Source organism: Neovison vison, chromosome 1 (genome assembly GCF_020171115.1).
Source record: "Neovison vison isolate M4711 chromosome 1, ASM_NN_V1, whole genome shotgun sequence".
NCBI lineage: Eukaryota > Metazoa > Chordata > Mammalia > Carnivora > Mustelidae > Neogale > Neogale vison.
This window is the reverse complement of record NC_058091.1, coordinates 119102637-119169551: the sequence shown is the minus strand read 5'-3', so window position 1 is coordinate 119169551 and position 66915 is coordinate 119102637. Positions and strand designations below refer to the sequence as shown.

Here is a 66915-nt window from a genome sequence, read left to right as displayed (position 1 = left end):
AGTTGTGTTTATTTATTTTTTAAAGATTTTATTTATTTATTTGACAGAGAGAGAGATCACAAGTAGGCAGAGAGGCAGGCAGAGAGAGAGGAGGAAGCAGGCTCCCTGTAAAGCAAAGAGCCTGATGCGAGGCTCGATCCCAGGACCCTGGGATCGTGACCTGAGCCGAAGGCAGAGGCTTTAACCCACTGAGCCACCCAGGCACCCCTCAGTCGTGTTTAATACCCAGTGCTCATTACATCACGTGTTCTCCTTAGTGCCCATCCCCCAGTTACCCCATTGCCCTTGTCTGCTGCTCCTCCAGCAACTCTGTTTGTTTCCTCAGTTTGTCTCCCTCACTGATTTCATCTTATTTTATTTTCCCCTTCCTTCCCCTATGAGTCTCTGTTTTGTTTCTTAAATTCCACATTTATCCCACTTTTTAAAATGAAATGGAAACCAAAAAAAAAAAAAAAAGAAAGAAATAGCAGTTACTCTTTGGCTAGAGACAGAGCCTACTAAAACTGATTTTGAAAAAGCTTCTTCCCCTTGGCCAGATGTTGGTCTGTTGTAATCTGGAGTCCACCTTGACTCCTACTTTCTATACCCATAGCTTTGCTTGTACGTGTACCCAAGCTACACTGAAAGATCTCAGGTCACTGAAGTTCTTTTCTTGTAACAATTTCCATTAGACATCACTGTCACCTGTAACTGATTTGAACTAAAGTTGAATTACGGTCTTTTAAAACTTATAATTTATTTTTATGCCTGTTACTGTGGAGTCTTCTAATGATATGGCCCTGTGTTTAAGGTCCATCTCTTTAGGGATGCCTGGGTGGCTCAGGGGGTTAAGTCTTTGCCCTCGGCTCAGGTCATGATCTCAAGGTCCTGGGATAGAGCCTGCATCTGGCTCTCAGCTCAGTGGGGAGCCTGCTTCCCCGCCCCCACCCCAGACTGCCCTCTGCCTGCTTGTGATCTCTCTCTCTGTCAAATAAATAAGTAAAATCTTTAAAAAAAAAAAAAAAAGGTCCATCTCTTTAATTGGCTCTAAGTTCCCTGAGGTGGGGCTATGTCAGTTTGGGCTCCGGGCTGAATCACTGGTAACAGGACATAGAAGATGCACTGCCCCAATACGTGTACTGTATGTAATATATACATGATATTAGAATTATATGTAAACTAAATTTGCATCAGGTCATCTAGTTTTTTCATCTTCTATTTAATAATCATCCCCTGAGGAAGGGACGCCTGGCTGGCTCGGTAGAGCATGCAACTCTCGATCTCAGGTTTGCGACTTCCAGCCCCACACTGGGTATGGAGCATATTTAAAATTTAAAAAAAAAGGGGGGGGGATGCCTGGGTGGCTCTGTCGATTAAGTGTCTGACTTCAGCTCAGGTCATAATCCCAGGGTCCTGGGGTCCCATCGGGCTCCTTGGTCCCATCGGGCTCCTTGCGGAGCAAGGAGATGTGGGCAGGAAGCCCGCATCTCTCTCTGCCTGCCACTCTCCTTGCTTGTGTGAGCTCTTTCTCTCTCTTCCTCTCTAATAAATAAAATCTTTAAAAATGAAATAAAATTAAAATTTATTTATTTATTTATGAAGATTTTATTTATTTGACAGAGAGATCACAAGTAGGCAGAGAGACGGGGGGGGGGGCGGTGGGAAATGAGGGAGCAGGTTCCCTGCTGAGCAGAGAGCCAGATGTGGGGCTCGATCCCAGGACTCTGGGATCATGACCTGAGCTGAAGGCAGAGGCTTAACGCACTGAGCCACCCAGGCGCCCTAAAATTAAATTTTAAAAATTAAAAAAATAATAATCATCCACTGGTAGAAATTTTGGTTGTTTGCAGCACTTTACTTTTCTAAGTTTTTGTACACATTTCTGATTATTTCCTTAAATTCTTAAATTGGAACGTTACTTTATGAGGCATTGATGCTTTTGAGTTTCCTAAACTTCTAGGAAAGAAGTTCCTAGCACTAAGGTATTGGGGGTACCAATTTGACAAGGAAACATATTTCATTTTTCTTATTTTCTTTTCGTTATCTTATTGTGTAAGGTATTTGTATGGTTCAAATGTAAAAATGTTCCCCCTGCCCTGGCACACTTTGAATTGCCTGGTCTTCACTTCCTGCTCAACCCAGACAATATGGGTTTTTTTCTCCCACTCCAAATACTTCTTTCCCTGGAGGACAAAAGGCAGATAGTGCACCTCAGACCTAATGATAGTTACATTCTTCTACCATGGGCTACTCAAATCTCGGTGCCTGAAGAAAGACCCATAGTTATCATTTGTGGATTTGGGGCAAGTGATCTAGAATAGGGCTCCTCCTCCTCTGTGCTTTCGGGCACCCTTTCCCCTACAGTCACCGCAGTGCCGGAATTCTCGGGGAAAAACTGGAAGTCTTCCTCTCCAGAGTAAGCCACAAAACCAACTCCTCCCCATGACTTCCCGTGGAAATGAGTGGGTTTCCCCTCATAGGACTGGTAGCTATCCATGCCTTGGATATACTACAAAATAACACCCTGGGATAAAGGGAGAACAATGTTAGGGGAAATCAACCACCTCTGGCTGGGTCCCCTCAGACCCACAGAACTAGACCTATCCTTTGGGACCTCAGTTCCTGGCCTGTCACATCTCCACTCCCATCAGGATGGAAGCTGCTCTTTCCACTCGCTTACTTCTCTCGCTGCTCATAGCCAAGAGGAGCTCTTCCTCTGGAAATCTCTCCTCAGGTCCTCATTTCTGAGAAAGGTGACCTGACAGCACCTGTCTTCCTTTTACCATATAGTAATATTTTATTGTCTATTATCCCTTCACTCCCAAACTAGAAGCTCTGAGAAGAAAAAGATTATGTTTGTCTTCATCAAAGCCTAGCACAGTACATGCCAAGAGTGGGCACTTCAGAAATGTTGAATGAATTGTACTTGAAAACTGAAGGACTGATTAAAGCTTTTCATAATAGTTTTAAGAAATGAAATTCACCTTTAAAGTGTACAAATCAGTGCATAGTCACGGAATCGTCCAGTTGTCACCCTACTCTGAGACCAAGGGGTCTGAGGATCAAGGTAGTGACAACCAATGCTGTAGGCGACAGTAACAGAGGCAGAATACCTGCAAGGGTTAAGGCCTAAGTAATACACCTTCCAGGAGAGTCAACATGAGAATTTGCTGGCGTAGGATGGGGGGTAAAGGGTTGACATCTTTCAGAAAATCCAGATAACTTTACTGTACACCTTGAAGTCTGTGGAGAGGTTTACAAAGGGCTGTGCAAGAAAGAAGGAACCTGCCAGACAAGCCAGAAAGAGAAGCAGGAGGAGGAAGGGATGAAGGTTTCAGGAATGTGATTTCCAAGCTAAAAAATCCTCTTCAGCTTGCAGGAGAAAATCTGAGAAGGAGTGAAGGAACACCAAGGGCAGTCCCACTCAGCCTGCTCTGGCCATGAGCACATGGGTGAGACTCTACCAGGACTAGGCATGGAGAACTCTCATTGTCCCCTTTGGCCCAACACCAAGGTGGTGGAGAGAACTGACATGTTTACAGTGTCAAGTCTTTCTCTGTAAGGACATAGTATGGCTTTCCATTAATTTAGATTTTTGTCAATATCGTTCAATAAAGCTTATCATTTTATCCATAAAGGCCTGCATACCTATTGTTAAATTTATTCTCAAGTACTTTATATTTTTGTTGCTATGGTAAATGGTATATTTTTATTAAAATGTTTATCACAACATAACAAAGTGCACAGATCAAGTGTACACCTTGACTTCATATATGTATATGTTCATGTAACCAAATGGCAAGCTATTTTTAAATATTTATTTATTTGTTTGATAGAGAAAGAAGGCATGTGTGTGGGGAGGGGGGCAGAGAGGGAGAGAGAAACTCTCAAAAAGACTCCCCATTGAATGCAGGGCTAGTCCTCACAACCCTGAGATCATGACCTGAGCTGAAATCGAGTCACACCCTTAACTGACTGAGCCACCCAGGTGCCCCTCAAATGGCAAATATATATTTTTAAGATTTTATCTATTTGACAGACAGATCACAAGTAGGCAGAGAGACAGGCAGAGAGAGAGAGAGGAGGAAGTAGGCTCCTTGCTGAGCAGAGAGCCAGATGTGGGGCTAGATACCAGGACCCCGAGATCATGACCTGAGTTGAAGGCAGAGGCTTTAACCCACTGAGCCACCCAGGCGCCCCAAATGGCAAATATTTTTTAAAAGTTACACTTGCTGATGGTTGCTGATGCTAGAAATGCAATAGATTTCGTATACTGATTTTTTTGCTATTTTGATTTTATACTCAGCAACCTTGCTAAATTCACTTACCAACTTTATCTCGATTTTCTTTTCGGGTTGCTACACACACAATTATATCATCCACAAATACTGATATTCTTGTTTTCCAATGCTTATATATTTGTTGCTGTTGTTTGTTGGGCTGGCTAAACTCCTTGCATTGACTAGGGTTATTGAGAGCAAGCAGTCTTGGCTTGTTTCTCGTCTTAAGAGAAATGCTTTCAACATTCCACCATTATTATGATGTGTGCTGTAGGATTTTTGAGGATGTCCTTTATCAGTTTATGAGATGTTCTTTATCATCAGCAGATGTTGAATATTTTGAGTAGTTTTTAATGCATCAATTGACATGAGTAAACTGTTTCCCCTTTAATGTACTAATGGGTCCATATTTCTCCTAGTCTAATATTTCATTATAACTTTGAGAAATGTCTTTTGCTGTATTTCTTCTCAGTTCTCCCTCTTCGCCCATCCCACAAGTTGTTGATCTTCTTGTTTCCTCCCTCACTCCTCTTCTCTCTCTCTCTCTTATTTTCAAGCTCCTACTTTTTGTAGGTTTCCCAATCTATCAAAGGTTGGGGGATGACCACCTGGTTTTCAGACACTGTGTCTCCCCACAGTCTGCTCCTTCCACAAGCAGGTTTCAATCCAAGCACTGGAGTAGAAGATATGTGGCTTAAATTCCAGTTCTGTCAATCTCCAAAAATGCACCAAGACAGATTCCCCCCTGCCTTTTAGTCTCATCCATAAAATCCTATCTCATCTGCGGGTTGGTTGGAAACTCCGACGACCAAATGCAGTAGAACCTCCCTGCAAATTACTCACAGGTAAGGGTTTGGTGTCTTTGACACTAAGATTGTCAGAGATAGTGTGAGGTAACCTACAGCTTGGATTTTGAAGCTAATGGAACCTAGATCCACTCCCAGGCAGCAGTGTGACCTTGTGCTTGTTACTTTCTAAACCTTTCTAATCCTTCCTCCTTCGTCCAGCCTGCAGAAAAAAAGATGCAAAACACTCGTCACATAGTAAGAGCTCAGTGAATTTAGCAGTTATTAAGAGATAATGCACGTGCACACAGCCTGAAAAACATCAAATATTCCATAAATATAAGCCGTATGCCATCGGTGGGTTCGAGGCTCCGAAGGCCCGAAGTCAGCTCCCCAGCACCAGTATCAGAGCCCAGGTACCTAGTAGGTAGGGTGATGAGGAGGACTGCAGAGAAAACTCCTCTGAGCCTCGAATCCCCACTGCCGGGCTTCCAGGAGCACCAGGCTGTAACTAAACTCCCTAAGTTTGGTGAAAAAAAAAAAATGCCAAAATGACTGGGGAAGGAGCAGCTGCGGCCACTCTCACATTCGCGGGAGGGCGCCTGCTCTCGCTTTCTGGGAGCTTTCCCAGGAGTTCAAACCAGCGGAAACGCTCCGCACCACCAACCGCAATCACGACTAACTAGTCGAGAGTAACAAGTGCGCTCCCGGATGCAGTCGCTAGGCGGGGCTCGTCGCGTCCCGCCCCCGAACCGCGTCCCCGTTTGCGCACGCGTGATTCCTTTCCTCTAGCGCTCCGGCCCCCACACCAGCTACGTTCCTGCGGCGCGTTCCAGGCACTTTTCTGACGCAAGGCGCGGCAGCTCGGAGCCGAGCGGAAGTGCAGCGCGACTACTGCTACAGGAGGGGAGGGTGAGGGAGGTGGAAGCGGAGCCGGAAGTGTGACTAACCAGCTTGTCTCCCCGACGCCCGCGAAGCAGGAAGGAGAAGGAGCCCGCCTGGCGGGGTGTGGCCCCGGGAGGCGGAGGGCGCTGCGATTGGCCCTCGGCTGTGGCGACGGCGACGATTGGCCCTTGCGTGCGGAGGGAGGTGAGAAGGGTGGCGGCGGTTGGAATTCAAAAGTGGCGGGTGTGGCATCGGGATAGCCACCGGAGTCCGGAGCGCGCGTGCTTTGTGTCGCGAGCAGGCGAGAGAACACGGGTGCCAGGAGCCCCGGCGCCGTGTCCTCTTCCATTGTGCTCTCCTGGAGCGTGTGGCACGGAACTGGACATGGAGCCGCAGGTGAGTAGAAGCCGCGTTGGGTCTCCTGCCCCCGATGCTGACGAGCCTCCTCGGCTCCCGGCCCGCCTTGGTCCTGCTTGTTTGGAGGGCGAAAGTCCGTGCGTCCCCGCACAGTGGATAGGACGGACGGAGAGGGCGGGAAGCAGCCCCAGGAAGTAGGAATGCATGACAGCCCGTCCTCCCCTGATTTCAGGGAGCCCCATACACCCTTCCACACTTTCATGTCTCTAGGATTTCCCATTTCGGATTCTCAGGCTTGCCTGGCTCCTGCCTACTTCTCGGTTCCTACCCACGATTGCAGTGTGTGATTGAGAAAGGAGAGATCTGAGATTCCGTCTGCCGCTGGGGAAATGGTACCTGAGGCCAAATCCCCGCTGAGGATCTTTCCAGTCCCCTCTCCTTGCTGTCGCTTTGGAGTGCTGGAAGGGATAGAGGGATTGGGATAATCTGAACGGAAGGACTCCTCATTCTCTCTCCTTCTCCAGGTTTTACAGAGATCTCTGCCCCCTGAGACTGGTTTGACTTAGTTTCTTCTCTTATCAGCGACCTACTGCGCCCCACAACCATCTGCAGCCTCCCCTCCCCAGTGGAGAGAGATGTGTGACAGCGAGAGTGTATTGACTTTTGGTGCCAGAAAAAGGCTCCTGTCTGGATTCTCTGTTTATTATTTACTATCAGATTTACCCCAAACAAGTTTCATCCTGAAGAGATGTTCTTTGTATTCTGACAGCTGAAGAGCAGAGCAGTATGATTGTAACATGTAAAATAATGGAAGCCTTCTCATGTTTACTGAGCACCTACTGTGTGCCAGGCACAGTTGTAGATACTTGGGATGCAACGATAAACAAGACTAATCCCTGTCATCTCTCTAGATGCCATTCTATGAGAAGCCGCCATTCTGTGGGGAGATGGGAAATGTGTCATGTTAAATAACTCTATTCTTGGTGTGTATTTCTGCAGGCAGCAGGAAAAATAATGTCACCTCCTTTTTTTCCCCTCCCTTTTTATTTGCATAGAAGCCTGTGGTCTGACTATATCACAGTTTAAGTGTTCCCCCACTGGTGGACTCTAGTTTCATTCCTTTAAAAATATATTGAGTCATGCCATATAGCAGACATTATACTAGTTATATAGTTGTGAACAAAACAGATATGTTCTTATGCTCACAATCTAATGTAAGGAAAGACAATAAACCAATAAACTAAAATTGAAAACACCAGGGCATCAAATTGTTCCAGAGTTTCTCTATAGGGATGCACTGTAAACATCCTTGAGTATATCTCATGGTATTTGGAATCTCTTCATGTTGTTTCTTACAACTTCATGTGAATCTGCAATGAGGTTTGTTTTTTTTTTTTTAAGATTTTATTTATTTATTTGACAGAGAGAGAGATCACAAGTAGGCAGAGAGGCAGGCAGAGATAGAAGGGGAAGCAGGCTCCCTGCTGAGCAGAGAGCCCGATGCGGGGCTCGATCCCAGGACACTGGGATCATGACCCGAGCCGAAGGCAGCGGCTTAATCCACTGAGCCACCCAGGTGCCCCTGCAATGAGTTTTAAATGAAAAGTTTAATTTGGAAACAAGAATAGGGGCGCCTAGGTGGCTCGATCCGTTAAATGACCAACTCTTCGTTTTGGCTCAGGTCATGATCTCATGGGTCATGAGATCAAACCCCATGTAGGGCTCTGCACTCAGTGGGGAGTCTGCTTGAAGATTTTCTCCCTCTGCCCCTCCCCCTACTCAAGTGCACTCTCTGTCTCTCCAGTAATTTTTTTTTAAAAGATTTTATTTACTTATTTGACAGCACACAAGTAGGAGAGAGCAGCAATGGGAGAGAGAGAAAAGCAGGCTTTCCATTGAGGAGGGAGGAGCCCAATGTGGGATTTGATCCCAAGACTCCGGGATTGTGACCCCAGCCGAAGGCAGATGCTCAACTGACTGAGCCATCTAGGAGCCCCAAATAAATTTTTTTAAAAAAGAAAAACCAGCCCTTCCTCCTGTTCTCTTGGTTGTTGGAAATGTGGCAGGCATCATTGGAATCAGCCTCTCCTCCATCTCCCTCACTGCCTGCCCTCTACCTCCCCTCACCAGGCCAGCTCCTAGTTAGATCAATACTTGGCTTCCAGTAATCCAGCACTCTCTCAAATGGATTTTTACTTAGCCCTCAAACTCCTAAAACAGCCCCTCCCGGCTGAGTTCCATGAAAATTAAGCTCTATGCATCTTTTATATCTAATGAATTAACTTCTCTCTTATGCTTCTAGAATGGCAAGAGGTGTATACATCTTTGGGAGAATTGAGAAAGTGGATCATTTTTTGAAGAGCTTAATTTTCTGGTACTCTAGTTTGGAAAGAATACTCTATAAATTTACTTCTGGGAGAGCAGGGATTTTGTTCATTACTCTCACCCCAGCTTCTAGAACAGTGTCTGGTACAGAGCAGTCTTGCAACAAATCTTAGTGCAACAAATCCTTGTTGGATGAAGGAAGAAAGGAATGATACATTGTTTCTGCCTGTCATACCCCTCATCTACTTCCATTCATTCCTCACGTTGCTATTTTGGTATAAATCTAGTCTTACTATTCTGAAAAAATCATCAAGGTCCCTCTTGCCTTCAGTAAACGCTAGACTCTTCATGGCATGCTGACTGCCACAATCCCTTCCCTTCATCTCCCCACTTTCCATGCATACTCCATGTGTCAGCTAAACCGAACAACTTGACGTTCCTTGCATGCACCCCTCCTTGCTTTCTGCCTGGGATGCTCTTCCTTGGCCCAAGCTCCTTGGCTAACTCTTTCTCATCCTCGAGGTTTTGCCTTAAAAGACCTTTTGGAAGTATTTTCTGTCACTCTCCCCTCTGAACTACATGCTCAACCCCTCCTTCGGGCACTTTTTATGGTAGCTGTCAGTAAAGTTTTAATAATCTCTTTAAATGCTTCTCTTCCCCATTTTTTCATGAATATTTTGGAGGCAGGGATCACATCCTGGGGGATCACCAGATCATTTTCTGGCACATAACAGGGCACTAAGTAAATATTGAATGAATGAAGTAAGCCAGACACTGGCCTTGGAATTAAGAGTTAACTATAGTGAAGATCAGAAGTTGAACAATCTACATAGTGCTGTCCTGATGGTGGGATCAGAGATGGTTTTAGCACTGAGAAGTTCTGTGTCCTCAGAAACCCGTTAGTTCTGTGCAATCTAGAATGGTTGTTCACCCTAGACAGGAGTAGCCATGAAATGGACATAATCTCCAGGCACCAAATTGAGGTGCAGGAGAGGGTCTGTCTTTCCCACTGCCCTCCCCCACCCCCGACACACACCTCCACTTTGGTGATCTCCACACCGGGTCATGCTGCTTCTTAGTCTTCTCTATGTAAGTCAGCTTACTTACAACTCATTATTTTTTATAAGTAGGCTCTTTTGTATATTTTTCCTGTGCCTGATCAGAAACTGTTATTTGGTTTTCCACATAAACTAGACTAAAGCCTCAACTCCCTCTTAGCCTGGCATCAAAGTCCTATGGGTCAATATAGTCCAGCAGTTAAACACATGGCTTCCAGAACCAGACTATCCAGATTCTAACTGTGGCTCTGCCTTTTACTCACTGATGACCTTAGACAAGCTATTCTACCTCTCAGTGCTTTCCTTCCCTCATCTGCAAAATGAGGCTAATAATAGCTCCTCCTCAGTGGGCTGCTGTATGGATTAAGTTGATACAGAAGAAGCATTTAAAACAAATTCTAACACGTTACCCACTTGAGGCGCCTGGGTGGCTCAGTTGGTTGAGCATCAGACTCTTGATTTCAGCTTAGGTCATGATCTCAGGGTCATGAGATTGAGCCCCACATGGGGCTCGGGCTGGGTGTAGAACCTGTGTAAACTCTCTCTCCCTCTCTAAAAATAATTTAAAAAAAAAAGTAAAATATTACTTGCTCCTCCCATTTAGTCTTTAGCCTTATGGGTCATCTGCTCTCTCTTAGTTATGATTCTCCATTGCAGCTGAAAGAGCCTGTTGGTTTCCCAGCCATATCATGTGTATGTTTGAGATTTTGCCATCTGAAAAAAGTGTCCATTTCTCTGTGCTTGTTTATGTATTTATTTAAGGTTTTTATTTTTTTATTTGACAGATACAGCAAGAGAGGAAACACAAGCAGGGGGAGTGGGAGAGGGAGAAGCAGGCTTCCTGCTGAGCTGGGGGCCCAAGGCGGGACTCAATCCCAGGACCCTGGGATCATGACCCGAGCTAAAGGCAGACATTCAACGACTGCAGGGGGCCCAAGGCGGGACTCAATCCCAGGACCCTGGGATCATGACCCGAGCTAAAGGCAGACATTCAACGACTGAGCCACCCAGGCACCCCATCTCTGTGCTTGTTTAAGTACTACACTTGGGGTGCCTGGGTGGCTCAGTCAGTTAAGCGTCTGCCTTTGTTATGATCCCAGGGTTCTGGGATTGAGCCTGGTATTAGGCTCCTTCCTCAGCGGGGAGCCTGCTTCCCCCACTCCCTCTGTCTGCCACTCTCCCTCTCTCATGTACATGCTCTCTCTGTCAAATAAATATTTTTTTAAAAAATAAGTACTACCCTTAAAGTTAGCTGAAGTCCTGCATCTGTCCAACTTTTCCCTTAGAGCTTTCTCCCACTTTTGCATTATGTATCGCTTCTCTCTGTGCCTTTTCACTGGCACATGATCTGTTGGCCTCGGTTTGTGCACAAGAGGTCCTCAGTCATTGCTTGTTGGTGGTTGAGAATTAGGCTAGGGGACCAAAGAAGGGAGTTCTTGGGACATTTTGGACTCTAGGGTGTGTCTGAAGAGTCTCTCTTTTCCCAGCAGAGGTCCCCCTTGTTGGAAGTGAGGGGGAACATAGAGCTGAAGAGGCCCCTGGTCAAGGCTCCTTCTCGCCTGCCTCTCCCGGGAACCAGGTTTAAGAGGGGACCTGACCAGATGGAGGATGCCTTGGAGCCAGAGAAGGTGAGCTGGGTGTGGAAAAGCTGTGTGTGTGTGTGTGTGTGTGTGTCTAACCCAATCAGGGAGAGTAAATGGACCCCATTCTTGTCTGTCTCCAGAAAAGGACACGAGGCCTGAACACAGTGACCAAAATTGCCACGTCACACCCCAGACCACCAGCCCTCACTGTGAGGCCACAGACACAAAGCCAGACCACAGGTGGGTTCTAGCAGTTGGCAGGAACCAAGGGCATAGAAGTCCAGTGCTCTTCAGATCTCTTATTTCTTGTCTTCCAATTTTAGCTTATTTTGAATAGGTCATAGGTCTCACTTGTTTCAAAATTCCAAAGACACAAGGCGTACCTGGGTAGCTCAGTGGGTTAAGCATCTGACTCTTGATTTTGCCTCAAGTCATGATCTTAGGATCATGAGATGGAAACCCAAATCAGGCTCTACTATGGGTGTGGAGCCTCCTCCCAAGGAGGAGAATCCCAATTCTCTCTCCCTCTCCTTCTGCAACACCCCCCACCTCCAAATTCCAAAAGCACAAAAGTCATTACACAGTGGAAAGTCTCCCTCCTACCCCTGTCCCCCAGCCACTCAGTTCCCCTCCCCAGGAGCATTCTGCGGATGTTCTATCCCTTCCAGGGCGTTCTGTGGGCGTTCAAGCAAATCTGGACATGTTCTCCAATATTTTTTTAATATATATAAATGGTAATGCACTTGACACATGGCTCTGCCCCCTGCTCTTTTTGCTTATCTTGGTGTCCTTTTTTTTTTTTTTTTTTTTTTAAGATTTTATTTATATATTTGAGACAGAGAGTGTGAGTGAGAGAAGAGTGAGCAGCAGTGGGGGGCAGGAAGGGCAAAGGGAGAGAGAGAAGCAGGTTTCCCTCTGAGCTGGTAGCCCGATGTAGAGCTCCATGTGGGGCTGGAGCCCAGGACCCTGGGAATATGACCTGAGCTGAAGGCAGGTGCTTAACTGACTGAGCCACTCAGGTGCCCCTTTCTTCCTGTCTCGAGTAATATCTGCCCTAGGAAAGATATCTTCAGAAGCTGGCCAGTCTTCAGGGAAGAGGGAAGTTATCTTATTTCTAATCCTCAGAAAAAAGCAACTTCTCTGCGCCTGGCCCAGCCAGAGTTCATGTCCCCCTGAGACTGATTGTCTACTTTGTCCTCTCCCATCTCCCAACAGCTCCCAAAGTTCCCAAGAAGACAGGACCCCACTGTTCCACAGCTATAGGCACAGGTAATAGTTCTTCAGAGCTGGGGCTGAGGGGAGATCTGGGGTATATGTAAAGGGAGATGATGGAGGCAGAAGGACAGTGGTGCTGTGATTCCTTAAGTTAACTCCCCGATTCTCTAGTGTTGAAGAATCAGAAACCAGGCCCTGCCGTTCCTGCCCAGAAGCCTGGAGGTAGGTGCCAAGCATAACCACTGGGTGAGAAGCTGGGATAGGGAAGAGAGGAGGTGGTGAGCACCCAAAAAAATTCATTTGGGTTGTTACCTGTCTGGAGGGCAAAGAGGTGTTGCAGCAGGTGTGGAGGCCTTAAAGGCTGAGAGGGAGGAGAGATGGAAAGCTATGACCTCCCTGACCTTTTTCCTTTCTGTGCCCATCTTAGCAGCTGCCCCTCCCACGCTGGGAGGGAAGAAACCCACCAAACGTCCAGCCTGGGACTTAAAGGGTCAGTTGTGTGACCTAAATGCTGAGCTGAAGTGCTACCGGGAGAGGACTCAGACACTGAACCAGGAGAACCAGCAACTGCAGGATCAGCTCAAGGAGGCCCAGCAACAGGCCAGGGCCCTGGGGGCAGAGTGCAGGACACTGGAAGGGGAGTTGGCCAGGGTGCAGGCCCAGGCTGAGCAGGGCCAGCAGGAGCTGGGGAACCTCAGAGCCCGTGTCCTGGAGCTGGAAGAGCAGCTGGGCACACAGCAGGGCTTGGTGCAAGAGCTCCAGAAAGAACAAGTAGGATTACAGGAGGAGCGAAGGGGACTGGCTGCCCGGCTGGAGGAGCAGGAGGTAAGGGCCACCTTCTCACCAAACGCCAACTCTCCTTTCTGGGTTACCCTGAAGTCTCTTTGGGCTTGGAGTCCCTGGCCACCTCTTTCCAGCAGTATTTCTCTGTCCTTCACCCCTGCCCACTTCTCTGACTATATTTTGCCTTCAGCCCCACTTCTCCCTACCCTGTTTTCGTAGCAAGCCCCCTCCCCAGCTGTGTCTCCCCTAGTCCTCCATCTCCTCCTCTGTCTCTTTGTTTGCTGATCAGAAACCCCCACAGTGTTTTCTCTTCCTCTTCTCATGTCTGTTTGCCTACTTGGTGAACACCAAATAGATGGAATTACTTGCAGTTTCTCAAATGATTCAATCTTCTCTTCAGGACGTGTGAGTGCACGTCCCTCTTTGTGGAAAATTCTTCCTGTTCTCCGTCTTTTCTTTGGTTTATTCTGATACTCTTAGGCATCAGCGTAACTACCATTGTCCCTGTGACCCTTTTGGGGATCCCGTAACACTCCCTAATCTGGTACCATGATTCCTACTTTCCTTACCTCTTTCCCTAGCAGACTGTGAAGTCCTTCGGGACAGGGACCACCCTGGCTCCACCCCCTGCCTCATCATTACTTATCCTTATGCTTCGCTATGTCTCACCCTCTGTGTCCATTCCGTTCTGGACAGAGGAGGCTGCAGGCGTCGGAAGTGGCTCTGTCGGGCAGCCAAGCGGAGGTGGCATCTCTGCGACAGGAGGCTGACACCCAGGCGGCCTTACTGGTGGAACAAGGAGAACGTCTCCATGGGCTAGAGATGGAGCGCCGGCGACTGCACAACCAGCTGCAGGAACTCAAAGGCAATATCCGTGTGTTCTGCCGGGTGCGCCCTGTCCTTCCAGGGGAGCCCACCCCATCCCCGGGCTTCCTCCTGTTTCCCTCTGGCCCCGGTGGGTCCTCAGATCCTCCAACCCGCCTCAGCGTCTCCCGGTCTGACGAGCGTCGTGGGACCCTGAGTGGGACGCCAGCCCCCACCACCCGCCACGACTTCTCCTTTGACCGGGTTTTTCCACCCGGGAGCGGGCAGGACCAAGTGTTTGAGGAGATCGCCATGCTTGTCCAGTCAGCCCTGGATGGCTACCCAGTATGCATCTTTGCCTACGGCCAGACAGGCAGTGGCAAGACCTTCACCATGGAGGGCGGGCCTGGGGGAGACCCCCAGGCGGAGGGCCTGATCCCTCGGGCCCTGCGGCACCTCTTCTCCGTGGCCCAGGAGCTAGGCGGCCAGGGCTGGACCTACAGCTTTGTGGCAAGCTACGTAGAGATCTACAATGAGACTGTCCGAGACCTGCTGGCCACGGGGACCCGGAAGGGCCAGAGCAGTGAGTGTGAGATTCGCCGGGCAGGGCCGGGGAGTGAGGAACTTACTGTCACCAATGCCCGATATGTTCCTGTCTCCTGTGAGAAAGAGGTAAGTCCCAAAGGGCACTGGGACTGGAGAAGTGGGGAGGAGTGTTCAGGGTGGCCCAGGATGCAGGTGGAAGGGGGAGGGGACAGGAGAGAGTGGAGGGGTGGGGGAAGAGTAGGTCTTGTGGGTGGGTCAACACATCAGTTCTGGCCAGTGGGCTGTAAGGTTAATCTGTCTGCCTTAGGGAACAAGGGGGTGGAGTGATGCACCTGCCGAGAGCTTCCTGGCCCCTGCCGGCTGCCTCTCAGGTCCCATTTCCTGCTGCTACTCTTGCTCAGCTCACTCTAGCCATGCTGGCCTCCTGGCTGTTCCCCAGCCATCTCATCAACAGTCTCCTGTTGGGGCCTTTGCCTGAATGTTCCTCTCCTCCAGTGGCTTGCCCCCCTCACTGCCTTCAGAGTTTAAGGCGCTGAAGCTGTCCCTGGCCATCCTGTCGAAAATTGCAACCCTCACCTTACCTTCACATTCCTTACTGTTCTCCCTCCTCAGTACTCTTAGCCACAGCTGTACGTTATACTGCGTCATTCTGTCTCTTCACTGGCTAGAAAGAAATCTTCAAGAGGGCAGGCGCTGACTCTGGTTCATTGCTACCAACATAGCTTGTATGCTGACCCCCTGCCTGCTTTTGCCCCTTGCTCCCATCCCCAGGTGGAGGCCCTGCTCCAGCTGGCCCGCCAGAACCGGGCAGTGGCCCGCACGTCCCAAAACGAGCGATCATCACGTAGTCACAGTGTGTTCCAGCTACAGATCTCTGGGGAGCATGCTGGACGAGGCCTGCAGTGTGCAGCTCCCCTCAGCCTTGTGGACCTGGCTGGGAGCGAGCGGTTAGACCCTGGCTTAGCCCTTGGCCCTGGGGAACGGGAACGCCTTCGGGAAACACAAGCCATTAACAGCAGCCTATCCACCCTGGGGCTGGTCATCATGGCCTTGAGCAACAAGGTGGGAATGGGGATGGGGGGCCGGTAGGACCTGGGGTAAATTGAGACTGCTCATGCCTAACCCTGTCCTATCCTAATCACCTGTCTCCCTCAACCCTCTAGGAGTCCCACGTTCCTTACCGGAACAGCAAGCTCACCTACCTGCTGCAGAACTCTCTGGGTGGCAGCGCTAAGATGTGAGTGAAAGGGACAGACAGAGCAGTTGGGTGGAGACTGCGAGGCTGGGGTCAGGGGCGGGAAAGAGGCAACAGTGTCCACCCAGCCACTGATGCTGGGGTTTGGCCCCCTCTCCTCTCTCCACAGGCTCATGTTCGTGAACATTTCCCCCCTAGAAGAGAACGTCTCTGAGTCCCTCAACTCCCTACGCTTCGCCTCCAAGGTGCAGTTACCACCAAGCCCAGGCGCCGTTAGGACACCTGGGTGGTTGTAGGCTTCTTCATTTTGACCCTTTAGGAGCCCATTCAGCCCTTCAGGCCAAGGGCACATTCATCTGGAAAGGATTGCCAGGCATCTGGGGCGCCACCTCTCTGGATCCATTTTTAGCTATTGGGTCTTGAGGTTTTTTAATTTTTAAAAATAGGTAGTTAAAGAGGTCAAAAATGAAGTTTTACCACTACCCCTGTGCATCCCATTCCCCCCACCTGTCCTGGTAGAGGTAGTCGTTTTTTTTAACATTTAACATTTTACCTTTTTTTCAGTGTTTCTTCTTGCAAATAGAAACTATGCATGTGCTTATTCCCTCCTTCTTATACGGAAGCCGTCTCTCTCTCTTTTCATATATGTATGTTGTTCTGTACTGTGTTCTGCTTAACAAGACAGCCCTGAGATTACTCCCCACCAGCACACAGAGATCATCCATTATTTTTATGTCCGCCTGGGACTGCACTCTGTGGCTGCACCAAAGTTTATCCACCAGTTCCCTCTACTGGACACTTGGATTGTTTCCACCCTTTTTTCTATTCTAAACAAGACCATGTTAACTAACCTCGTCCATACACGTCATTTTGTATTTGTGTAGTTCCATCTAAGTAGGAGAGCTTCTTAGCAGTGGGATCGCTGGATCAGAAGAGACTTAGTTGCAGGTTCCTGGGTGGCTCAGTCAGTTCAGTGTCCATCTCTCAATTTCAATTCAGGTCATGATCTTAGCGTTGTGAGGTCAAGCCCCATGTTGCATGGAGCCCACTTAAGATTCTGTCCCTCCCCCTCTGCCCCCCTGCCCTGTGCATGCACACAGTCTCTCTCTCAAAAAAAGAGAGAGGGGCGCATGGGTGGCTCAGTTGCTTAAACGTCTGCCTTTGGCTCGGGTCATGATCCCAGGGTCCTGGGATTGAACCCTGCACTGGGCTCCCTGTTCCTCGGGGAGTCTATTTCTCCCTCTCCCTCTGCTTGTGCTGTCTCTCTCTGTGTCAAATAAATAAATAAAATCTTAAAAAAGAGAGAAAGAGAGAGACTTAGATGTTTTTCAGACCATTCCAAGTAGTATGAAGTCAGGCTCCAAAACCCACTTAAACATTAAGTGGAGGGAAGGCATGCCCTGAATTCTCTAGGAGACTAATGCTTCTGCCACTACAGTTTCTTTACTGTCTGTCTCTGGAGGATAATTTTCCCCTCTGACTACTCCTTTCTTGAGGGTATAGCCCTATGGTGGGTTCTGGCTTCATTCAGCATCTCTGGTCAGGTGTGCCCTTCTGCTGTACCTGCGCTTCCCCGCAGTGAGCATCTGTTGCTGCCAAGGAAGTAGTCTGTTCCCTTGGTACCCTGCCCTGGGCTTCTGTTTTGATCAGGATTCCCCTGGCTATCTTGCAAGTTCAATTATATCAACATCATTAACAGCCAACAGCATAAACTCTTTAGTATCCTAAAATAATTGCGTTATTAAATTTCTCCTGATTGTCTCAGAAATGTCTTGATTATATTAGGCTTGTCCCAATCCGGCTCAAAGCAAGGGGCACCCATTCATCTTGTTGAAATGAAATGTCTCTTAAATTTCTTTTAATCTGTAATAATCTCACCTCTTTTATGGTATTTATTTGTTAAAGAAATAGGGTCATTTATCCTGTAGAATATACCATATTCTGGATTTTGGCTGGTTGCTTCCTCCTTCTTCCAAACTTTTTGTTATCTAGTCGATTTAGGGGCTTGATCAGATTAGAATCAGGCTTATATTTCTTGACAAGAAAACTTAGACAGTACCATATACTTTCTATTGCATCAGGAGGCACCTAATATCCAATTGTTTTACATTTAATGAATAAAAATCAATCACGGGATTTGGGTGTTACCAGCTTGTTACCATTTGAAAACTCCCTATTGACTTAGTGATTTCACTTAGTGATTTTATAGAACAATGATCGCACCTACATGTATTATTTCATTAGGGAGCTTAATTTTCTCTAACTTTACATTTATTAGTCTCGTCTCTTTTATAAAGAACTTTCCCTTGCCGTGTATTTGGTTACTCTGAAATCCAGTCTGTAAAGGAAAGGCAAGGTAAATGCTAGATTGTTTATCAATTTTCAGTCTTAGAAGTTGGTATCTTGGCAGCTTCCAAAGGTGACCATGTGAGTTTTTATCTGGGGGGTGTTATTTTACAGATGTTATGGATTTGATATATATCCTTTGTAGTCATTATTCTTTCTGATGCTCAAATTGCCCCATCTTTGGCCAGTGGGAGCTCTTTTTGGTTGGCTCCTGTGTCCTTTAGACAGGACTCAGTAGTCTTTTTCTTTTTAAATTTCTTTTCAGCATAACAGTATTCATTGTTTTTTGCACCACACCCAGTACTCCATGCAATCCGTCTCTAATACCCACCACCTAGTTCCCCCAACCTCCCACCCCCTGCCCCTTCAAAACCCTCAGATTGTTTTTCAGAGTCTATAGTCTCTCATGGTTCACTTCCCCTTCCAATTTCCCTCAACTCCCTTCTCCTCTCCATCTCCCCTTGTCCTCCATGCTATTTCTAATGCTCCACAAATAAGTGAAACCATATAATTGACTCTCTCTGCTTGATTTATTTCACTCAGCATAATCTCTTCCAGTCCCATCCATGTTGCTACAAAAGTTGGATATTCATCCCCCAGTAGTCTTTTTTCTAGATTCATCTTGTCAATATCCTGCCTAGACTTGGGATCATTTATGTTCCAAGGAGACTTAGTTCTTAAATGAGTGTTATTCATGTTTTGTCTAACTTTATTCACCGGTAAGTGGTGGGAGAGCTTGGGGTCTCTGGGCTACGGTATTCTGAAAATGGACACTCCATCTCGCTCTGCTCCTGTGTGTGACTTCTATCCCTTCTCAAGCAGGCCTCTTCACCTCCTCCAGACCTGGTGTGGTTAGTGGGCATAGACCTAACCTTACCTGAGACCAGCCTAAACCTGCCTTCAAAGCCCTTGTTTCAGTATTTTCTGAGGGCAGCCCCAATACTGGGAGTGGGAGACAATCTTGGAGAAAACCGTTATTTTGGTTATTCAGAAAATGTTTTTATCCTGTCTAAACCCTCTGCCCGCAGGTGAACCAGTGTGTTATTGGTACAGCCCAGGCCAACAGGAAATGAAGACAGATCCAGATCCTACATGTGTGTTTCGGGGTGGGGTGGGGCGGCTGAGGGATGCTTTGTTGGGGGGGGGGGGGGGCTCTGTGTGACCTGGGTCTATCAAATAAAGAACAGTTTTTTGTTGTTTTTTTTCTTTAAATAAAGGTTTTATTAGCGATGGCCCATATCTGTAAAAATGGAAACTATGGATCTACTCTGCCAAGTATTTGTGTTTTTTGCAGAGCAAGGGCTTCAGCTTTCTCCCTATGAGGCCATCTCCTGGAATCTCGCCCAAGCCTCCCATACCACCCCCGCCCCCCAGTTGTCTTCAAGGAGATGTGCCGCAGGCCACCCAGCCCCACTCAGGAGCGCTCCTCTCGTGGGTGTGGGAGGGTGGGAACCCGAGCCCAGGGGCGGGGCCGGCGCGCCCTCCCACAAACTGCCGGCTCTTCCTCCCGCCCTTTCCCTGCCTTCCCGTTCGAACCGCCGGGGCCAGCCCGCCCGCTGCCCATTGGCTGGCTCTCGGCGGCGTTACCGCCTCGCTGCTAGCTCTCCCGGCCGGTGCACCCGCTCTGGAAGCGCTGGGCGGGACGCACGCCCGCTGACTCCCTCGCGCCAACCGCTAACGGCCACCGCCCCATAAAGGAGGGGCTCAATCTTCACAGGTGCCGCGCGCGGGAGGGGTCACGCGTGCGCAGAAGCGCGGCCGTGGTGTGGGGGGGACTTGCCACGGGGAGGGCGGGGCCGGGGGCAAAGGCGGGAGGAGGGCGGGGCACTCCAGGGAGGAGGGCGTGGCGGGGGCGAGGGAAGGGTGAATGGAGGGCGGGGTCGTGAACTGGGGCCGGGGGGCGGGACTTGGAGTGACCATGGAGGTTGGGGGGGCAGTTAACGGATGTGGCATGGGGCGGGGGCCAGGCTGGAGGCCCGCTGCCGGGAAGTGGGGGGGATTTCCCTCCTGCCCCGAGGACGGGTCTCCCTTCGAGGAAGGGGCTGCGGGGATTCCCTCTCCCTCTGGGCCTTGACTTCCCACCCGCCCCATACACGGAGAGGCCACCACTCGCTCCGCGCCCTCCAGGCCCTTTGGAGGTGAGGGAGGTGGGGTGAGGTGGTGCCCGCCCCCCCACCGGCTCCTCCTTCCCCCCAGTCCTCCCCTCCCACCACCCTCCCCCCGAGCCGGTTTGTCCCTCCCCTCCACTCCCCTCCTTCCCCCCCGCCGCCTCCTCCTGCCGCTGCCGCTGCTTTGGCTGCTGCGTCATACGCCCCAGAGCTGCTGGGACGGAGGGGCTGGGCCTGGGGACCCCCCGGCCCTTGCCTGCCCGCCCTCCGACGCCCAGACGTGCCCTCCCCGCGCGGGGGGTTCGCCTCGGTCTCCCGCGTCTGCCTCTGCCCGGCTCCCGGCGGCCCCAGCTGTCACTGGTAAGGAGGCGGCGGGAGGCGCCCGTGGGGTAGGGGGGGGCAGGGAGCCGGGGGTCGGCGCGCAGGGCGCGGGCGGGAGAGCCTCGCCGCCAAGGCATCGGTTCGCGCTGGGCCGACTCAAGTCCCCTCTCGGACTCGCCGTCATGGGGAGTAGAGACCGGGACTGGGACACGCCCCCCTCCCGGGGCACTCAGGGAAGTTATCTAACCCCGGGGCAGGGAGCCCCGTATTTGAGGGTGACCTGACATAACCTGGTGTCAGGATGATTGTTCTGAATGAGACACGCGGGCCCAGGGAGGCAGCCGTTTCTATTCTGGAAAACATTTCCAGAAAAGCTCCCAAAACGCATCTCTGGGTAGCAGAGCACCCCAATTATGATACCTCCAAACAGGAGAAGGTGACAGTAGAAGCTGAATGGTAACCTTTGCTTCTGCAACCATCATTTCTCCAAAACCTCAAGGCCAGGATATAGTACCCCAGGGGAACTCTCGAAGCTGGGAAACTATAGAGAACTAGGTTGGGGGATGTCGTGGGGGGGGTGTTAGGGAGAGGAGAGCCAGTCACCAGAGTTGGAAAAGCTGGAGTCAAGAAGCTTGGGAGGGGTGCTGTGTGGTTTCCTATCAAGGTGTCTCAGATGTGGAGACTGGAACCACGGTTACTTGAATCCTTGAGGCAAAGAAAAATGGGGAGTTGATCAACATTCATAACCTTCTCCCATCCTACTTCTGGCTAGGCCCCCCCCAGGATGCAATGGCACAGCCCCCCCGGCTGAGCCGCTCTGGTGCCCCCCCACTTTGGGATCCAGCCTCCCCTGCTCCCACCTCAGGCCCCAGGCCTCGTCTTTGGGAGGGTCAAGATGTGCTGGCCAGGTGGACGGATGGGCTGCTATACTTGGGGACCATCAAGAAGGTAAGGGATTTGATCTCTGACCTATTATCTTTCCCCCATTCTCCTTATGGAGTTCTGATTCCTGTGTTGTCCCCTGTGCTCATCCATTCCAGGTGGACAGTGCTCGGGAGGTGTGTCTGGTCCAGTTTGAGGACGATTCCCAGTTTCTGGTTCTATGGAAAGACATTAGCCCCGGTGAGACCCTCGAGTCCCAAGCCTCTGGCATGCCATGAAAAGCAGAAAACTGGCGTGGGGGATGGAAAGGGGGCTTAAGGATAGGCCCCACAACACTGTGTTCCCTCACAGCTGCCCTCCCCGGGGAGGAACTTCTCTGCTGTGTCTGTCGCTCTGAGACTGTGGGCCCTGGGAACCGGCTGGTCAGCTGTGAGAAGTGTCGCCACGGTGAGAGGGCAGGACACCTGAATGGTCCAGCTTGCTGAGCCTTCCAGGCTGCCTCTCAAGTCTTCCCTCCACCACTGGTCCTTATGCTACCTGTCCTGGCTGAGTCCCCAAGCCACTTGCTCTGGGCCAGTCTGAACTCTATAACCTCACTCCCTTCCAGCACAGGGGGAAACAGCCATGGAATGGGGAGGTGTGAGGTTTATAGACAGAGGGTGGTTTAGATACACCCTTTTCTAACCATAAGACCTCCCCAAACCCTTAGGAGTCTGTCCCCTAACCTGTAAAATAAGGGTAATTCACCCACTACAACCAGATCATGGTCAAGGATGAAATCAGGTGGCTGAGACCCCTCCTGTCCCAGTTGCTAGCACCATCAATATTATTGTTATTCAGCTTATCACCAGGACTGCCACGTTCCAAGGGCCCCCGCTCCTGGAGAAGGAGAGGGCACATCTTGGGTCTGCCGCCAGTGCGTCTTCGCCATTGCCACCAAGGTAAGTCACTTTCCTGTGGGAGCCTCCCATCCACAGCCTCTCCCAAGCCTTTCCGTTCACCCCCCCTGCACCCCTCTGAGGCAGGCTGTCCGTTTCCTGTCTGCAGAGGGGGGGTGCACTGAAGAAGGGCCCCTATGCGCGGGCCATGCTGGGCATGAAGCTGTCACTGCCGTACGGACTAAAGGGGCTAGACTGGGACGCTGGACATCTGAGCAACCGGCAGCAGAGCTACTGTTACTGTGGTGGCCCCGGGGAGTGAGTAATGACGGATGGGGGGCAGCGGGGCTTTAGGGAAGGAGTGATGGCAGTGCGGGTAGGGGAAGCCCAGGGAACGAAGGAGGAAGAACAGGATGAGGGGAATGCTGAAGAGGACAGAAGGAGGTGGTGCAGAGGGCATGGGGTGCCTCAGGTGGGGGCAGTGTCTGGAGGTCACGAGGCCTGTGCCACCCCTCAGGTGGAACCTGAAGATGCTGCAGTGCCGGAGCTGCCTGCAGTGGTTCCACGAGGCCTGCACCCAGTGTCTGAGCAAGCCCCTCCTCTATGGGGACAGGTGAGCCAGGAGCGCGGCCTCTGCTCCATTTTCTCCCCAGCCTCTGAAGCTCGACTCCCCTGCGCACCCCGTCCTTGTGAGTCCTCCATAGCCCGGTATGGTTTCCTGGCATAAGGTGTGTTCTCTCCTTCCCTCTTGCCCACTTCCAGGTTCTATGAGTTCGAATGCTGTGTGTGTCGGGGGGGCCCTGAGAAGGTCAGGCGGCTACAGCTTCGCTGGTGAGCTGACATGACCTCAGCATAGGTCCTCTCAGCAGCCCCAGGAGGTCACCCGGTGTGCCCCAGCCTCCCACCTCGGGACCCTCTAGGCTTTTGCAGTGCTGCCACAACCCTGACAACTTAATATTTCTTCAGGGTGGATGTGGCCCATCTTGTCCTCTACCACCTCAGCGTTTGCTGTAAGAAAAAATACTTTGATTTTGACCGTGAGATCCTCCCCTTCACTTCTGAGAATTGGGACAGTTTGCTCCTCGGGGAGGTAAGGGGTGGTGAAGCTTTGGGGGGTGAGGGGGGAACAGAGAAGTATAAAAAAAGGGGGGAAGGGAGAGGAACCACTGCTCCCCTGACCCCTTTTGCGCCCCCCTTCCCCAGCTCTCAGACACTCCCAAGGGAGAACGTTCTTCCAAACTCCTCTCTGCTCTCAACAGCCACAAGGACCGGTGAGTTGGAAGGGGGCTCAGAAAGAGAGACAGATACAGAGGCTTGGGAGGAGAGGGGCTGCAGCCCCCCTGGGAAGATCATTTTTGAAAAGCACTGAGTAATGGCATAGAGGGGCCCTTTATTACTGCACTGACCCTGTATCATTTCTCTCCTCACCCCAGTTTCATTTCAGGGAGGGAGATTAAGAAGAGGAAATGCTTGTTTGGTCTCCATGCTCGGATCCCTCCCCCTGTGGAGCCTGTTACTGAAGATGGAGCCCCCACCAGGTCACTGGTCCAGGGAGGATGGGGAAATCCTCAGGGTATTAATGGGGGAGGCATACCTATGGAGATGGGGAGGTCTTTGGGGTGTCCGGGAGGGGGCTGGGGGGATAAGGAGGCCTCTTACAGCTTCCCTTCAGGGCAGGGCCCTGGGGGAGGGGTCTCACGTCCCCTGGGGAAGCGCCGGAGGCCGGAGCCAGAGCCCCTGAGGAGGAGGCAGAAGGGGAAAATGGAGGAGCTGGGGCCACCCTCAGCAGTGCGCAATCAGCCCGAGCCCCAGGAGCAAAGGGAGCGGGCTCGTCTGCAGAGGGCACTGCAGGTACAGGGGCAGGGGGAACCCCATGAAGCCAAATGGTGGTGTGGGAAGGAATCAAGGGTTATCTCTTAGTGCTCTGCTCCTTCCTTTAGGCCTCAGTGTCTCCACCACCCCCCAGCCCTAACCAGAGTTACCAGGGCAGCAGCGGCTACAACTTCCGGCCCACAGATGCCCGCTGCCTGCCCAGGTCAGTGTTCCTTCACCCTCCAACCAGTTACATACCCCTAGAATCTCTCTTCCAATTTTCTACATCCTCTGGACTTTCTTACCCAGAATTATTTTCCATCTCCCCCTTGGCTACTCACTTCTTATCCTAGAGACTTTCAGAACCAATGTCTTATCCCTAATATTCTGGGGCTGGGGATGCCTTGGGGCTGTTTGAACTATGTTCTTCTCAGTGGGAGAGGGTCCTCTTCCCCTGCTTCAGGTCCTGACTTTCCCCTCCCCAACCCCAGCAGTCCCATCCGGATGTTCGCTTCCTTCCACCCCTCTGCCAGCACCGCAGGGACCTCTGGGGATGGTGAACCCCCAGACAGGTGAGATTCTTCCCCTTTACCTGTGCCACCCCTCTTCTTCATGTCTGTGCTCTTAAGTTCCTCAGTCTCTAACCCGATTTCTTTGTGCCTCTGATCCAAACGTGAGCTCCATTTTTAGTCCTTATCTGCATCTGGACTCACAACTGCCTTCTCTCCCTAGGTCACCCCTGGAACTTCACATTGGTTTCCCCACAGACATCCCTAAAAGTGCCCCCCACTCGATGACTGCCTCATCGTCCTCAGTCCCAGCCCCCTCCCCAGGTCTTCCTAGACGCTCAGCACCCCCTTCTCCCCTGTGCCGTAGTTTGTCTCCTGGGACTGGGGGAGGAGTCCGAGGTGGGGTTGGCTACCTGTCCCGAGGGGACCCTGTCCGGGTCCTTGCTCGGAGAGTACGGCCTGATGGTTCTGTGCAGTACCTGGTTGAGTGGGGAGGTGGGGGCATCTTCTAAACAACCTGCCTCTGCCTACCTCCCCATTCACACACACCGGCACTTTCATACCCTGACCTCTGACCTCACCTACAGCTGGGATGTACCTGGGGAGGTGCGGGGGGTAGTTCTCCCTACTGCCCAGGCTGGAATCCAGGTGGGAGTTTGGGGAAGAGGCTCTCTCTTCTCTACTCCCTTCCCGATTCCTGACCCTTCCCCCATCCCTCTTCCCATTTCCTTTGATGTTATTTTGTTACAGCTTTTTAAATATTTTTTAAAATTATTTAACCCCTGGGGATGGAGACTGAGGAGGGAGGGGGGATGATAAAGGATCCCGGACTCTGTATGATTGAAATAAAGGTAAATAAACAGATCTAGCAGCCCTGGGTCATTCTGGAAGATGAGAACACAGGGACTAGCACACTTTTAGTTTTCCCAACCAAATTCACACACCTGACAAGAAAAAGGCAAAAGGCAGAGAAAACCAAAGACAGGATTTATTAGGGGCCCAGTCATCTCCTGGAAGTTAAAGGGCATGAAGTATACAAGGAAAACAATGGCATAAACAGGGTTTCTCATGGTAGGACTGTGCTGGAGTCTGAAACAGACTCTGTAACCTGACGTACCCAGTGCAGGTATGGGGAGTTTCCCTGCTCCACAGGCAATGCAATCACCTCAGCCACTTCATAAGGGTGCACAGAACTGTGAACACATGGGGGGGCAGGGATCACTCAAAGATCTACCTAAAGGAGCCCACCCCCCGAGACTGCCCAGCAAGTGCCACCCTCACCACTACCCACGTCAAAGTTCTCACCGAACAAAATCTGCCAAAGCGGGAACCAAGGAACTTTGGGTTTTAATCATCTGTGAGGCAAAATACAAACACGACTGAATCAAGGAATGGGGCTGATTTCAGGATCTCCGGTGAGGGAATGGAGTCAGGGTCAGGGAATCCAGTTTTCACTGGATGGGGAAATGTTTCTCACCATCAGCACCTCATTGTCCTCCTCAATCTTTCCTTTCCACTCATAGCTGAAAAGGTCAGGGAAAGAGTGTTGAGGGAGCAAAGATTGCCCTCAAGGAAAAGCACTGCCAATCAGCCCCTAGAGTTAGGCTAACCCCCCAACTCCTATAAGGACTCACATGGATGTAATCTGAGGGATGAGGTTAACGCAGGCTGCCAGACGCTTCTCCACCACAGCCCTGAAGGAGAAGAGAGAGCCCCATTCAGAACGCCCCACGACCCGGATTTTTGCACTGGCAGCCCAGAAGCACGGTTCCAAAGCCTGAGGTCAGGCAGGAAGCTGCTGGAGTGCACTCTTCTCTCCCACCCCCAACTCGCTCCTTCCTCGCTCCACACCGAGGTCCCCACCTGGCGATCTCCTTGGCGACCTTCTCGTTGGGGCAGGTGACAAAGGCTGCAGAGACCGAGCCGGGAACATAGCCGGAGCTCGAGGCGGGCGGGGGCTGGGACGGGGGGCTTCCTGAAGCCATGGACAACAGAGCTCGGGGGAGCAAGAAAAGGCGGGAGGCCACAGGCAGCAGCGCCGGCATCCAAAGAAGCGACAGGAGCAGAGCGGCCTGGGAGCACGAAATGAACAGGGTGTCACCCCACAAATACCCGAGGAAATTGCATCTCGGGAACCCTGGACTTGGATAGACAGGCTCTGCCTTCCCTCTTCTGCACCCCGAAAGAAAAGGTCCCTGAAGCTGGGAGAGAAACTTGAGAAATTAAGGCAGACTCGGTCTCCACTCCCTCCTCAGGAGCCAACCTAAGATTTGGGGTGAGGGTGGTGGTCGAGGCTTCGAGGACCGGAAGGGGCGGGGCCGGTCACTCACCCCTCCGCCGAGCAGGATTGCGGGAGCCCGCCCCCCCCTCATGCAGCCTATGCTGGTTGAGGAGGGTTGAATATCAACAACCGCACGTAACGCCGCGAAGGGACCCCAAGCCCAGGAAGAGCGGCCTCTTCTTACCTGGGTCGCACCCACGTGATAAGAAAACAGGGCACACCACGTGACAGTAGAAGCCCGCCCGAACTTCCAGAGCCAGCCAATCCTGGCCCACACGTGGCCCACCTTGCCCCTCCTCCCTTCGGGGGAGGAGCAAAAGGGAATTTGGCCAATCGAGGGCCGGTTCTGCAGTCGTGCACGGAAATGGCGCGCTCGTTTCCGTGTAAAGCGGAAACGGCCAATGGCAGGCTGAGGAGAGCCGCAGCGGCGTTCCACTGTCACGTGAGGGAGCGGGTCTCTCAGGCGGCTGTCCCTCAATGGGCTGCGCGAAGAGGCCAATCGCAGGCCAGTCCCGCAGGCCACGTGATGAGAGAGATGGCGCTAGAAAGGGGGGCTAGAGACCCCGCCGACTCGATGCGTCAGGTTGTGGAGTGGGGAGATAATCCTTAAACCCCAGAATGTGCCAAGTTACAGCCCTTAAACTGTTTCCGAGGCCTTAAGGAGTGGCAGGGTCTGAGAAGATTGAACCTCAAGGGGTGAAGAGAGCGCCCCCTGCCTCTTTGATTAGGAGTGACATATGCCTAGGTTGGGTAATGAACCATAATCTGAGAAACCAGCTGTCCCTGGGCAGGGGATAGGATAATGGTTAGGCAGGGATGGGCACGGCGACACGATGGCTAGTTGGGAAAGATGCATTTTAAAAGGACAGAATGAGACCCTTCAAGTGGGATAGAGGGTGATGAAAATGGGGCTGAGGGCAATTCAGCCTTCTTAACTGAAATCCCCAAAGGTTGAGACAGACTGGTGAATGGGTGGGGGGTGGAGAGGGGGAGAGAGAGGGCTTCAGGTTGGGGATATGGAGGACTCCAGGAAGTAGTGGTGGTCCTTTTGTCCCTTACCCCTCTCCTATTTAATTCTCTAGGAGTGGTATACCTCTGAATCTTGGGTCTCCTTCCCTTAACCCATCCCCCTAGGAGCCGGGACCTGTCCTACATAACTTCCCTGGGGCCCAAGCACATCCAGTGACCCAAAAATGGAGAGAGGGGCCAATGAGAGGAGAGAAAGGTGGGAGGAGGCAGCAGAGAAAAGGCTCTTGCCACTCCCCCTCCCCAGTATTCCCCATCCTTTCAATGTTTGGGGTCTCCAGTCTGCTGGTGGGCGTAGCTGGGCGTTTATGAGAGTTCTCTCATACCTGTGTCTCTGGGGATGGGGTCTCCCTGAGATCTATCTGTCTTTGGGTTTGGGTTTGTTTTTGAGCTATATCTCTGTAGGGCCTTTCAGTATTTGCAGTGGATCTTTCTCGGGACTGAGTTTCCTTTTTGTTTGGGGAATATCTGTTTCTGGGACTCGATCACTCTCTGAGGTCTTTCAGATTCTTCTTCATGAGTTTGGGGTCTCTGCATTCTGTATCTCTGAGCTGCATGAGTGTCTGTCCCTCTCTCTCTCCCTTCACCCCACGCTCAGCCCCCAGGTCTGGAGTTTATCTCTTGAGTTATCAGTCTCTGAATCTGCAATTTCTCTTCTCTGAGATCTGAGTCTGGGGTCTGGTATCTCTCTCTGGATCTTAGTCCTCTAAGAGCTAATTCTAGGTCTGGGTTTTTTTCTGAATCTGGATCTCACCTTTTTCTTTGACTCTAGGTGTCTAATCTTGTTCCTGAAACCACCACCTGATTCTGGAGTCCAAGTTTTCTGTAACTGTGGAGAACCTTTTGAAACTGGACACTCATATTTTGACCTCTGACCCTTCTCTCAATAGGGGATCTGGGATTTTTTTTTCCCTGAGATTGGGGTCTCTTTTCCTCTAGATTTTGAGTTTGTGCCTCAGATTAACACCCTGCCCCCCGGGGGTGGGTAGCAAGGCATCTTTCTCTGTGGGTCTGGGGTCTCTCTGTCTCAGCATCTGAGGTCTACATTTTCAGAACTGCACTCTCTCTCATTCTGGTGTGTTTTTGAGGCAGGGGTCTCTTTCCCTGATTCTCACTGTGTAGGGGTGGGGGGTGCAGAGTCTCTCTCTCCTCCTCCTCCTGCTCTCTCTTCTGTCGCTCGCTCCCCCGCCCCCCTCTCTCTCTCTCTCTCTCTCTCTCCCGGCTGCCGCTGCTGCCGTTGGCTCCTATTCTCCTCCTCCTCCTCCTCTCTCCTCCTCTCCGCTCCTCTCCGCTCCTCTCTCCTCCTCTCTCCTCCTCCTCCTCCTCCTCCACCTCCTCCTCCTTCTCCCCCTCTCTCTCCCCCTCTTTCTCTCTTCTCTTTCTCCCCCGTCCCCCCCCCCGCCCCCTCCCCCCCAGGCCTGATGAGCAGGTCTCGCGCCTCCATCCATCGGGGGAGCATCCCCGCGATGTCCTATGCCCCCTTCAGAGGTACGGTGGGGAGGGGAGGGGGAGGGCCAGTTGGGGGGGGCAAGAGGGGGAGGGGCAAGGGCGGGGGGGGGGGAGCAGAGCCAGGGCCAGGGAGGGGAGCAGCTGAAATGGAGGGAGAGAGAGGAGGACCGGGAAGGCAGGGATGGGAGCAATGGGGAAGGAGGGATTGGAGGCCAGAGGATAGGGGTAGATAGGGGCCGGAGGGGCCAGGAAACAGGCTTAGAAGGGGGCGGAGGGCAAAATGATGAAGGGGAAAGAGATTGCCAGAAGGGGTGGGATGATAGAGGGAAAGGTTTGGGGGAAGAGCTGCAGAAATAATTTGGAGGTGGGAGCTGAGAGATGAGGAAAATATTAAGGAAATAGACGGACAGTCTTAGGAAAGGGGCTAGGAGGGGGAAATGAAAACATAGGGGTGAAAGGAGAAGCAAAGAAGATGGGGGTAGAATACGGTGAAGGGGCCCAGAGAATGGTAGGGGGTTGAAAAAGAGAGGAGGATGGAGGGAGAGAAGAAGGGGCCAGATGGAGAGAGAGGGAGGCAGTGGGGGGTGGGGGGGATGGAGGGTCCAGATGGAGGGAAGAGAGGAGAGAGGGAATGGGCTGGGGGAGGAGAGACCAGGGCAGGGGGAGGGCCAAAATTATGTGTGTGTTTATTGAGGGGGGAGGGGGCAACAGAAGTAAGATTGAGTGATGGAAGTAGAGAGCAGGTTAGGACCCTACCCCAGACTCTGACCCTCCTTAAGGCTTTTGACCAGTGAAATGTAACCCCTGGGGTCCTATCTGCCCCCTTCACTTCACCACTTTTTACCCCCTCCCCCACCTCCAATCCCTATTGCCATTCCCCCTCCCTCCTCTGGTGTCCATCACCTATATCTTTCCCCCCATATGGTGTCCGTTCCTTATATGAGTCCCCCTTCTGTCCTTCTCTTGTATCAGTCCTTTCTCTGGTCCATTCTCTCTCCCTCTCTTCTGTCTGGTAGCTCCCGTGTATCTCTACCACCTCTTCACCTGTCCTTCATGACCCCCTTGTCCTAGTACCCCTGTTAGGTATACCTCATTTCTTCTGCCCCGTGTCCACTTGGGCTCTTCTGGTATATTTCCTTGTCCCTAGAGATTTACTCTCCTTTCTCCCTTCTTTTCTTTTGATCCGTCCCTATGATTTGTCCCCCAGCCCATCCTCTGTCCCTACCCCATTCCCTGCCTTGTCGCTGCAAGTCTGTGCCTACCCACTTTCCCCTAATACCTCAGCTCTTTACCACCCAGTCCTCTTTTCTCATCTCCTCTACTTCCTGGGGTGTTGGAGATTTGGGTGCAAAGATGCAGGTTTGGTGGTTGGAACAGGACCTAGAAGACCTCCTCATCTGAGCCCTGTGGGACTTCTTATCCTAGTAAATTTTTCCCTTTTCTCAGCTGTGTTAGTCTGTCTCTTGCATCTGCCTCCCGGAATCATCCTTACTTAAGTCTAGACAGTGTGTGTGTATGGGGGGGGGTGTTTCCAGAGTTGCTTCTAAGCTGAGTTCCCTGGGGCCTTCCCTGCTCCCAGAAGGAAGGTGTCCCCTGACCTCTAACCTGCCACCCTGTGGCCACAGGCTGAACCAGCCCCTCCCAGAAAGATCATATGGATCAACGGCTTTCTCCTCTGGGAGTCCTCAGAGCCTGAGTACAGCCGTCGCTTTGCCTGCAGCGTGTGCAGCCTCGGAGCCTAGGGACTGGTGATCTCTGTATCTAGAGGGTTTCGGATAGACTCTCTGAGATGGCTTTGAGATAGTGAAAGTCTCAAAGTATTGGGATTTCTAAATAAATGTATTCTAGGGGTTCATCTCTGACTCTGATCTGCAGGTTGGGTAAATTTGAAGAACACGTTCATAGACAGAAAGGGGCTAGATTTTTCAAAAACTTTTCTACTCAGGTAATCAGTTAGAATGGAGCTTAATGACCAGTTCTTTTCCTTCATGATACCCATGATGAATTATCTTGTAAAGGTGACAGAATTTGATTTTTCTTCCTCTAAATTCTTTCTCACGGCGATACCTTAAACCTATTTTCTCTCACTTTGAGGTCACCAATCTGATTTCTTTCTTACTTCCATAGTGCCTCTTCCCTGTGTCCCTTTGATGGTATGTGGCATTGGGATTTAAAGGAGAGACAGTGTGCAGAGATAAGGGTGAGGGAAGAATAGCTAAGTTGGGTAAGATGCCCCTGGGAGCATCTCCGAGTATGGGCAATGCTTGGTCTACTGTTTGTCCCCACCGCCAGCTTGAAATTTTGGAGGACCCCTCTCTGTCCCAGGCCTGGATTTTCCATTCTTCCTTCCCCTTTTCTTCCTCAAGCTCCTCACTGTACCTTGGAGAGTTTCCTCACCTGTGGAGTTGGCTTCCATCCTGTCCTTGGAGACTAGGAGAAGTAAGGGGTCGTTATGGAATCTTTGATCTCTGGGCATGGAGTGGGAAAAGAGATCAATTCAATCTCTGTTCATTCAAATGAAGGCATGTTTCCTGCCTCCTCACTCTCTAGCCCCTCCCAAAACCAGATGTTGGCAAGACCTATCCTCCCCCTACCACCAGAAGAACCAGAATTCTCCCAGAGTTGAGCAGGGCTGGGCTAGAGGAGGAGGGAGCTGAGAGTAGAGGAGAGGCGGGAGGAGAAAGGCCCTCTCCTGTCCCAGACTTTGTGAACCGGTAAGCTCCCTCACATCTTCTCTTTTCCAGATGTTTAGCTTTCAGAATTTCATGCCCAAATGTTCCTATAGCCCGGGCGCCATTCTTCTTTCCCACAGCTGTGTAGCTTTCTCCTCTCACTCTCTTATAGCTGGGGGAGCCACCTTCCCTCCAAGTCCTTGTCTTCTGTGGTTTTTTGGGTGCCCTCCCTCTTCCCAGGCCCCCTGCCACCACCATTCTATGTGCTTCTCTTCTGCCAGTTCTGCTGCACCCTCCATCTTTTCATTTTTTGGGTGTGGAGAGCACCACCACCTTTCTCTGCCTCTGAATGTGTACCCTTTCTGTCATGATATAATTCCCCTCCCTGAACCGCCCCTCTATATTTTTTTCCTGCAGTCTACAGAGCCCCCATGTGATGTGATTTCCCCTCCCCTCTCTCCTCCCAGATATATAGGCTTGTCTTCTGTTCCTTTAAATAAGTTACCATGTGCCTCACCCCCATCTGTGATCTCCAAGGCGGGTGGGGTCTTATTCTCTTACTTTGTGGACTCTCTTCTTGCCATTTTGGGCCTCTGTCTCCTAAGTGCATAGAACCTCCCTTACCATTTCTGTGTGTCTCTGTCCCCCCCAGATGTACGGGGACCCCCTATGCACCGAACCCAATACGTTCATTCCCCATATGATCGTCCTGGTTGGAACCCACGGTTCTGCATCATCTCGGGGAACCAGCTTCTCATGCTGGATGAGGACGAGGTGAGCAGAGTGGGAAGGTTGGGGAGACTTCTGGGTAGCATGGGAGAATGTGGAAAGAAAGATGAGGAGAATCCTCATTAGTGAAGGGGTGAGAGGCACAGAGAAGGCAAAGGAGAGAGAAACATTTGCAAGTGGTCTGAGGAGGGTGGACATTGAGGTTTGTGTTGGGGTGTGCAAAAGGGTAAACATTCTGTCACCTTCGCTGGGGGATCTTTCTGGGCCCATACAGTGTTGGGGAGGAGATGTGGTTCTGAAGACTTGGGGGTGGCTCCTGTTGTGGCCCTGCCCATATTGTGGGATAGGTTAGGATGGGAAAGGGAAACTGAAGGGCTTGGAGAAGGGGTGGCAGGAAATGGGCATTGCTTTGGAGGGATCACCTCCCAAGTGGTCCTCGGGAACCCTCTCCTGTTCTTCCCCCATGCCAGCAAGACCCATCACTCATCACTCCCTGGCCTGCCCCTTTCGTGAGTGGGAACTGAGGGAAACCAGGACCAGGAAAGGGCCAGAAGGTCCTAGGAGAGATGACAAGTCAGTGGATCTTGGTGTGGATGGTGATGAAGACTGGGAAGGTGCCCAAGGTCAGGGTTTGGAGAGACCAGGAGAGCTTTCACCAAGGACATCAACCAGGAAAAAATATAAGGAAGGAGATGCCTGGGGAATCAGGGGAACTGAGAGTAGGGGACATTTTCTAAAGCAGTAGGAGTGGGAGAGGGACAGGGACTAGCCAGTGTGTGGGAGGTGGGGACCAAGTAGGGCCATTAGAGCCAAGAAAGTATGGGTTCTAACTGGGCACGGGGTCAGCAGTGGAGGACCCATCAGAAGAAATGATACAGATATGAAAGGTAGAGGCCCAGAGGTATGCTTCAGCGAGTGGGGGGAATTTGGGGGACCAGCTTTAGAGAGTGATAGGTAGCCTTGGAGACCAGTGAGGTGGTGAGAGGTGTTCCTAACACTGTTGGGGAGGGTGTGGTGAGGCAGGGCTAGAACTGGTTGGGGTTAACTAGGGTCTGGAGGGACCTGAGGGTCAAGGGAGAGTGTGGAGAAGCTGGCTAGAGCTTCCAGGTCACAGAGTGAAGTCCAGGTGTCTAGGGGAGGACATGATGACTTTAAAGGAAAAGGTGGTTTGGGAGTCCAAGTTTTAGGCATTGGCCATTTGAGTGATTTACTAGTGGCCGCCAGTCTTGATTAGGTTGGGGTCTGTAGGATCAGTGAGGGGAACTGGAACCAATAAGAATGGGGACTGTGGTGAGGATTGAGAGAGTGGGATAACAAAGGAATGACAGAGCTGGGCAAAAGTCCAGGGGAGGTGGCCAGCAAGCTGAGGGGCAACTGAGTGGCTAGAGTCTGGAGTGGGAAGGGTGTGGGAGGGGATGGATAGATGAGCAGTGTGTAGGGCCACAGGGGGCTGGAAGTAGGTGGATTGTGGACCTGGAGCTAGGGACTAGCAAGGTGGGGTGGTTCTTGTAGGGGTGGAGAAGATTGGAGGATTGGAGCTGGGGATGAGGCTCAGGAAGAGGGAATGGCTCAAGAGAAGGAGGCAAGTGAAAGGCTGAGCAGGGGCCAAGGGAAGGAGATGAAGGGTGGGGGAAGGTGACCAGGCCCTTTGAGCAGGGCGGGGAGGTTGGGTCCCAGTCTGGCCGAAAGCCGGGCCGTGGGAGGGAGACAAGCTGTAGATCCTGATTATAAATGCAGCTTCTGCTACCCCCGTGACAGGCACGGAGGGAGGGAAGGTGGTGAGGGAGGTGGGAGGTTGGAAGGAAAGCGGGGAGAATGGAGGAACTGAAGGTCAAGGGGAAAGGGGATTACCAGAGTAGCAGACTCCTGCGGGGTTGCGGGAAGAGCTGAGTCGGGTTTGGGATAATTTCCCGGAGGGTGTTTCAAAAGAAATGAAGGGAGGAAAGAGGAGGATGGGACGGGAGGGAAAGGAGGGAGAGAGACTTGGAGAGAGAGGGGAAAGAGAAACCGACTCATCCCGAGAAGCTTAAAGAGCGTGCGGGAGCAGGGGCCGAAGGTGGGCAGGCCCAGTGGAGAGGGAGGTTCATCCTTCCGTGGTGGGGGAGGGAAAGAGGAGGGACGGCCTGGGCCGGTGAGGTCTGACACACCCCCGCATCCCCTAGATACACCCCCTTCTGATCCGGGACCGGCGGAGCGAGTCCAGTCGCAACAAACTGCTGAGACGCACGGTCTCCGTGCCGGTGGAGGGGCGGCCCCACGGCGAGCATGGTACGGCGGCCGAGCAGGCTCTCGTGCCCCGGACAGTGACGGGGAGAGGGCTGAAGGTGGACGGGACTGCAGGGGAGGGGGGAGTCGGGGAAATGAGGGAACTGTCAGGGGGTGGGAGGAGGAGGAGACACGGTCTCTCATCCTGCGAGTGGGAGCCTGGAAGGAGAAGGCGCCCTCGTCTGGGATCTGGAGCGGGACTGGGGCTGTGGGTGAGAGGCCCCAGTGGTCTTTGCTGTGTTTCGCTCCCTTTTTGCTCTCCAGCAGCGAAGTTTGCCTGTTTTCCTGGTGCTTGTAAAAATAGTCTCCTTAGATCTTTAGCTTCCTGTCCGAGCGCTCCTGCCCCTGCCCCTCCCAGCCCTTGGTCTGGGATCGTGGAGAGAATGACCTAGTTCCTGCCCTCCCCCCAGACCTCTGCCCCACCCCCACGCTCCTGTTTCCTCTTCCAGACCTTCTGGCCTGTGGGCCCTCCCTCTTTTCTTGCCCCCCTTTTCTCTTCTCTTCAACTGCTTCTATTTTCTGCAGTAATGTCACCCCCTTTCTCTTTTCTCTCCCGATTTCTCTTATTTTCCCCATCCCTCTTGATTCCTCTGTCGCTCCCCTCTGCTCCCGGTGGAACTTCATCAGACCCCCATCATCTCCTTTCTGTCTGTCTGTAGAGCTATCTGCTCAGTCTGTCTCTCCAACTCTCTCCCTCTCTCCATCTGTCTCTTCCCCTCCCTCCCTCTTTCTGCCCCCCCTCCACCCCCCTCTTTAGTCATTTAAAAAAAGATTTTTGTCTTCCTGAGAAGTTCGCTTAAAAGGTTTCCATGGGAACAGTGAGGGGAGATGAAGGCAGAGAACAGAGATCTGCAGCCAAGGTGCAGAGAGACGCCCTCAGCCCCTAGAAACCCCTTATCACTGCCCCCTACCACTGCATTTCCCTTCCAGGACTAGGGATCCAGTTCCTCCATCCCCCCAACCCCTGGTGACCCATTCTTCCACCAGCAGCCCCTTCCCTTAGGGATCCAGGCTCCCAGTTTCTCTTCCTCAAAGAGATCCAGTGTCCTGTCTCCATCCCTTAGCTCCCTATATATAGCCCTCTTCTGATAGGCGCAGGTCTCACTGCCCTTGGGGGCCAGCTCTGGGACCCTGGGTTGGTAGGTGGGTGGGTAGGGATGTGTGTCGTTGTCATGGAAACCTCTGACCATGGGGTAGGGGGGTGTGGAGAGCACATTTCTATGAGGCAAAGCCAGGTGGTGGTGATGGTGTGTACAGAGAATGTGTGTGATGTCTGTCACATCTGTGTGTGTGTGTGTGTGTGTGTGTGTGTGTGATGTTCATGTCTGGGAAAGATTTGTGTGTGTGCACATGTGCATACCTGTGTGTCCAGGCCAGAATGGTCACATGCTCACGGAGCATGTTTATCATATGTCGGGTGGTTGATACCTCTGCCCACATAATCCCCATGTTTCTCCTTGTCCTGAGTCCCTTGGGGTCTGGGGTCTCTGGTGTGAGTCTCCGGTGTATTTTGGGTGGGGGCATCCGTGTTTGTTTGGAGTTGGGGATGATATGTGGAGGTCGTCGTGCTGAGGGTTCAGTAGGGGTTAGAAGAGGGTCCTGGAGTATATCTAGTTGGGGGGAAGGTCTAGTGAAGAGTTGATGATAGCTGGTGAACCTCTGGGGTTTTCAGGGGGACATGGAATCTGTAAAGGGCATAGAGGATATGATATGCAGGGACACAGGGATCTTTAGAGGCTTGGGGGCCTGGGTCCGCGAAGGTATGTGCTGAAGCTGTGGACGCTGGAGCCCAGGAGAGGTCGCCGGACCTTTGAGGGGCATTGGAATCCAGGGCTCCTCCTTTGCTGGGTGGAGCCGCCGCCCCTCGCTTCCTCCGCGGTTTTGGTGGGGGGTCCTGCTCGGGAGGGGATGGTGGGAGGCCCGGTTGGTTTTGGGGGTCCCCTTGCCCCCCTCCCCCGTCTCTCTCGCGCTGTCTCCGGGCGACGGGGCTCGTGACAGAGGCGGCCACGGCAGCAGCGGTCGCCTAGCAACGGCGGCGGGGCCCGGGCAACGGCGGCAGCGGCGGGAGCGGCGGCGGAGGGAGCCGTTCCCGCGGCCGTCACCGCGCGGCCGGCCGTCCCGGGCCCCGCCGCCGCCCCCAACGCGCCGGGCGGCGCGAGCCGGGCCGCGCCGCCCCCTCTCCCGCCGCACCCCGCCCCTCCCCCGTGCAGGGGCGGGGCCCCTCCCCCACCGGGGACACCCCCGACCCCCCCAGGGGGCGGTGCGAGGTAAGGGCGGGGCCGGGCGGACGAAGAGCGCGCGTGGGGACGGGGGCGCGCGTGTGCGTGGGCGCGGGGAAGGGGGTGGGGAAGCCGCGGCGGCGGCGGCGGCGGCGGCGGCAGCTGCTCCCTCCGCATGTTCTCGCTGCATCTTCCGAGTGGGGGGAGTTATGGTAACTGGAGGGGGGCAGCGGAGGTGGGGGGTCGGGGACCGGCCCCGGGGGGCCAGGGTCGCGAGCTCGCGGGGGAGGCCGGTGTGGGGTGGTCTCGGAGCCCCTTGGTGGAGACAGCAGCCCGTGTGTCCGTGTATGTGTTCGTGTCCATGCTCCTGCCCCCCGTGTGTCGATGCCATGTGTACCCGGGGCCCAGTTCCTCATGCACACATGTGCACCCAGCCGTGTGCAAGCCTGTCCTCTCTCATTGTGCCTCTGTCCGGTTCCTGCCTAGGAGGCTGCTGGGCCGGCCACTGGCCATACTGGTACATGTCACCTCTGACCCTGAGCTTGCATGTCCTTAGCTGGAGCTCACCTCCAGGCAGTCTCTTGTGTCTAGGGATGTGTGGCAGCATGAGCAAGATTTTCTCTGCCCTGGTGGCAGGTGTGTGTCTTTGCATGTGTTCCATCATTGGCCTGGGTATCTGTGTCAATTCCAGCACGGGTGTCCAGGGCGTGTCTGGATGTGGGTGGTGTGCAAGTGGGGGAAGGGAGTGCGTAAGTGGGCTTCTTGGAACCCTACTATATGTGAAACACCTTTGGGGTGGGCAGGTGTGAGCCCCTGCTCTGTCTGGGAGTGGGGACAGAAAAGGTGAAAAGGAAAGGAGTGGAGAGAAAGTGGAAAAGTGGGGAGAAAGGAGGTGAAGAGGAATGAGGGAGGTTTCGCCTGGAGAAAAGGGATAGCTGGAGAACGGGAATGTGGGAGATGCTTGAGCCAGATTGAGGAAAAAAGAGGATAAGAGAGCTTAAGATGGGGAACTGGATGGGGATGGAGGGAGAAAGGATCTGGAAGCTGGGGAGGAGGAGTGGGGAAAGCAGAGAGGCCTGTGAGTAAGCTGTTGGAGAGAAGTAAGGGGCAAGATGAGAGAGGCCACTGGTTCACGTAGGCTGTAGGAACAGGCTTAGTTGGATGAGGGATGGCCCCTCAGGCATGGAGCCTGGCTCATGGTGGGGGGCCTGTCACCGCAGGGACTGTCAGTAGAGCTTCCTGTCCCCAGCACAGAGTTTTGCCCCTCATTTCTCTGCTCTGTCCAACTCTGTTCCTCATCCAGCTCTGGCAGCCTCCCTCCTTGGCTCCCCTCGAGAGCTGCCAGCTGGGTATGAAGGGAAGGTATGAAGGCTGAAGGGAAGGTTAGGGATTTGGCGAATTGGAGGGCAGGGGGAGATTCTGTGGGTGATGGCAAGATTAGAGAGGTTGAAGAGGCGGGAGTCCAAGCCCTTGCTGTGTGTGTGTGAGAGTGCGATTGTGTGTGTACACAGGGTGTGTACATGTGTGGGTGTGTGCACAATGCCTGTGTTACGGGTATGTGTAGGTGGCTGTTATGTGTGTGCATGCGTGTATACATCGTGTAGGGATGGGACTTGGAGACCCAGGATTGCAGGGTGCACTGACCAGGTTTGCTCTGTGTGTGTACATGCGTATGTGCCATGTTTTCTGTACATGTCACTGTATGCAGCATTCATAACAGAATGTCCTGTGTTTCTGTCACTTTCTTTTTTTCTACATGTTTTCCCTTTTTGTGGCAGTGAAAGTCTTTGTAAGCATTTGTGTTTGTGGCCTCCACGTACCTGTGACTTACGTGTGAGTTCATGGGTCTTAGTTCCTGGTAACGTGTAAGGTTATATTACTTCCAAGAGCCAAGGAAGCCAGTTCGCAAATTTGTTCTCTTTCTGTTAATTCTGTAGCTCCAAAGCAAAATTCTAGTCGATTTAAAGTTAGTCTTTGTGCCTTTATTAGAGGAGCTTGCATATGGAAGTAGCGGCTGAGTTTGGTTTCTTTGGAATGGGAGTGAGGCAGCCATACCGAAGAAATGGAGAGACTAAGAAAAAGATATCCTGACCCCTTAGATGCATTGTTGAATGTGTCCTAGATGGGTAGTTGATGCATTTGCTCCTCATTTTCTCCTTCTTGGAGAGCAATCATGGATGCTTGCGTCGGAGTCAATCAAGGACTGGGGGAGAAGAAGGGGTTGTCCTGAGATGAAGTGGATGTGGTCATACTTCTCATGTGAATGAATGATGTTTGTGCTTTTGGGGTACCAGGATACCTTGCTGTGATTGGGTCCACAGTATACTCAGGCATGTATCTTAGAGGTTAAACCAACTTCCCGTGTGTGTGTGTGTGTGTGTGTGTGTCAGGGTTAACTGTCCATTTCTGTAATGTGCTGCCCACATGATTGCCCAAGGGACTGGGGCCACATGTCCACACCAGCAGCTCTCATGTGGGTGTCTGAGTCAAAATGTGTACTCTCCTGTTGCAGTGTTCACATATGTCTAAGCATGTATCCCATGGGGTATGTGGGCCTCAAGGTCTCAGAATGTGGATCTGTGGCACACCCGTGCTCACAGTTGTCTGTATGTCTCATAAGCACCTAGATCCCTATTTTTTGTACTGTGGTTATATACACGTACCCCCACAGTTCAGTGTATGTTTCTGTGCTCTACACACTGTTCCCAAGGGTCTGGCTAGGGTTCCTGTGTCATGGAGCCCACATTTTTGTAGCCAGACCTTCTACACCTGGGTTTTAGAAGCAAAGGGAAGCTGGAGACTGATTCTAGGGCAAGTTGCTGGCGATTTGCAATTCTGGAAGCAGACAGTGAAAATATAGCTGTGGTCCTCCCTTGTTCCGGAACCTAGAGAGTTAACAGGCAGCTCTTCCGGTCCCCCCCTCCCAGTCTGTAGCTTCTTGTTGCCGTGGAGATGGTAGCCCCGCCCCTGATGCAGCACCTGCCCCCCCATTGGCTGCAGTGGTGACTGTGGGGCTGAAGGGGGAGCCCAGGCCTGGGCAGCCATTCTGGAGCTGGAGCCGGAGCTTGGCATCCCCCCACTTTCATTCTCCTCTAGCCCCTTTGCCCCTCTCAATTCCCTGGCAGCAGAGCCTCAGCTTCCCTCCTTGAGCTGCCACCCCTCTAGACTCTTGGCAGTCCGGCCTTCATCCGCATTCTCCTCCCCTCCTCCTCCTCTCCCTACCCTCACTTGGGAGTCCCCTGAACCTTCACTGCTCATCCTCCCCGCTCCCTGCCCACTCCCCCACTCTCCTGCATTCTTCTCTTTCCTCTACCCCCTCCTTCCCTTCTGAGTCCCAGCCACTGCAGTGCACGTGGAACCGGGCCCCTTCTCCCCTCCCCCCCCCATCTGCCCCTTCCTTGGATTTTCTGTCCCCAGGCTTCTTCCCCTGCCACTCCTCACAGGTCTCTTCTAAGACTTCCCCCTCCAGACCAGGGAGGGGGTCATGGGAGGCAGCCCTGGCTCTTCAGACAGACAGGGGTTCCAGGAGAGGGGAGCAGGTGAAAGATGTGCCCAGCTGAGGGGAGAGGAAAGCCAGCCTATGGGCAATGACCTTTAACCCAACTTCCCCCCCCAGCTAGCCCCTTCCTGGGGGGGTGGGCACCAAGGACCTAGCTTCCGTGGATCTTTGGTGTCCTTCTACCACTGGGGTTTTACTGACCCTCTCAGCCATGCCCTTCTGCTGACTGCCAGTCCCAGTCATGGGCCTAAGGCCTCCCACCCCGTCCCCCTCGGGGGGCTCCGGCTCGGGTTCTTTACCCCCTCCTTCCCGCCGCCAGCCTCTCAGCCGCCGCTGCTCTTCCTGCTGCTTTCCGGGGGGTAGGTGAGGCTGGAGCTGAGGGGCAGAGGGAGGTGGGCGAATGGGCTGGGGTCAGAAGTGGACACCTAGGCTAACAACGACCCCTCCCAACCTCTCTTCTGGCTCTTTTCCCATCTCCAGAATACCACTTGGGTCGCTCGAGGAGGAAGAGCGTCCCAGGGGGGAAGCAGTACAGCATGGAGGCCGCCCCCGCTGCGCCCTTCCGGCCCTCGGTGAGTGAAGGCGCCTGCCAGATGTGGCTCAGCTGGGCCCCCTCCCCTCCCGCCCCAGCTGGAGTCCCAGCATTCTGAGAAAGGGGGCAGGAGAGAGAGAGAGAGTACTTGCCTCTCCCCACCTCTTTGGTTTCCCCCTCCTTGGCTCTGTCCCCCTGTTTCTCAGACCAGCCCTCCCATCTTCTCCATGGGGTGTGTGTGTGTGTGTGTGAGAGAGAGAGAGTGCTTGCACCCGTTGGGAGCAAAGGAAGACAAATTGGTAGCAGGGTTCCTATCTCCATTTCCTCACCTCTAGAGGCTTCCCTTTTCCCCCATCCCACTTTCATCCAGGGACTCTTTCCCAGGTGAGGGGTGAGTAGGTAGAACTGACCCTGCCCCAACCCACCCATATCCCCATTTACAACCCACCCCAGCAAGGCTTCCTGAGCCGGAGGTTAAAAAGCTCCATCAAACGCACGAAGTCACAACCCAAACTTGACCGGACCAGTAGCTTTCGCCAGATCCTGCCCCGCTTCCGAAGTGCTGACCATGACAGGTACAGGGGCTGGGGTGAGTGGGGTGAGTTGGACGCAAGACAGGGGGTCTTTGGATGAGATTGGAGGGAAGGGGCTTGTTTGGGTGCAGAGAGTGAAGGCCCTGGATTGGCTGAGGGAGGCTTTGGGCCAGGGGACAGAATGGAGAAGAGGCAGCAGCAAGAGAGGGGCAGGGGGTAGATAGAGGACAAGCAGAGAGGCAGGAAGGGGAATGAAGGTGAGGCCAAGGAGGGATGTGGCCAACGGAAGGATGTGGCCAGCAAAAGGATGGGCTCCAGCCCAGGATTGAAGGAGCTGTATAGGACAGAGAAGGAGTAGTGGAGCCTGGAAAGAACAATGAAGGAATCCAGGGAAGGGGACAGTGGGTTGGTAGGAGAGAGAGCAATGTGACCTAGGGAGAAGGGTGTGAGGGCATGACAGCTGCTTGGAGTGGGGTTGGGGCTGGCAGATACCAATAGACGAGGGAAGGGGAGCATGAGGGAAGGGGAGGCTGGCACATCTACACAGGTGGACAAAACAGGGAGGGGAAGCTTAGGGTTAATCATGGATTGAAGTGCAAGGAAGAAGCCCTCAGAGAATTTCTGACGGTACTGTCTCTGAGGCTGGGGTTGCAGGAGATCTGATATTTGCTTCTGTTGTCTGCTTCTTGGGGTCCCTCTTTGGGTTTCCCCTCACCCAATCACTCCCTAGGGAGAACCCTGTCCTTCCTTTTCCCCCATGTCTGGCCGCCCCCAGGATTGGGCAGGTAGGGAGGTTGGGATAGGTGAGTCACACCGTCCCCTGCCCCCCTCCCATGTCACCAGAGCTGGATTTGGGCCTGGGGGGGTGAGGGCATGGTATTCCTGGCCGCGGGGGCGGGGGGCCGGGGGAGCGTCGCGCTGACGGCAAAGGAGCCCAAGATGACGGGGCTGCTATAAATAGCTTCATGGAGGCTCCCACACCCGAGCTCCCCCTCCCGCTTTCCTCCTGCTCTCCACTCTTCCTCCCCTAGCCATCTCCCAGCCGCTCACTATCTTATCCCTCTGAATTGTGTGGCCCGGCATCCATTCCCTCAGCCCCCTTTACCTTCTGCTGTCTGGTGCAGTCCCTGCTTGTCCCCCCATCACTGTTCCCACGCCCCTCTTTCCGGCTGCTCCTCCCCATTCTCCCATCCTCTCTCCTTCTGCACGTGGCTTTGCCTCCACCTGTTCCCTCCTGCCCTACCTCCCCCTCTTTCCCAGGCCCCATTTTCTAGCTTTTCCTTCGCATTTCCCTGCCCACAGCTTTCTCCTATTTCTTGTGATTTACCCTCCCTCTTTTTACTGATTCTGCTTAAACTTGTCCTCTTCTTGCATTCATTCATTCTTCGAATCATTAAATGTTTCTTAGGTATTAGCTGTGTGCCAGGCCCAAACAAATATCTTCTTTGTACTTCTGGTTCTTTACTTCCACTTTTCCCCCCTTATATTGAGGCTCTGGTTTCAGCTTGAAGTCCCACCTGGAAGTGCCCCAGGCCTACCTGTTCTCTCTCTCTCTCTCTTTTCTTTTTCCCCCCTACCATGGTCTATTTCTGGGTTGAGATATTTCCAGGTGTCCCCAGTCCTCACAACCCCTTAGGTGTGAATGGGGGGGGGTAGGGGATTCTTAAAGGGCCCTGGCTTCTCTCACTTTGCTCATGTCCTTCCTCAAGGATAGGCCAGCTTTCTTTCTGTCCCTGTCCATATGGGAGGGGGGTTCAGGAGGCTCTTTCACCTAGGATAGGTCTCCATCCTAGAGCTGGCCCCTGGGTGTGTCAGAAGAGTGAGGCCCTGATCCTGTGGTCTGACCCTTCCCTGCCAGGGCCCGGCTGATGCAGAGCTTCAAGGAGTCACACTCTCATGAGTCCTTGCTGAGCCCTAGCAGTGCAGCCGAGGCCTTGGAGCTCAACCTGGATGAAGATTCCATTATCAAGCCAGTGCATAGCTCCATCCTGGGCCAGGAGTTCTGTTTTGAGGTACTGAGTCTAGGGGGCTGGAGAGGGCAGGAGTGATGGAGGGTGAGGGCACAGAGGCCTGGAGAAAGTGGCACAGGTGGGGATGGTAAGGAAACAGAAACTTCTGGGGCTGGGAGAGAGGAGGGTAGGTAAGGGAGGAGGACATGGTGATGGGGTCTTGGGTGCTTAGGAGTCACCTCCCCTCTGGAGCCCCATCTCAACCCCCCACCCCTCTTTAGGTAACAACGTCTTCAGGAACAAAATGTTTTGCGTGTCGTTCCGCGGCCGAAAGGGACAAATGGATCGAGAATCTACAACGGGCAGTGAAACCCAACAAGGTATTGGGAGTAAAGGAGATACAGACATCATGTGCAAGGCAAAGGTCAAACCACAGGGGAAACTGGGGGCCTAGAGGGCAAGGTGAGCTAAAGGGAAGTGGGGCTTGGGGAAGAGGGGACCTGGATGAGCAGGAGGTGACCCCACATTTCTCTGAGTCCCCATTTCTTTTGCCATTCTTTCTGCCTCAGGGTCTATTACCATAGAAGTCATAGACTTACAGCGTTGATCCATCTTTCCTGGAGGCAAGCAGTGCCTGCCAGTACCCTGACAGCTGGACATCTAGTCCCTGCTTGCCACATCTCTGGGAGACTCATAGAGTTGTCAGTTAGCCAAGCCTCTAGACCTTAGTTTCCTCTCCATAAAGCTGGTGGGAATGGGGTTTATATGACAATTAGATGATCTCTAAAGTCCTTTTGGCTCAGAGATTCTACAAGTCTGGGTTCTTCCCAAAGCTTCTGTTTCCCAGGAGAAATGCTCCCAGTTCCATCCGCTCTTCTCAGATCCCAGGCTCCAGTGAGCTCACAGTCCTGGCAGCCCTCCTCTGGGGAAATCCCTTGTTTTTCATTGTCCATAACTAGACCCAAGAGGCTGGGTGCAGTCTGACCCATGCAGAATCGGAACACCGAGTTCTGTTCACGCGGCAGCCTCCCCTGAGCTTGACCAAGACCTTGTGGTCCTATGCATCCCCGGGCCCTTTCGCACCGACTCTGCACGTAGTCTCGCCCATCTCGTATTTATGCAACTCACTTTTTTGTGTGTTTTTGTAGTCAATCTCTGATTGTTTTGGAGGGACTCCCCAGTTCACCCCTTCAAATTCCACCTTATTTTTTTTGGTTTATTCTTTGAGCTTTTGAAACTTTTCCCAAGGCTGATTCTGTTGTCTGATGTAGGAGCCCGTTGCTGTACTAGTTGTCCAGGGCTGCAGTAACAAATTACTGCAAATTAGGTCACTTAAAACGGAAGAACTTTATTCTTCCAAAGTTTAGAAGAGCAAAAGTCCAAAAAGAAGGTGCTGGCAAAACCCTGGTCCCTCTGAAGCTCTAGGAAGAACCTTTCCCTGCCTCTTTTTGTTTTTCTAATTTTTTCTTTCTAGCGTCTTGATAGCTCTTTGACTTGTAGCTGCATCTGTCCAATTTCTGCCTCTGTGTGACTTCAGTTTAGGTCTCTAAATCCCCCCCTGCATACAGAAATGAGCCATTGGATTTAGGGCCCACACTAATCCAGAGTGGATACATCTTGATATGAGTAGATCAGCCGTTCCCCAGTGAAGGCCACATTCATAGGTTCCAAGTGGACATGAATTTTGAGGGGGGTACACTATTCAACCCAGTACACACATCTTCTCAGCCTTCTGACTGCCGTCTTAAGAGATCCTGTCGCGTTTTCTCACTGCCTCTCCCCTTTTGGTGTCTCTGTCTTTTTCTCCCTTCTCTGTTATCCGCCGGGCCCACCCTACTCCCCTAGGACAACAGCCGCCGGGTGGACAATGTGTTGAAGCTGTGGATCATAGAGGCTCGGGAGCTGCCCCCCAAAAAGCGGTACTACTGCGAGCTGTGCCTGGACGACATGCTGTATGCGCGCACCACCTCCAAGCCCCGCTCGGCCTCAGGGGACACCGTCTTCTGGGGCGAGCACTTCGAGTTCAACAACCTGCCGGCTGTCCGCGCCCTGCGGCTCCATCTGTACCGTGACTCAGACAAAAAGCGCAAGAAGGACAAAGCGGGCTATGTCGGCCTGGTGACTGTGCCTGTGGCCACCCTCGCTGGGCGCCACTTCACAGAGCAGTGGTACCCCGTCACCCTGCCAACGGGCAGCGGGGGCTCTGGGGGTATGGGGGGCTCAGGAGGGGGTGGGGGCTCGGGGAGTGGCTCCGGGGGCAAGGGCAAAGGAGGCTGCCCAGCTGTGCGGCTGAAGGCGCGTTACCAGACCATGAGTATCCTGCCCATGGAGCTGTATAAGGAGTTTGCAGAGTACGTCACCAACCATTACCGGATGCTGTGTGCGGTGCTGGAGCCCGCCCTGAATGTCAAGGGCAAGGAGGAGGTGGCCAGTGCACTGGTTCACATTCTGCAGAGTACGGGCAAGGCCAAGGTGAGCACTGTGCCCTCAGGAACAGGTGACCCAGCAGTGGGCACTTGCTGGGGGGCGGGGTTGGGGTGGATAGTAAGGATAGGGCACTTTGTCTTCGGAATGAGCTTGGGTTGGACAGAGGCTGACCCTTGGATTTTCCCGGGCCTCAGGACTTCCTATCAGACATGGCCATGTCTGAGGTGGACCGGTTCATGGAACGGGAGCACCTCATATTCCGCGAGAACACGCTCGCCACTAAAGCCATAGAAGAGTACATGAGACTGATTGGTCAGAAATACCTCAAGGATGCCATTGGTATGGCCCACCCTCCGGTCTCCCTCCTCCCAAACTTAACAGATGTCCATCCCAACCCTAAACCTGGCTACTCCAGACCCGAGGTCACACTTCCTCAGCTTGATGCTTCCCAGCCTCGAGTCCCTGGCCTCTGGCCTCCAGCCATGGGATTCCACAATTCCCTAACCCAGGCAGCCCCCATCCCTGCCCTTGGCAAGTGTGACCACCCTGTGTTGTGCCCCCACCCCAGGGGAGTTCATCCGTGCTCTGTATGAGTCCGAGGAGAACTGCGAGGTGGACCCCATCAAATGCACAGCGTCTAGCCTGGCCGAGCACCAGGCCAACCTGCGGATGTGCTGTGAGTTGGCCCTGTGCAAGGTGGTCAACTCCCACTGGTGAGACTGGGAACGCTGGGTGGGGGCCGGGGCTGGGGTCGTGTGTTCATCTGTTCATCCATCTGTCCATCCGCAAAGAGGACTGAGTACTGGGTATGGGCAGAGCAGTGTGCTGGGGGCTGTGAGGCAGGCAGACAGGATTGAGGCTTGGCCCTGCCCTGAGAGGGCATCACCCGGAATGAGTAGGGAAGGAGTAGATGTACGGAAGGCCTCAGAACAGTTGTAATAGGTGTGAAGTGTCAAGTGAGGCTTCCCCCAGGAAACGTAAGGTCAGAGAAGGCAGAACTTTGATGGGAACACGCAAGGAAGGCTTCATGGAGGAGGTGTCCCTGGGGCTGGGCTTTGAAGACTGGGTTGGGTTCTGATACATGGATATGGTGGACAAAGGAGACCTTGCAGGAGAAGGCTGTGGGACGGGCACATGAGTGAAGGTGAGCGGCCCAGGAGCTTTTGGGGGCCGGTAGTTAGCTCAGGTTTCATGGAGCCCGTGGCTCCTAGTGGAGAGTGGAAGGAGGAGAGGTCCAGAAAGGGGGGCTGGAGTTAGAATCTGGAAGTCCTCAGCTGTCAGGCTAAGGAGATTGAGTTCACCGGTGGGTCATGGGATGCCATTAATGGTGCTAGTGCCAAGAAGTATCACGATCGAGAAGATTAATCCTTAAGTGGTGTAGAGTGCAGGGCGTGACAAGTAGGGAGAGCATGGTGCAGGCTAGCTAGAGGTGATTGTTTTTGGGTGAGGTGTGGATCAGGATAGTGGCAGGGAGGGGAGAAAAGGGCCTGCTGTGAAGGCCCCTCTGAGGAAGGGATCAGCTGGAGTTGTCAACTGACTGGGAAGAAGGGAACTTGTCTGTGGGGAGTCATGGATGACTTGAGAGGCCATGAAGCTGGTGTTTGAGACCTGCGGCCTCATTGACAGAACCCAGGGAAGTCAGGAGGAGGAGCTCCGAGGTGTGGGGGCGATGGTGAGCTCTGTTTTACACTACACGAGTCAGAGTTTAAGGTGTCAATGGGATGCTGAAGTGGAACGGGGAGGTGGGGGAGTGAGCGCTGAGCCATCGCAGGGAGTGGGGATCACGCAGGGGCACTTCCATCCCCATTTCCCTGGAATCCAGAAGAGTTGGGGGGTCCGAGCTCCCTGTACCTCAAGTGACCCTCCATCTCTCTCCCATCTCTGTCTCTCCCTGGTGTCTGTTTTTCTTCTACTCCTCTCCTTGTCTCTCTCATACACCCTCCGTCTCTCTCCCGCATGTCTCTCTCCCCTCACCTTCTCTCCCCCTCCATTTCTTTCTCCCTGATCTGTCTGTTCCCTCTCCCATAGGCCTCTTCTTCCAGCAGCCTTCCGTCTTCCTGCTGCAGTCCCTCCCTCCCTGTCTCTCCCTGACTCTGTTTCCACACCCTCACCTCCTACCACCCCCCTCAGCATGTTTCCTGGAAGCTGAGGGTCTCTGGGGCTCAGTCCCGGTCTCTCTCTTTCTCTCTCTCTCTCTCTGTCTCCCCACCCCTTCCCCTCAGCGTGTTCCCGAGGGAGCTGAAAGAGGTGTTTGCATCTTGGCGACTGCGCTGCGCAGAGCGGGGCCGGGAGGACATCGCTGACAGGCTGATCAGCGCCTCGCTCTTCTTGCGCTTCCTCTGTCCAGCCATTATGTCGCCCAGTCTCTTTGGGCTCATGCAGGAGTACCCAGATGAGCAGACCTCACGAACCCTAACCCTCATCGCCAAGGTCATCCAAAACTTGGCCAACTTTTCCAAGTGAGGGAAGCCTCAGGCAGGGGTAGGGTGGGGCTGGGGGTGGCCAGGAAGGGTCTCCCGAGTCCCCAGAGACCCTCAGACGGGTGGGTGTGAGGCCTTCTGTGTGCGTGACCTCTACCTTCTGGACACCTTGGCCAGGTTTACCTCAAAGGAGGACTTTCTGGGATTCATGAATGAGTTTCTGGAGCTGGAGTGGGGTTCCATGCAGCAGTTCCTGTATGAGATCTCCAACCTGGACACGCTGACCAACAGTAGTAGCTTTGAGGGTTACATCGACTTGGGCCGAGAGCTCTCCACACTCCATGCCCTGCTCTGGGAGGTGCTGCCCCAGCTCAGTAAGGTCAGCAGATGCCCATCTGTCCCCTCCCCAGGTGTTTCCAGAGGCTCCAGTGGCCTGAGAGACCACCCCTCGCACAGATTTTTCTCCCCTTCCAGTCCCCACCCCATCTTACCACTCCCCCAGTTCGGACACCCTTCCCCCCCCTCGCACCCTCTGGGGCCCTCTTAGAGCTGGGCACTCAGGTAACAGCCTCACCCTTCCAGGAAGCCCTCCTGAAGCTGGGCCCACTGCCCCGGCTCCTCAACGACATCAGCACAGCTCTGAGGAACCCCAACATCCAAAGGCAGCCGAGCCGTCAGAGCGAGCGGCCCCGGCCTCAGCCTGTGGTGCTTCGGGGCCCGTCGGCCGAGATGCAGGGCTACATGATGCGGGACCTCAACAGGTGAGCACCGGGGACCCCCATGCCTGTGCCCTGGGGGCCCTGACTTCTCTGCTCCGGGGACATCTCACTGGGCCCCTGTGCATCTCTCTCAGGCTTGAAAGAAAGGAAAAAGAGGCAGGCTCTCAGAGAAAATGGTAAGGAGATGGGTTAGGCTGAGAGCCCTTTAAGGGCAGAGGGAGCAGGCAACTCTGAGCCCCAAGAAGAGTGAGGGGGATCCTCTGGCTCCAGCCTATTGGAAGCCTGGGGCTTCCTGCCACAAGCTCTGCTTTGCCTAGCCCCTCTGCCGGCCCATGCCTGCCCCAGAGCAGAGGTTCAGCCACACATGCTGGATCAGCCGTGTAGCACCCAAACACTGAACCGTCTCTGGCCCGGTCGGTAAATAAGTATCACCCTGGTCCCCGCCAGAACCTAGCGGACCTCAGTTACCACCCAGCACTGGGGAAGTAACGTGGGGATCCTAGCAGGGCCTCCTGAGCCCCAGCATCCATTTCAACGCGGCGGCCTCGGCTGCTGCTTATTCTGCTGACCGCCCTGCTTGTCCCTCCGCCCCGGTCTCCCTCCATGATGCCATACCCATTCCACCATTCCCACCTCTCCTTCCATGCGTCCACGCCTTCTGCCCACCTCTCTCCTTCTCTCTGTCTGTGCTCGCCCCTCTTCCCATCTCTCTCCAGCTCCATCGACCTTCAGTCCTTCATGGCTCGCGGCCTCAACAGGTGAGGGGCTCTCCCCTCCCCCATCCCCCTCTCCTCTCCTCTCTGCTCCCCCCTCCCACTCCAGTGGCCTTCACCTTCCTCCTCTCCTCTTCTCCTCCATGCACCCTCATCTCCTCCATATCTGCCCGGACTTGCCCCTCATCCCTCCTCTTGGTGCCCCCATCTCCCCTCCTCTAGGCCTCACTCCCTTCCTGGAGGGGTCTTTTCCTTTCCTTTTTCCCATGTATCCCCTCCCATGCTCCCTGCCGGCCCTCTCCAGAGCTGCCACCTCCAGCTCCCCGCCCTTCCCTGCAGGTCCCGCTTCTCACCCCAAGGCCTGTGCCACCCCACAGCAGGCTCAGTTGCCAGTGGCCACGGCCTCACCTCCTGCTCGTATGCCCCTTTCCCTTCCTGCAGCTCTATGGACATGGCTCGCCTCCCCTCCCCAACCAAGGAAAAGCCACCCCCACCACCCCCCGGTGGGGGTAAAGACCTGTTCTATGTAAGCCGTCCACCCCTGGCCCGCTCTTCACCGGCATACTGCACAAGCAGCTCGGACATCACAGAGCCGGAGCAGAAGATGCTGAGCGTCAACAAGAGTGTCTCCATGCTGGATTTGCAGGGCGACGGGCCCGGTGGCCGCCTCAACAGCAGCAGTGTGTCCAACCTGGCAGCCGTTGGGGACCTGCTGCACTCGAGCCAGGCTTCCCTGACTGCGGCCTTGGGGCTGCGGCCTGCACCCGCGGGACGCCTCTCCCAGGGGAGCGGCTCATCCATTACCGCAGCTGGCATGCGCCTCAGCCAGATGGGTGTCACCACGGACGGTGTCCCTGCCCAGCAACTGCGCATCCCCCTCTCCTTCCAGAACCCTCTCTTCCACATGGCTGCTGATGGGCCAGGCCCCCCAGGGGGCCACGGAGGGGGTGGTGGTCACGGCCCACCTTCCTCCCACCACCACCATCACCACCATCACCACCACCGAGGTGGAGAGCCCCCTGGGGACACCTTTGCCCCGTTCCATGGCTATAGCAAGAGTGAGGACCTCTCCTCAGGGGTCCCCAAGCCCCCTGCCGCTTCCATCCTTCACAGCCACAGCTACAGTGATGAGTTTGGACCCTCTGGCACTGACTTCACCCGTCGGCAGCTCTCACTCCAGGACAACCTACAGCACATGCTGTCCCCTCCCCAGATCACCATTGGTCCCCAGAGGCCTGCCCCCTCAGGGCCCGGAGGTGGGAGTGGCGGTGGGGGCAGTGGCGGGGGTGGCGGGGGCCAGCCGCCTCCATTGCAGAGGGGCAAGTCTCAGCAGTTGACCGTCAGCGCGGCCCAGAAACCCCGGCCATCCAGTGGGAATCTGTTGCAGTCACCGGAGCCGAGTTACGGCCCTGCCCGTCCACGGCAACAGAGCCTCAGCAAAGAGGGCAGCATTGGGGGCAGCGGGGGCAGCGGTGGCGGAGGGGGTGGGGGGCTCAAGCCCTCCATCACGAAGCAGGTACGTGGGGGTGGGAGGAAGGCCAGATGGGGGAGGGACAGGAAGGGAAGGAGGAAGTGGGTTGGGGAAGTGGGGGGCAGAATGGTCTGGGGTCTGAAGTCACACTGTTCTCACCTTCTTTCATTCCTTAGCTGTATATAGAGCTCCTGCTATGTGCCATGTCTTGTTCTGGGCACTGTGGCTTTGACAGTGAATGCCACCCAAGCCATGCCCTCATGGAGCTCATGTCTCCAGAGGGGAGACATGATAAATGGATTAAATAGCATTCACAAGGGCATCGGCACAAGAGCAGGGGAGCAAGACTGGGATGGTCATCTCCTTTGGCAGCACTCTCTCCTAAATGCACCCTGCCTTCTCCCACCTTTCCTCTCCACCCCCACCTCGCCCCGTCCCAGCATTCTCAGGCGCCATCCACGCTGAACCCCACCATGCCAGCCTCCGAGCGGACGGTGGCCTGGGTCTCCAACATGCCTCACCTGTCCGCTGACATCGAGAGTGCTCACATCGAGCGAGAAGAGTACAAGCTGAAGGAGTACTCCAAGTCCATGGATGAGAGCCGACTGGATAGGGTACGCTGGGCCCCTGACCTTCCCAGTACGCACAGCGGAAGCACCGGGGGTCAAGTAGTTACATGGGGAAGAAGAGACAAAGATCTGATCCCCCTTTCCTGAGAAGCCTTCAAGCCTCTTGGGGAGGCTGGGCATACACAGTCTGTCGGAAAGCCAACTTGTGTTTTGTGGCTTATACGCATCATAGGCTGTTGGCGGAGAAATGGTCTATGTTAAAGCTTATTTCTGTGTTCCTCCCCAGGGAGAACATAAGCCCTGGCTTCTGTAACTACCCAGGGAAGGGAGGGCTGCTCTACCAGCAGTGTGAGCTGCTGAACTGGGCAGGGACAGATAGGTTATAGGTGTACTACAGATGATGTCCACTTTACCCACCTTACCCAGGTGACAGAGGGTCGGTGTTGGGAAGTGGTACTTATTGGCCCATGTGTGCAGAGACCAGACTCTCAGCTGATGGTGGCCCAGAGCAAAAGACAACAAGAGCTCCGGGGCCCCACACAGATAACTTAGCAGAAAGTTCCTTGGGGAAGCTGTTGGTCCAAGGACTCTGAAGAAGAGGGTGGCTGTAGGATTAGGTTGATGTAAAGACTGTAGGACCCCAATTTGGGGGAGCAGAGCTGTGGTCTTTGAGCATAGGAAAATGTTTGGGACTGATCTGGATGGATTTGGCATAGCAAGTTCCAGGAGAGAATTAAGCCTTAATGCCATAAGGTAGCCACCTGAGGTCATAAATAACATCTCTCCTTTACATCTAGAATGGGGTTGATTATGTATGTATCCTCTTTGAAGAAATGAGCAAATACTCTTTCAAATCATATTTTCTGTTCTATGGCTCAGATGAGATATTTTTGGTGAGGAAGGCTCCAGACTGAGACCGTCCAGTAGAATTTTCTGCAGTAATGAGAAATGTTCTGTGATCTGTACCATCCAGTATGGTAACCACTGGCCATATGTGGCTGATGCTATTGAGGAACCAAATGTTTAGTTTTACTTGCATTTTAAAGAGCCACACATAGCTAATGGCTGCTGTATTGAGTAGCAGACACAGCTACAGACTCTAGAGCCAATAGGGCAGATAAAATGGCTCTCCTATGCCTTTCTAGCTCCAGAATTCTAGGATCATTATCAACAGAGACGCAGTCCTAGATTCTTAGCCTGGACTTGTCTGAAGCCCAGACCTGTCATCCCACATAGCCTCTCCGTGTCTTGTCTTGTCTTGTCTTCCTGGGTATTCCCCTCCCCCTGCTCTGGTTAGATTGAGCAGTCACCTTAATCTTTAATTTCTGGGTACGGTCACTCAAGGTGTGTCCTTGAGTCTGTCTAGGTTCTTGTGTGGGTCCTCATATGTCCAGATTTACATGGGAGGGCGGGTATGTATTTCTCAGGGTATGGGACCACATGACCTTGGTCCATTTTAAAGAACACTTAGTTTGCTCCATGGAAGGGCCTTCTCAAAAGCCCCCATGTCTGGTATGATCAGCAGGCAGGGGAAGGACTGGAGAAGGCCGCTGGGATGTCCCTCACCATGCAGTGGCTGCATGGAAGGCAAGGACAGAGACTGGGTGGTGGGGTCAGGGTGAGGCACCCCTCACAGTGCGGGGTCTTGTGCCCGGCGGGCAGGTGAAGGAGTATGAGGAAGAGATCCACTCACTGAAGGAACGGCTGCACATGTCCAACCGGAAGCTAGAAGAGTATGAGCGGAGGCTGCTGTCCCAGGAAGAGCAGACAAGCAAAATCTTGATGCAGTATCAGGCCCGACTGGAGCAGAGTGAGAAGAGGCTAAGGCAGCAACAGGTGGAGAAGGATTCGCAGATCAAGAGCATCATTGGCAGGTGAGGGGCGGCCTGGGGAGGGGTAGCAAGGGAGAGCCTGAGGCTGAAGAGAGCCACTGAGCTCCCTCTCCAGCCTCCAGTCCCAAACTCAGGACACCAGGAGGAAAGCCCATGACCCTGCTCCCAGAGGTTGCCACTCACTCACCAATCACCAAGTGGGGAGAAACCTCTAGTTAGTGCATAAATGTCCCTGTGCCAAATCCTGATTTCTCCCCTGACAGAGTAACTTCCGAACCCCTAAAAAAATGTGCCTGTTACTGTCCCATCACTGTGTGTCTGGCCCCAGCCTAGGCCAAGACTCCCCACTGGTTATTCTCAATCAAGCCTATGACGTTCTCCCTGAACCCATGAGGAGATCCCTAGCCAGAGTAGCCCCTAGCCATCCCTATCCTGGGTAAACCTTCTCTCGCCCTGAAAAGATGTTCCATTAGAAAATGAATGATCCTTCTTTTAGCATGTGCACATTTTCAACTGCTCTGTCAAGCCCTGGCCTCCAAAGACGATGTCTCAGCCAGGGGGTCAGCTATCCTGAGAAGTGGATGGGATCCCAGGCCCCACTCTAACTACAGCCAATCCCATTTTGACCCACTCTGAATGTAGCTTTGAGTAAGATTAGTTAGAAGAAAAGAGCTTGACTTGAAACTTATTTTGAGACCCTGCTCTAACGGATATCCTTGGTGAGAAATCACCTTGAGAATCTTCATCAAAAGGCAGGGAGGTGATGGGAAATGATGACTGTAGAGACACCTCTTGGGCTATGGGCATCCCAGGGGAGGCACTGGAGGTGTCCTAGGTTCAGTGAGGTGGAATGGGAGACGTAGAAGCCAGGCTTTCAGCCACAGAGGGGCTGCAGGAGGGCATTGTCCTGAATGAGAGGGTGGAGGGCCAGGGGGTGTCTGGGTGGTCGAGGTCTTTGAGGCCCAGAAAGCTGTCCTTAGCAGGGAGATGTGAGGGTCCGTGAGAGGAAGGTTAATACAGGGAGTCTTTTGGGTTGTAACGATGGAAGAATTCTGAGCGCAGAGGAGGACATCGGAGGCTTTTCCAGAGAGCTACAGGGGTTCCCCAGGATCAGGAGTTCCCCTGGCAGGCTCCAGGCCCGTGCCCGCCACTAACCCCACTGAAGCCCGTCCCTTCAGGCTGATGCTGGTGGAGGAGGAGCTGCGCCGGGACCACCCCGCCATGCCTGAGCCGCTGCCAGAACCCAAGAAGAGGCTGCTCGACGCTCAGGTGGAAATTACAATGTCATTTATCTTCTCCGTGTCCCATCCCCATCCATCCCACTGTCCTTCGTGCACTCACTGCACCAGCCACCCAGCCCCATCGCCATCTGTCTCCCACTGTCCTCCGTTTGTCCACTGGCTGCTCCTGGCAGCACCCCCCACCAACGACCCCATCTTCATCCCATCGTCTGTGCCTTTGTGACTCCTGGCAGTGTCAGCCCCACCCCTGTGCCTTCCTGCCCCATCTTTCCCACTCCTGTCTGGGTCTCCGAACATCCACCAGAACCTCAGTCTCTCTGCCTCCAGAGTCCACCCAGTTCCCAGCACCCCTGCCCCGTCTGTGCCTGCTCCTGCTCACATCATGGAATTCAGCTTCCTCTGAGCTCTTCTTGGGCCGAAGGGCTAGAGGCTGTAGTTTGCTGGAATAGAGTATGAGTTCTAGCTTCTCAGGCTCTGAATGGTGCCCATCACCAATGTTCTCTTGGCTCCCCAATTTTCCTGTGTCCCAGGGCAGCTCTGAAATAGTTTCCTGTTCTGAATCTTTAGCTCTTGAAGGCTCCTCCCACCCCATAAGCCCTTCTTCCCTCAGTATTTAAATCCTCTGGCCTGTCTCTCCCTCTGGTCCTCATACCTGTCCAGCTCTCCAGCTCCCTGCTGCCCTCCCTCTCTTCTCAGCCAGCTTTTATTTATTTATTTATTTTGTTAAAAGATTTTATTTATTTACTTAACTTGAGAGAGAATGAGAGGAGAAAGGTCAGAGAGAGAAGCAGACTCCCTGCCAAGCAGGAAGCCCGATGCAGGACTCAATCCCAGGACTCCAGGATCATGACCTGAGCTGAAGGCAGTTGCTTAACCCACTGAGCCACCCAGGTGCCCTCTCAGCCAGCTTTTAGGACCTCCCTTGTGCACCCTTACCCCTCGCTCTCCCCAATTCTGCTCACCTTCCCACCCATGCTCCTCCTTCTTCTGCTCTGACCGCCAGGCTTCCCCACCACGACCGCCAAGGCTCCTGACCCCGTGACCCCACTCTCTCCCCCTGCAGCTCCTCATCAGGTAATTCTCCTGGTTCCGCTTTGACCACGGGCGGAGGACACAGGGGGAGGTGACTCCGGACCACTGCAGGTTGGTCGTGAAGCCCACTTCCCTCTGACTCTCTGGAGCCTCTTCCCCCCGCTCCCCAACTGCTGCCCTCCACACCCGAGAACCTCCACAGACCCTACCCTCCTGACACGTCCTGCACACACCCATCTCCCAAGCCACTGCCCAAAGAGAGCACTTCCTGCTGCTCCCCGAACTGTTCAGTGACACCCTACCCACTCCAAGCATTTTACCCTGGACAGGCCCAGCACATCCCCCCATCTCCTTGGACAGAACCCACCGCCCAGCCTCCTCTCAGTCCTCTTCCTCTGCCTCTCCAGTGTATGTCTGTCACCCCCCATTTCACCAGAGCGTCCTTGGGAGTTGGGACGTTAGGGGTGGGGTTTGTTAAGGGGTGGCATTGATGACGGGTTGGGGGACCCTGGCTAGAGGGACGAGCTGACTGCGGCAGGTAGGTGGGGGTTTCCTCTTCCCTCCCTAACCTTGGTTCTCCACCCCTCCCCTGTTCCTCTCTTCCTCCTCCCTTACATCTGTGAGGTAGAAGGCATCTGTAGCTCCTGCTGGGCCCCACTGGTGGGAATTAGAAATGGGTAGGCTACCTCAGGAAGACTTTGGGAAGGGGCACTGGAAACAATGCTGTTGGGATGTCAGGACACTAGGCAGGGTGAGTGGAACAAGAAGGAACAAAAAAGGAGCCTTGACAGATGTTAGGATGCAGACTGGCCTATGTGGCGTGGGAGTTGGAAGTGGGGTGAGCCGTCTTCCTAGATAAGATCATGGGCTCAGTAGCCGTGTGGATTCCCAGGCAGAGATGCCAGGAACAGCATGTTAAATAATCTCTATTCTTCTTGTCAGAGCTTACTCCCCCTCTCCCACCACCCAGTGGCCTTGCCGGACGTATAGTCCTACCTAAAAACCAGTAAATGGGAACCTGTCAGCCATTGACATCATTTCTGAGATGCTCTCTTTTCTGTGGGATTGATCTGCAGTGGGCAGTGGCTCTTCACACTGTAATTTTAACTCTCTGCCTGCCCAGCCTCTCTGCCAAAGTAGTTAGTGATCTGTAAACAGATGCTAGAAGGCACCAGGGGACCGCACCATTTAAAGGACTCCTGCAGTGAATTCTTTTGTAAAATGAATAACGGCACCCTCATTTATCTACTTTCTAAATTTGGGTCCATGGGGGTGTTAGGGGGCATGCCTGTGCTCTGCTGCCAGCAGACAGGCAGAGAGGAGGGGATTTGAGGTTCCCTTCCCCTGCTCTCCCACCATACTCAGGATCCCCTACCATAAGTAACTTCCTCTCTCGCTGACTTTGGGAAAATGTGCGAGGTGCTCAGTAAGATAAGGAGGAGGTTTTGCTCAAGGCTGGGGTTTTGGTGACCTTCGAAGAGGTGAGCTCTTTGATTTGGAAGGGAGACCTGACTCGGGAGCTTCTATTTGGGATGTTTTTATATCCTACAGAGATATGGTTACACGTAACAGGCCTAAATGCCCTGTGGCCCAGGAAATAAATAGGACCCTTTCTAAATCACTTTAAGGTTTTGGTCCCTCTGCAATGCAGCCATTGGCTTAAAAATTAATTTTGTGCCTGTATTTTAAAAAGCCAAGTGAGTGACTGGAAGTGTAGTATAGACAGCTTGCTTCTCTCCCAGCAGAGGAACAGAAGCCAGAGCTGAGGGCAGGAGGCAGGAGCTAGCTGGTTTGGGGTGGGGAGTAGGGTCTGGTACCCCTCTCCTTCTAACTGGGATCCCAGGGAGAGGGATTGAAAGGAACATGGGGGTGGAAAAGAATGAAGCAGTTCTGCTTCCTGAGGACACAGAGATGGGGCCATGCTGTGCCTCTGCAGATGCTCCTAGCACAAGAGAGAGGCAGCCCTCCCACAAGGTTTTTACCATCCCCCATCACTTCCCTGAATCCCTTGCCCCCGCCCCCCCCAACAGTTAAACCTCTCTCTGATTTGGAATGTTACATTCAAGATGACCACTCTGAACAAGTGACAGAATTGAGTGGCAGTGTCTATTTAATGAAATACACGTCTTCAAAACACATCCACTTAAGTAGGGCTCAATGAACAAGGCTTTTCCACTCGAGGTCCTCAGGGAGCATGCGTTCATGAATAGATAGGATTCAAAAGTCTGTTGGCTGGTACCCTCCTACAGACAGGTTCCCACCATTGATTTGTTTAGCACACCCTTTCTTCAGAGCTGAAGGAAAATTCAAGCCCAGTTTTTGTTCAAATTATGAAAAAACTCCAAATCCACGGGGGTTCGGATTAATGAGGTTTTGCTGTACTGCCTCCCCTTGTTCCCTCAACACAAAGTTCCTACCTTGGATTGGGGGTGGACTGGGAGGGGGTTCCAAGAGGAGGAGGGAGGCTGGGTAGGGGAAGATACAAGGGGTTAGGTTGGGGGTAAGATAGGAACTCATTTCTTTTGAACTGGTTTCCTGGTATGACTCCCTGGGTTGAAGGCCCGTTAGGAGTCAGGGGGTGAGATTCTCTTCTCCCTGATCCCAGAAGATGTACCTTCTACTTCAGGTGAGAAACAGAATAGGAAGATGGGGGTGGGAGGGGTTGTCCTGGGGGAGCAGGGAGGGGGACATGATTTATGGAGTGGGCTGGTCATGGAGGGGGGCATGGCTAAGGGGGCTGGCACCCAGGCCCCCGCGAAGCGTCTCAATAAGTCCGCGCTCTCCTCTTTGGTGTCTTGCAGGAGAGGCAGCTTCCCCCCTTGGGTCCAACAAACCCGCGTGTGACGCTGGCCCCACCTTGGAACGGCCTGGCCCCCCCAGCACCGCCCCCCCCACCCCGGCTGCAGATCACCGAGAACGGCGAGTTCCGAAACACCGCAGACCACTAGCCCACCCAGCATCACAGACCTTCCTCTCCCTCCCCATGCACCCTGCCCTGGAACAGCACCCACCACCAGGACTGGATGTCACCGAGGGACAGCGGGATTGCCTCCCTGAATGCCTCCTTGGGGGGCACCAATCCCCCACCCCCACCGCACCATTTCCAGGGGGGAAGAGTGCGGACCCTTAGCTGTCCACTTTTCCTTCCTGTTGGGGTGCTGCCCCCTGTGACCCCCAGGGACCCTTGCCCCAGGACACCACCTACCCCACACAGACCCCTTCACTCCGGGGTGCTATCCCCATCCTCTGCCTCATCGTTCCCCTGAGCACTGGGGGACAGACCCTCACCCCCACCCTGGGGGTGTGGCACCTCCAAACTTTCAACTTCAGGGTGATTTTTTAGCAGTAACCAGAGCTGACAATCTAACTCCCCTCCACCGCCCCATTTTGGCCTCCCCTGTCCCCCTTGTTATGGGGAGGGGACCCCGGGTGAGGGGGCCCTATTACCCCTTGATTTCTCAGGAGCGTCTGGGGGGGCTCAGCACGCACAAACTCCTTCTTCTCCTACTACTCTTAAATTTACTCCCTCCCCACCCAGAACCCAGATGGGGTGGAGGGGCCACCGGGGCAGGGAGGGGGCGGCAAGGGGGGAATGGGAGTCGTCTCCCCTTCCTCCCACACCTGATCTGCTCTTGGCTGGTCCCAGAGCGGGGTGAGGGGGCTTATGCCCCCCCCTCCCCCAGTGTGTTGGGTGGGGTGGAATTGAGGTTGGGTGAGGGGTTAGGGTCTAGGAGGGTGTGTGTGTTAGGGAGGACAGATTAGTTGATCTGCCCTACCCTGACACACACAGCCCCCCTTGCCCCTCCCCTCTCTCTTCTTGGTCTCTACTCCCAGGGGGAGGGGGGAACTTACTCTAGGAAAAGCCATGTCTCTCTCCCCCAGGGTGGGGGGACCTGTGTTGGAGGAGGGGTGTTGGGGGCCCCCCTTCCATGACTCTGTCCCCCCGGGGGAGGTAGGACAGGGCTGGGCTTCCCTCTCATCCTCCCCCCTCCCCAATCTCCCTCCACCGCCCTCCCTCCCGCCAGCTCCACAATTTTTCGGTGTTTCTCTGTACATAGCTCTCTGGCGGGATAGGGGAGGTAGGATGGATGGGGTTTAGGGTGGGTAGGTCATGGGAGGGGAGAAGCCTCTCCTTGGTACCCCCTCTTCCCTGACTGCTGTCCCCTACCCAGCCTTGCCCCCTCATCCCTTCTTGCGTTTGGTATTGAGACTCTTTCCAGACTTCACCCTTCTTTCTTTTGTATGGACAGTTCCCCTTCAGTCCCATCCCCCTACACATATACACCCAGCCGGGGCCAAATTTATACTTATATAAAAGTTGTAAATATGTGAAATTTTATCCCTGTGCCCTTTCCTTGCTTTCCCAACCCCAGACCCTACCCCTGGACCCCCTTTCCTCCTCTCTTTGGCTGTTGTAATTATCTGGGGTTTGTACTGTACATATTGGGGGTGTGTGTGTGTGGGCTGGGGGCAACCCCTCTGTACAGAGCTTCCTGGCCCCCTCCCCCCCCACGCTTCCCTCCCCCTCAACCACCCTAAGGGTAGGGAGATGCTCTTCCTACCTGTTTTATTTTGTTTTCTCGTTCTCCCTCCCCACCCTGTCCCACCCCACTCCCAGCCTTCTCTGTCCGCCCCCCACCCACTATCCCTTTTTCTCCACTCCCAGCCCCATTTCCTTTTTTTCTGGAGTGTGTGGTGAAACAGAAAAATCATGTTTAATAAACGGAGATTGTTCTTTTATCGCTGTGCTGACTTTCCTAAGCTAGGACCTCTAGAAGGACTAGCAGGGTCCTGCTTTTTGACAGGAAGCTGACAGCCTGGGAGAAACCATATCCCTGCACGATGCCAAAGCCTCCTCCAGAATATAATTCTCCGGACCCAGCGATTTATCAGATTTATTCTGTTTTTGAGCAGGTGGTTGTGCACTGGCCAAGCTTACCCAATCTAGCTCTCACCTTAACCCGAATGAATAAAGAGGCCAAGGAACATTATCTGGTTAAGAAAAATTCCAAGTATATATGTACACACATATACATACATGTTTAGTAATGACCTAGAAATAAGGTTTATTTAATTGCTAGTTAAAATGCTCCCTCAGGGAATGGGGAAAAGAACTTGGTTCCTTAGCAAATCTTGAGTTCTAATCCTAGGCCCGTTACTTGCCAGCCTCGATTTCCCCCGAGGAAACTGAGTGCGGCAATTACCTACCTTGCAGGGATGGGGAAGGATACGAGGTGACGTGGACCATGGCGGCCCACACAATAGATGCCCACTTAATCTCTCCTTCTCAGCACCTAGCTGGGGACAGGCGCTAAATTTAATCACCCGCGGGGTTTAGGAGTCGCCCCCTCCTTCCGGGCTACGGTGTACCGAGGACTGGCCCGCGGTCCTCCCGCAGGCGCTGCCTCCCCATCCGCCTCCGCTCGGGGGCCAAAGACCTCCCATCTTCACCGCCTTCTCGCCTGCGCAACCAATCAACACGAGGCTTGTAGGCCACTGCCTTCCGATTGGCTGCGGCTCTGGCAACGCCCACCATACCTGGCGTTGGCGTCCGGTGGGAAGGCGGCGGCTTCCGGCCCGGGACTGAACAGTGACTGCGGACGCGCTACGACCTGTGCCGCGTGTGTACCGGCGGGGGCGTGGCGGCGGGAAGGGCTTCCCGGCCGGCGCTCACGCTCTCCTGGCGGCCGCGGCTTCCTGGGAGAGAAGTGCACCTCTGGGCACCGTGAGGAGTGTAGCGGCCGGCGCCAGCGGTCAGGGGCCGGCGAGGTCAGGCGCGTGGCTTGAAGGACCTCTTTATCTTCCTCCACAGGCCCAGGAAGTGAAACCCCGGTTGGTCTTTTGTGGTTGTTTCGTTTTTCTTTTCTTGGTGGGGGAGTGCGCGGGACTGATGTGCAGAAACTACCACTGACTGAAAAGTTTCCGCCTGTTGGGTTGGGGAGGCGGGTGTTGTGTGAAGAGACGTAGTTGTCCTTACCCAGAGCTTCTGTGACCCCATCTTTTTCCTCCACAGCCTTCATCCCACGAGGGGGTCCGCCCCCAGCTCTTCGTCTTTTGTATCTGGTCCTCCGGGATCTCGCTCTTTCTGAAGCGGCCATATGGATACCGCGACGCCTATGCCCCCTGTACCCCCCTCCCCGACCTGCAGCCCGGCCCCACGGACCATCCAGATCGAGTTCCCGCAGCATAGCTCAGTGCTATTGGAAGCCCTGAACCGCCACAGGCTAGAGGGAAAGTTCTGTGATGTGTCACTCTTGGTGCAGGGTCGGGAACTTAGGGCTCACAAAGCAGTGCTGGCCGCTGCCTCTCCTTACTTCCATGACAAACTTCTTCTGGGGGATGCGCCGCGTCTCACTCTGCCTAGCGTCATTGAAGCCGATGCCTTCGAGGGGCTGCTGCAGCTCATTTATTCAGGACGCCTCCGTCTGCCACTGGATGCTCTCCCTGCCCACCTCCTTGTGGCCAGTGGTCTCCAGATGTGGCAAGTAGTCGATCAGTGTTCAGAGATTCTTAGAGAACTTGAAACCTCAGGTGGTGGAATTTCAACCCGTGGGGCGCCCTCTTACCACACACTTCTTTCCACCACATCCTCTCCAGGAGGCTGGTGCATTCGCTCTTCCCCTTTCCAGACCCCCGTGCAGTCTTCCACCTCTACTGAGAGCCCTGTTTTAGGGGAGGGGAGTGAACTGGGAGACGTGTTACAGATTCAAGTTGAAGAAGAGGAGGAGGAGGAGGAGGAAGAAGAAGATGAGGAGGAGGAGGACCAGGGGTCCACAGCGCCCTCTCAGACACCTCAGCCTCAGAGAGTATCAGGGGCTTTCCCTTGTCCTCATGGATCCCACCCATTGCCCATATCCACTACTCCCCGCAGGGTTTCAGAGGGTGAGAGTGCACCACTTGAGCCCCCTGCCCCTCACACTACACTGCCCCCCAAAGTCTTCTACATTAAGCAGGAACCCTCTGAGCCTAAAGAAGAGGTATCAGGAGGTGGAACTCAGTCTGGAGGAACAAAGGAGGAGACCAAAGTGTTTCCTGGAGGGGACACTGAAGGGAATGGACAGCTAGGGTTCTTGCTGCCCTCAGGAGCAGGGGCGACATACGGAGGAGGAGGAGGTCCATCCTGGAAACCAGTGGATCTTCATGGTAATGAAATCCTGTCGGGGGGTGGGGGACCTGGGGGAGCAGGGCAGGCTGTGCACGGGCCTGTCAAGTTAGGAGGTACACCCCCTGCCGATGGAAAACGCTTTGGTTGCTTGTGTGGGAAGCGGTTTGCCGTGAAGCCAAAGCGTGACCGGCACATCATGCTGACCTTCAGCCTTCGGCCCTTTGGCTGTGGCATCTGCAATAAGCGCTTCAAGCTGAAGCACCATCTGACAGAGCATATGAAGACCCATGCTGGAGCTCTGCATGCTTGCCCCCATTGCGGCCGTCGGTTCCGAGTCCACGCCTGTTTCCTTCGCCATCGGGACCTATGCAAGGGCCAGGGTTGGGCCACTGCTCACTGGACTTACAACTGATTGCTGAGGCTGTACACTAATTTCTAGGATAAGCGAGCCACTGCTGCTGTTGGATACTTTTCCCTCACAACCGTCGCACCCCTCTCCTGGATCTTGTAATCATGCCAAGAAAATAGGTACATTCTGGATATCTTGTTCTTAAGTGTGGGTGTCCACGTGGCAGATTTGGGAAGTCCTATTTCTCATCTCCAGGTTTTTGCTAACCACCCCATTGGAAGGTAGTTTACAGGGCATACATAAATTGATCACTTGCCCATAATCGACGTTATAATGGAGGAAACCTTCAGGTTAGAAGTTTGTTTGGTGAGAGAAGAGTTAGAGCAAAAAGATGTAATGATAAATGTTTCGTTTTGGTCTCCATGTGGTGATAGAGGAGCTGGTCTCCCTTGCAGGGATGTTTGATTCCAAGGTCTAATAATTCCAAAACTAATAAGCTCTATGCTCTCCTCTCCCTTGTCATTGCTGAAATAATGTAGGCAGAGTTCTTTTTAAGTACTCTTAAAAAGAAAGAGTACTTTCTTTTGTTCGCTCTTTCCAGAGGCTTCTCCGATCGTAACTTGCTCTGCACCTTCCCAACACTTCTGTTTTTAATGTTGTAGTTGAGCACTTTAACAAATTGAGCATTCCATGTGTCATTCTTAGAACCCTCTTTTTAATAGAGGATATTCCTTCAACAGCCTGTGCCTCTTTTTTACCTTTGTCTACCACTGATTCCCCTTATATTGATTACAGTGATTGAAGTGTGACCAATGAACTCAGGAGATGGCCACTGACCTAAAATGCTCTCAGGGTAGCACCACTATTGATCAAGTGGCTGTTGTCCGAGATTGGAACAGCACATACAGAAGGCTGAAGAGTAACTGTACAGTAGGACCACACCCTCTTTCCATCCCACTCACACATGATGGGCCCTTTGTTGAGAGATAGAAAAGTAGATATTGGAATGGGGAGATTGTCACAGGTTACTTAATTTCTTTAAATAAACTTTGCCCTGAAACCTAAGCTGGCAGTAGACTGGATTGAGTAATTTACGTGGGAGAGAGAGCCTGAAAACAGAGTTGCAAAGACTTGGATATGTACCTTATGCAGCAGGGCTATGATTTGGGGGGAAGAATGGGATGGTTTCACATTGGTGCAGAGAACACTGTCCTGGATGTCAGTGGGCCAGATTCTAGGCCCTGACCTGCCACTGAATGATCTCAGGTAAGTTACCTTGTCTTTCAGAGTATGAACTGGGTTTTGGGTTGTTTTGTGGGGTGATCTGGATCTCCAAATTGCTTCTCTGTCTTTTTATTTTTTAAAGGAGTTGGTTCACATGATCTTTACCTATAGTCTTCCCTGGCTTTATGTTTTGTGTATGTTTAGTTGTTGTTTGGTTTGTTCTATAAACGTTAAGTGCGATGCACTATGCTAGACCCTGTTATACTCTGACCTCAGAAAGTTCACAGTCACTACCAAAGCTAGACAAATAATGACAATGTAGTATGGTAAGTCCGTTAGTACAGGCTACTGTAGTGGTATAAAGAAAGCCAAGAGAAGCCTTTGTAAGTTAGCAAAGGTATCACAAAGATCTCTGTGTACCAGAGCATGGCAACAATGTGGGTGGGTGAATGTGAGTGGACGTGAGTCGAAGTCATAACTAGGGCCAGGATTCATAGCTTTCCCCAAAGCATGTTCGTTAAAAGTTGTTAGGTATGGCACCCAGAAGAGGCTGAAAATGTGACTTTATGGCTGTGAAGGTGAATTCTAGCTGTGATCTGTCAGCCTCTCTAAAGAGTCATGCCATGGTACCATCCCCGTGGTAAGGACTATAAACACATTGGGAAAGGGGTCAGGACTACCAAATCACATCCACCTGCCATTCTTTTGGCACACGTTCCATGGGTGACTACAGACACAGCTCAGAGATACTACAGGCCCAGTCCACTGCAACAGAGCCAGTCAAATGAATTGTTTCTCAGGGCATATAGAAGTTAGGTTTTTATAATAGCCTATTAAGTTTGCAGTAGCATTATAGGCATAAAAAAAAATGTATATACCACAGGACACCTAGGTGGTTCAGTCAGTTAAGCATTGGATTCTTGATCTCAGCTTTGGTCTTGATCTCAGGGTTATTAGTTCAAGCCCTCCACTGGGCGGTACACGGCATAGAGCCTACTTAAAAAAAAAAAAAAATCTATCTTTTAAAAAATACTTTATTGCTAAAAAATACGATCATCTGAGCTCTCAACAAGTAGTTATCACAGATCACCATAACAAATATATTAATAATGAGAAAGTTTGAAAAATTGAAAGATTTCCAAAATGTAAAACACTGACACAAAGTGAGCAAATATTGTTGGAAGAATGGTGCCAGTAGACTTGCTCCAGACCTTCCGTTGCAGACCTTCAAGAGATGTGTTATAAGCCTTTAGTTTGTTAAAAAGCAAAAAGCAAAAAAAAAAAAGAACAAAAAACCCCCTGCAATATCTGCAAAGTGCATTAAAGGGAAGCATGATAAAGTGAGGTGAGCCTGTCTGTCATTGAGCGGGATCCTTTGGTTACAAGCAAGGGAAGCTGGCTCTGACAAACCTTATCAAAGCAGGAATCTATGGAAGTATGTGGGGAAGTATGCTTATATACTTCCTTTATATGGAAGTATGCTCCTTAAATGAAAGGAAGGGGTAAAGGACCAGCCTTTGGAAGGTTAAGACCTTGGTAAGGGTAAGCTCTTGGGGTCCAGGGAGCAGGAACTCCTGGGGAATCTTTTCTGGTCATATGTTTTGTGATGATCTAGTCATTCCTATTTCTTGTGTTACTTAAGATAAAATTTCCCAGGAGAGAGGAGCACCTGCGTGGCTCAGTCATTTGAGATTCCGACTCTTGGTTTTGGCTCGGATTAGATCTCAGGGTCGTGAGATCAAGTCCCACATCAGGCTCAGCACAGAGTCTGCTTGAGATTCTTTCCCTCTCCCTCTGTCCCAGGTCTGTCCTCTGGCCAGAGCACCCTGGTATATTCCACCAGGGCAATAAAATAGGCATGTAATCCTTAAGGGGAAGGCCTAAAGTCCTGGGATAGAAGGGTAGAGAACGGTGCTAGCCATCCCACAGGAACAGAGAGGCCCACCCAATCTTTACATGTTGCCCATCTTGGGATTCTTAAAGCCTCAGATACATCTGGCACTTAATA

The 66915-nt window shown here is 53.1% G+C and overlaps 5 protein-coding genes across 29 annotated transcripts; 4 read left to right on the top strand and 1 right to left on the bottom strand.

The window, feature by feature from the left end:
* Positions 1–6179: 6179 nt before the first annotated feature.
* KIFC1 (kinesin family member C1) lies at positions 6180–19261 on the top strand. Of its 3 annotated transcripts, none has more exons than XM_044255399.1 (11): positions 6180–6325; positions 11160–11297; positions 11393–11492; positions 12468–12521; positions 12639–12689; positions 12898–13292; positions 13947–14726; positions 15372–15662; positions 15764–15837; positions 15965–16040; positions 19170–19261. In XM_044255399.1, exons 1-11 carry the CDS (start codon positions 6314–6316, stop codon positions 19212–19214), a joined length of 2016 nt encoding a protein of 671 aa, XP_044111334.1. In that variant the 5' UTR covers positions 6180–6313; the 3' UTR covers positions 19215–19261. The 3 variants fall into 3 exon arrangements, with proteins under 3 accessions (XP_044111334.1, XP_044111326.1, XP_044111318.1); XM_044255391.1 differs by having other exon boundaries at positions 12895–13292; XM_044255383.1 differs by lacking the exon at positions 19170–19261 and having other exon boundaries at positions 12895–13292; positions 15965–16798.
* A 1168-nt stretch (positions 19262–20429) lies between these two features.
* On the top strand, positions 20430–25515 carry PHF1 (PHD finger protein 1). 9 transcript variants are annotated; one of them, XM_044255338.1, is made up of 15 exons: positions 20440–20609; positions 21343–21518; positions 21611–21692; positions 21804–21899; positions 22293–22393; positions 22500–22648; positions 22848–22943; positions 23093–23161; positions 23297–23420; positions 23534–23601; positions 23764–23868; positions 23992–24181; positions 24271–24365; positions 24637–24714; positions 24875–25515. In XM_044255338.1, exons 2-15 carry the CDS (start codon positions 21360–21362, stop codon positions 25161–25163), a joined length of 1701 nt encoding a protein of 566 aa, XP_044111273.1. In that variant the 5' UTR covers positions 20440–20609; positions 21343–21359; the 3' UTR covers positions 25164–25515. The 9 variants fall into 9 exon arrangements, 7 of the variants coding, with proteins under 7 accessions (XP_044111307.1, XP_044111293.1, XP_044111285.1 ...); XM_044255330.1 differs by having other exon boundaries at positions 20441–20609; positions 24634–24714; XR_006385269.1 differs by lacking the exon at positions 24875–25515 and having other exon boundaries at positions 20436–20609; positions 24003–24181; positions 24634–24714.
* A 101-nt stretch (positions 25516–25616) lies between these two features.
* Positions 25617–27199, bottom strand: CUTA (cutA divalent cation tolerance homolog). Of its 2 annotated transcripts, none has more exons than XM_044237991.1 (6): positions 27117–27199; positions 26515–26723; positions 26286–26345; positions 26129–26174; positions 25957–26006; positions 25617–25844 (listed from the first exon to the last, which is right to left on the bottom strand). In XM_044237991.1, the coding sequence occupies exons 2-6, from the start codon at positions 26694–26696 to the stop codon at positions 25718–25720; spliced, it is 465 nt and encodes a 154-aa protein (XP_044093926.1). In that variant the 5' UTR covers positions 26697–26723; positions 27117–27199; the 3' UTR covers positions 25617–25717. The 2 variants fall into 2 exon arrangements, with proteins under 2 accessions (XP_044093926.1, XP_044093917.1); XM_044237982.1 differs by having other exon boundaries at positions 26982–27121.
* Positions 27200–29379: 2180 nt separating this feature from the next.
* Positions 29380–60969, top strand: SYNGAP1 (synaptic Ras GTPase activating protein 1). Of its 14 annotated transcripts, XR_006385259.1 has the most exons (20): positions 29380–29446; positions 32732–32853; positions 34971–35076; positions 41272–41363; positions 41777–41898; positions 43715–43868; positions 44087–44185; positions 45651–46277; positions 46427–46571; positions 46801–46945; positions 48455–48691; positions 48830–49031; positions 49235–49413; positions 50088–50129; positions 50526–51600; positions 51996–52169; positions 53787–53998; positions 55135–55225; positions 56261–56340; positions 59031–59114. XR_006385259.1 is itself a non-coding variant. In XM_044255235.1 (19 exons), the coding sequence occupies exons 1-19, from the start codon at positions 29380–29382 to the stop codon at positions 59175–59177; spliced, it is 4038 nt and encodes a 1345-aa protein (XP_044111170.1). In that variant the 3' UTR covers positions 59178–60969. The 14 variants fall into 14 exon arrangements, 13 of the variants coding, with proteins under 13 accessions (XP_044111170.1, XP_044111166.1, XP_044111172.1 ...); XM_044255235.1 differs by lacking the exon at positions 56261–56340 and having other exon boundaries at positions 59031–60969; XM_044255231.1 differs by lacking the exon at positions 56261–56340 and having other exon boundaries at positions 55135–55228; positions 59031–60969.
* Positions 60970–61818: 849 nt separating this feature from the next.
* Positions 61819–64748, top strand: ZBTB9 (zinc finger and BTB domain containing 9). The gene is made up of 2 exons (XM_044255218.1): positions 61819–62061; positions 62243–64748. Exon 2 carries the CDS (start codon positions 62328–62330, stop codon positions 63744–63746), a length of 1419 nt encoding a protein of 472 aa, XP_044111153.1. The 5' UTR covers positions 61819–62061; positions 62243–62327; the 3' UTR covers positions 63747–64748.
* Positions 64749–66915: the final 2167 nt, after the last annotated feature.

Coding starts and splice junctions, on each gene's coding strand:
- CUTA (XM_044237982.1), bottom strand. CDS start 27,023: ATGAGGGGGGGGCGGGCTCCCGCAATCCTGCTCGGCGGAGGG. Junction 26,175..26,285: donor ATCCCTCAGATTACATCCAT/GTGAGTCCTTAT, acceptor TGACCTTTTCAG/CTATGAGTGGAAAGGAAAGA. Junction 26,007..26,128: donor AGGACAATGAGGTGCTGATG/GTGAGAAACATT, acceptor TTTGCCTCACAG/ATGATTAAAACCCAAAGTTC.
- SYNGAP1 (XM_044255231.1), top strand. CDS start 29,380: ATGAGCAGGTCTCGCGCCTCCATCCATCGGGGGAGCATCCCCGCGATG. Junction 48,692..48,829: donor AACTTGGCCAACTTTTCCAA/GTGAGGGAAGCC, acceptor CACCTTGGCCAG/GTTTACCTCAAAGGAGGACT. Junction 55,229..59,030: donor GGCTGCTCGACGCTCAGGTG/GAAATTACAATG, acceptor GGTGTCTTGCAG/GAGAGGCAGCTTCCCCCCTT.
- PHF1 (XM_044255324.1), top strand. CDS start 21,360: ATGGCACAGCCCCCCCGGCTGAGCCGCTCTGGTGCCCCCCCACTTTGG. Junction 24,182..24,270: donor GTCTGCAGAGGGCACTGCAG/GTACAGGGGCAG, acceptor TCCTTCCTTTAG/GCCTCAGTGTCTCCACCACC. Junction 24,715..24,874: donor GATGGTGAACCCCCAGACAG/GTGAGATTCTTC, acceptor TTCTCTCCCTAG/GTCACCCCTGGAACTTCACA.
- ZBTB9 (XM_044255218.1), top strand. CDS start 62,328: ATGGATACCGCGACGCCTATGCCCCCTGTACCCCCCTCCCCGACCTGC.
- KIFC1 (XM_044255383.1), top strand. Junction 11,298..11,392: donor ATGCCTTGGAGCCAGAGAAG/GTGAGCTGGGTG, acceptor GTCTGTCTCCAG/AAAAGGACACGAGGCCTGAA. Junction 13,293..13,946: donor CCCGGCTGGAGGAGCAGGAG/GTAAGGGCCACC, acceptor CGTTCTGGACAG/AGGAGGCTGCAGGCGTCGGA.